This window comes from Quercus suber, unplaced genomic scaffold, assembly GCF_002906115.3.
Source record: "Quercus suber isolate HL8 unplaced genomic scaffold, Cork oak 2.0 scaffold_277, whole genome shotgun sequence".
Taxonomy (NCBI): Eukaryota; Viridiplantae; Streptophyta; class Magnoliopsida; order Fagales; family Fagaceae; genus Quercus; species Quercus suber.
The window spans coordinates 233,801-304,684 of NW_027069733.1; the positions used below are offsets into that span (position 1 = coordinate 233,801).

Below are 70,884 nucleotides of genomic sequence, written 5' to 3' on the forward strand. Positions count from 1 at the left end.
ACCCTCTTCAAGTTTACTCAAATGGGTATTCAAGGTTTGTGATATTAGGAGCTGTTTCTCTAGGACTGATGCTGGTTCTTATGGGAATGGATGACCAGAAAGCTATGGCTCTGGGTCCAGAAGGTCCTCTAGTGGAAGAGTTTTGGGAAAATGTGAGGAGATATGGTCTTTACGCTCTCACAGTCAGTACAGGTGCAATTTACACAATCTTTCAGCCTATATTCGAGTTACTGAAGAATCCCATTTCAGCAATTCTCATCCTAACCGTCTTTGGGGGAGCTATTTTCATTGTTTCCCAAGTTCTTTCTGCAATGGTTGGTGTATCTGATTTCACTTATGATTATGGATATTAGATCATAACTTTGTAAGTTTTTTTTTGCATGAAAAGGTTTCCTTGCCTTAATTTAGCTCAAGAAAACATGTTAGTTATTATTAATTATTAGCATATACTTGTGAAGGGATGAAAATTTTAGTCCTAATATTTACTCTATATGGTAAAAGAATTAGTTCGAGCGGGTTTGAAAAGAAAATGAATAAAGTTTGAACACCTAATCTAATTAGTTAATGAACTTGGCTCATGTTAAAAAAAAATCAACAATCCTAACTTTTAATACTCGACCTAACTTGTTTATGTATTCAAGTTGGAGGAGAATTTCTTAATTAATACTCATCCTTAGTAGTTCCTCAACAATTAAAATTTCTTGTTGTGAAATAAAGATATAATAATCCAAATTCATATACACTCGAAAAAGGATCTATTAGGGTCTTTGATAAAGAACAAAAATTGCTTAGTCTGCTCAATCATTTGTCGCCCATGAAATGGATTCCACCCCAAATCGGCGGGATCAAAATTTAATTTTGACACTGCTATCAAATCCCATTTCATTGTCATTGATGCTATGGGAAGAAATTAATTTGGTGAAGTTGTGTTTGCACATTCTAACATCTTCCCACCCTCTCACACACTCACCTCATCCCTAGTTCCTAGTCAATTTCCTCTTTGAGCTAAAGACAGTACGAAGTTCTCTAACTTGTTTGGAATTTATCTATTGTTTTTAGAAATGTGAATTTTTTGCCTCACAACTCGGTTCATTGGGCTGCTTATAATAACTAAAATGGGCCCATGTTCATCTCATCTCTCCTACCCTTCTAAAGATTGAGATGGACCGGGACTATCCTTAGTTTTCTGCATAATATAATCATTATTACTTACCAAAAAAAAAAAAAAATCATGATGAAATGGAAGTAATGTGATCAAATTTTATTATAATTATTAAAAACAATTACTCATCAATGTAATATTTAGCACTCACTTATATCAATGTGATCAATGTGATAATAGTTATTGTGTGCGCCAAAAGTGAAGCTAATGGACCAACCCTCACTTGGGCTTACAATCTATTTGTAGTGTGAACTTTTGATTTCCTACCTTGGGTATTTCCTTATACAGAGATCCAACGGAGCTGCCTCTCCCTCAAGCTTAATTCTCATTTCTTCCTCTCTTAGTCTCTTTTAGAACTTTTTCCATCCCCCCTCTTCTTCCTTAGTTTCTCATATTTATAGCCAAAAATTAGTGAGGAGTTATGGTTACCTTCGTGGTTAGTGGGAAAGGAGGTCCAATGTTGTTAACCTTAAGTGGGTGTTTAGTTGGGAGTGGGGTGTGGTAAGAGTGGCATTGGAACTGGTTCCCACTTAAGTAGAACTGCTCGGCAGCGATGTTTCCTAAGGCATAGTCGGGCAGCCGAGAAGAGGTGAACCCGAGCATCTATCTTAATGTTTGGTAAGTGGTTCACCAAGCGTGATCCGGGTGATAAAGCATGGTGCGTACTAATTAAGACCGTTTGCCCAATGGGCTTTAAAGTGGCCTGAGGCCTGGGCCTAGGGCGGTATGGGCCATACTGTCGAGTTGGAGCTGAAGGCCCAAATGGGCCTGGATATCCCAGTGCCGTATAGTTATAATAAAATTTGATCACATTACTATTAAAAACAATTTCATTAAGCACTCACTTTTATCATTATTATTTAATTAGTAGCTAACTCATGCTATGCACAGAAAAACTATTGAAAGAGATTTAAAAAAATAATACTAATATTTTCCATAGAATTTTTTCCCTCCCTCTATCTCTCACTTAGTAATGGTCTTATCCCTTAATGTTTAAATGTTATTAAATTTATAATTTTCTCTATTATTTAATTTTTCTTTGCAAATGTATATTAATACAAAAAACATAATTCATGAAATATTCCATTGTAAGAAGACTATTATTCTAATGTTGCAATTTTGGGTTTTTATGATGAAAGTTCTAATGAACTAGAAATACTAATTATGTCGATGGCCTAGTATGCCTAAATGCACATGAAGGAAAAAAAAAAAAAAAGACTAGTGGAAACTAATGGTTCATTAGGATTGAGGGAGAGGGAGGGGGAGTAAAGTAGAATTGGCTGAAAATTACCTAATTTTTGGCCAACTCTACTCTACTCCTCCCTCCCTCTTCCCCCAATCCAAATAGGCCATAAACCAAGAGGCACGAACCTTGAAGTTGACTTAAACTAATGCACAAGTAAGACATGTTGTTAGACACATTGTGTACATGCAGAGAGTCAATTTTCGTATTGAATGCTATTTCAATTTGGCTAAGAGAACGATATATTTCAGTACTGATCAATACCAATATACTGTTTTGAAATTAATGCTATATATACACACTAAACTAATTGTTTGCAAAATGCTAAAAATATTACAAATTTTATGCCATACTAACATATTGTAAAGTGATGTAATAATAATTGTGATTGGTAAATGGCAATATCATAATAAATAATAAACAAATATCAATTTTTTTTTGGACTAGTGACATTAGTTTCTAGAGGTTAATGATGAAATTTGTTGTATCTTTAGTATCATTTATATATTTTTTAGTCTAACTTTCATACCAACGTTTTTTTTAACCTTCTTTTATTCTCATCCACTTATTCTCACTAGCTTTTTTTATTTTTATTTTTATTTTATACATGTTCCCACTAGGGTTATTCTAGCTTGGAAGGCCACAATTGCAATAAGAGTTGTCACCACCATCAGTGCACTTTGCTTCCTACCAAGCCAATCAATATGTTGATGCTTCATTAATAGTCTCTCTGAACTCTCTTTCGTCGTTAGTGTTGAGGTTAGAGATTTAGTAATCCGAGGAACTTTTGTTGGAATTCATGTACAATTGGATGTATATCTTTTACACTTAAAGCCCTAGCACCTCAATCTCCATATCCTTTAAAGAAATAGAGAGAAGCAGTTATAGAGAAAAAAACGAAGAAATAGAAGACGAAGAAGCACATAGAGAAAACGAAGAAAAAGAAGCAATACAAAGTAGAGAAAACACAACGAATAAGAAAAAAAGAGACCAAGAGACCCCATACTTCTTCCAATAGATCAGGTTTGAGAGAAAGAGGAGAGATTGTATTGCACCCAAAAGAAGTTGGGACAGAAAGTGATTGAGCGAGAGGGCCTTCAACTTTGAACAGAGACAATGAGATTTGAGAGTGTAAGAGGAGAGGAAGAAAAAGTGTTAGGGAACATCCATTGAAGATAAGAATTGATTAGTAAAAGAAAAGAAAAGAAACATTAAAAAATAACAAAACTTTGATGTGTAAAATTATGACGGTTCCAGAGTTTTGGTGGCACAATATAAGTTAGTTAATAAAAAATCAAAAGTTTCGGTTATATAGTATTTATAGATTATAAATGTGAGATTTCAACCACATGTAAGTCAATAGGTTTTACCCAAAATAGAATAATAATAAAAAAGCCATTGGGCCTCAATAGTAGGTGGATAATTTTTTATGGTCATTCTCACAAAAGAGTTCTACAAATTCTAGTGCAAGCCAAGCCTAATCATTACACATGCTTTAGTAAAATTTTATTTTTTTTCCATGGCCCAAGCCCATGCAATCTTTATGAGGATTTAAGAAAATGTGATTGGGAGAGTAAAATTGGTCCTATTTAGGCTTTTTCTTGGGCCAAAAAATGTGAACTTTGCTAAGTGAGTTGGGGCTACTTGCAAAATTTGAGGATCTAGAAATAAATTACATGCCAGACACTTTCACACAAATGGAAGCCTATTTGTGTTGCTCTATGTAGTTGCAACTAAAACCATTTTAGCCTACATAAGCATGCTTCTTTATTTATTAATTTTTAACAAGTTTTTGTCAAATCAAACTGTTTTTTCTATACTAAAAAAAAAGTTACTTAATGTGACAACTAATTAGGACGTCAAATCAAGCAACTTTCTTTAGTAGTGAATTAGTTGAGAAAGTACAACCAATTAGGAATGAATAACTTTTTTTTTTATCATGTTAAGAGCATTTACAGTAAGATTCTAAAAAAATATAATTTTTAGTAATTCAAAAATTTACTTTATTTATTTTAGTAATTCACTTTACAATATATCCAACATCAAAAGTTTTATTTTAACAAATAACACATTAAAATAATATAAACAAACAAATAAAATAAATACTACACATGGAGAAAGTACAACCAATTAGGAATGAATAACTTTTTTTTTATCATGTTAACATTCGATCATGGCACATAATTGGACGTCTTGGTGGATGCAATTCTATGAATATGCAGGTAAAATTTCATCTTCATAAAATTTTGATCCAGATACTTGTCGTAGCCGCACCATATATGGAATGCAAGTTTATTTCCAATAGCTATATGGGTTCTTTGTTACTCACACAATGCACAATGTCATTCCTGCAGCTGTCACAAGCACCTATGGATAATAGACCAAGTTATGATGCTATTCAGGAGCAAATACAACTCCAACTGCGTTTTACAATATTGGGGATCTTGAGATTCAAGACAACTTGGCACGAATCTGGTGGGGACCGTTTTAAAATTCTAAATAATGGATGCAAGTTTTCTCGATATCCTTGATGATGCTCAATTTACATGTGCTGATTTTTGTGTGTGGGTGTGTATAATTTCAAAGGGAAGTAGATGCAGATTAAGGTGTTACATATATTATACATGTACAAATAATACGTGCACACAACCACACACAAACGGAAGATTGATGATTATTCCTCATAAATCTGATAATTTTTTACAGGGTGGATATTGGGACCAGTGAGCCATTGCTTCTGGATGTTTTGATAAATGCATTGACACAGATAAGCTCCGAGTAAGCTCAGCACATCTCATTTCTTTTCAAATTTTTTGTTAGTTTTATTGACTCAGTTATTATTATTAAAGTTTGGACTGGAAATAATTATCTTCCTGCACACAATCCTTTGAACCCCACTACAAATAAGAAATTAGTTTATACGAAATAGAAATTTCAAGGGAATGATAGTTGCAGATTTCCAGGTACTGATTAATTTGTCTCTACATTTCTGAGTGTTTTTTTTTTACTTAGGAATGTGTAGTTAGATATACGCATATGCACATGCTAACGGCTAGGATTGCTTTGTTCTCTCTTTCAGCTCCTTAAATGGTCTTGCCTTCTTAGATAAGTTTTGATTCTGATGTTTGTCTGTTGGTTTTTTGGCCCGTATTTTTGTGTGTACTTAAAAGGTTCTTATGTTCTATCTCAAAAAAGCTTCTTACCCCTTTACTTTTCATTTAACAGCATGGTTGGAATTAAGCAATTGACATTTGGTGGATCTGAATTTGAGAACTGGAATGAGAACTTGAAATCAGAGGATGCAGGTTACAGCATACACAAGATTTAGCATGCTTGCTGTACACCCAGGGAAATGTTGATGAAATGGCTACATTCTTCACTTGCTTAATTTCGTTGCCAGTTCTAAAGGGCAAGGACTGGGTGCAAACAGTCTTGAATGCAAATATTATAGACCATAGAGTGCTGGTTTTAGGCACATGTACCTGTGTTGAGTGTAGAAATGTATATTTCAGACTGGTAGATCAAGAGGAGGCACTAAGGGAAGGCATTTAAATTGGTTGCAGTCTTGTATCAATTGATGAAAATTTTCCCTTTTCACTTTCCTGCTTGGACAGTGTGCACGAGCATTTGAGGTAGTAACTGTCCATGAGGACATCACATGCACACTCACTGTTGCACACTCATCATAGTATCATACACACTGCCACGTAGGTTAAAACCGTGTTTTCAAAACATGATTTCAAAGAGAGCGTATGGAGTATGCAATAACAAATGTGTAACAAGATTTCCGTTTGCAAAATTCCCAGCACGTGCTCCCCCAACTGGCTACTTCCATTCCTGAGCGTATAAAACATGTAGACACGCTGAAAGGGTCTGGCCATAGGAAAGCAAATTTCAACTTTCACACCCGATGAACATTGTTTTTATAGCAGGCGTATAAAAGGCATCCAATGTGGGTTGTAATTGTGAAGAGGTTTGTTGCTTTTTGCTGATTCTCTTGGCGAGGTTGCCATATCTTCAAGAGCCCTCAGTGAGCAACCTGTGAACCAAGCTGTATCAAAATTATATATACTACCCAATTTATAATTTGACTACAATCCCACAGCTAACCTTTTTTCCACACTCCACTCTCAAAAATTCCCAAATCAATGAAATCTAACTCAGATTTAGACAGTTGACTCAAAGAAACTGCATAACCCAACTTAAGGCTGGCTGGCCAGCCTCTAAAATTCTTTGCAACTACCCTTAACACTTCACATCTCACTCAGGACAACCACAAATAATCAGCTCCCCCTTCTCCTAATTGGCTATGGTGCCAATCGTCCATAAACGAGCATTACAACATCAAATTTCCTAGAATTTTTAAAAGACAAAAATAAATATCAACAATTTATAGGGAATGAAACCAACATTTATCACATTAACTAACTTATGAAAGGCCAAGAGCCTTCTACGAAGACATCTAGGATTTAAATCTTTCTCTCTCATTGTAACTTTTGAATTATCCACACACACTCAAAAAAAACCTTATAAAAGGGAAAAATATGAAAACTAAACTCATCTAATTTATAACCATTTAATCCCTAAAGTTTAGATTGCCAAGACTCAAACAATAACCAGTATAACTCATTTCTTAGGGCTTGTTTGGAATGGAGGATGACAGAGAGAAGAGGAGAGGGGAGGTGGTTGGAATGTTCTCCTCCATCCGAAAATAAGGTTAGATTATTCAGACAAGGATTTCGTTACTTATTGGTTCGAGAGGGGATGAACTATGGGTCTGCACTTTTGACAACTTCAATGTCCCTATTCCAAGTGCTTGTTACTTTGTTTCAATTTTTAAAACAAACTCGAATTCCCTTTCTTGTCTTGGAGTTTGGTCGGAGTTGATTGTGGACTCATTGCACATCACTCCTTGCTAGGATAGGTCTGTTTATGCCGCACTATTGCCACTGACTTGTACTTGAACCCCATATGAGAGAGTCTATTTAGTAAGCCTAACAATGTCATAATCTATATATATATATATATATATCATATACTATATAATAAAAGTTAGGTTTAGAAGTTGTGGTTGCACCAAGTAGTTGCATTAAATTAAAAACAAAAAAAAATTTAGAATTTTCAAAAAATAAATATAATTTTTTTTTACTTATCTTCTTCTCCTATAATTTCTAAATTGATAAAAATCTTAATTTGATTACAATCCAAACTCTTCATCTAATACTTCTATTATTATAATTTATAAGTTGATAAAAAATTTTAATTTGATACAATTCAAACTCTTCATCTAATCCTTCTTTATTTAAATTATATTACTACATGTAAAAAAAAAAAAAAAAAAAACTGCAACAATCTTCGTCCATTCTTTTTTCTTTTTCATTTTTAAAATTTAAATCATATTACTTTGTGTAAAATAATAATAATAATAATAATACCCGTATAAAAAAAGAAAAAGAAAAAGAAAAAAAAAGCAATGTATTCAATAGCAAAATCTTTCTCTTCACACGTGACTTTTATGTTGCACCAAATTGCTTCACCAAATTGTAGAAATTATTTTACATTTAAAATATATATATAAATTGGTTGCACTAAGTGATTCCACCAAATTGCAGTTAGTTTTTAGATAAAAACAAAAAGCTTTTGATCTTATCAATTTCTTTAGATAAAGAAACAATAAATGTACGTATGAGCTTCTTCTTCTTCTTCTTCTTCTTTTTTTAATTTTATAAAGTAGCAATCTCTTAGCTTACGTTAGTATTTTTATTTTTTTGGGATAAACAATCATCCTACACTGTTTATTTTCTAATAATAAAGTAACAAATTTATAAGTATTATTTAAAACTTGCCATGATTTTTAAAATATTTTTACTATTTTATTTGTTATTAAATTTAATTATATTATCAAAAAAAATATTTTAAACTTTATATATAATTTTTTTTATTAAGCCGTGCATCGCACGGGCATATTACTAGTATATATACATACATATATATATATATATATATAAAACCAAAACCTTTGAAACTCCCACAATTTTTCACGTCAACACAATACTTAAATAAAATTATCATTTTATTAATTAATTTTTTTGGCCCAAACTTAACAAAAAGTAAAATTCTATTTCTCTAACAAGTCCAACTTAAACTCAAACTCAAATATTAATAATTTATCTCCAAATTTTAAAAGTTAAGTTTCAATAAGAAGTCCAACCCCACACTTCTCTCTTCACTCTTCACACTACCTCTCTCTCAAACGCAATTAGTAGAAACCTAGAGGACAGTGCTAGGGCACAACCATAGGTGCCATCGTTTCTGTTGAAGATCAAATTCTACCTAAATTGTTATTAGGGTTTTCAATTTCTGGGGTTTATTTATTTATTTATTTTAATAGTTTATATTGAAGAGCCTACCAGATTGTTATTGAAGATGAAATCCCACAAGTTTTGCTTTCATGAGTTTCACATGTTGTGTTATTTTTTTTTTTTTTGGCTTGCTATCTGGGTTATTAATTATTAGAGAAGAAGAAGAAGAGGATTAAAGAGGAACCATCAGATGTTGATCGAGGACATGGAATTTTTGGACTCAACCAACTAAACTAGGTAGCGCGATGGGCACAACCAATAACTTATTAGGACATGTATGAATGTGGTAGTTTTACGGTAAGCTCAGTACCTTCTTTTTATGAATGAATTTTTGTTGAAGCCTATTGTGCATGCTCATCCCATTAGACGTTTGTAATTCTCAAGTGTCCCTGTTACAGAACTTGGTGCATAATGTTTTTGCCCAATTCTTTTGATTCGTTCTTATTTTGATCATTCGTCAGAATTTTCTACCTATCAAAAAAATTTTGTTAGAACTATGTATGAAATTTGTATACAAATTGGCGCTTATTTATCAAAAAAATAATTAGGTTCTAAACTTGACTCTTTGCATACATGTCTGAGGTTTTATCTATGTGGCCAGTGTGTGCATGTGACAAGTTGTTTCAGATCCACAATGATTACAATGTTGTTGGGTATTTTCACGTTTTGCTATATGAATGAAATTAGTCTAATGAGAGTGTGATAAATCCCTATAAGCCATTACCTTTATATAGTTTTAAGTTTGGGCTATGTTTTATGCTACATCATTTGTTGTTTGCATAATATGTCAATTCATGTCAACTGGAATGTTTTTATTGCGAAGTGAATGTGATAGTGGTCTTGGGTTTTAACGGTTTTGTGTTTTACTATGATGTGAACCTTAGCAAAAGATTTTTTTTTTTTTTTGAAAAAATTGGAACATGTTTGGATCCAAAAATTGTTTTGAAAGTGAGGCTATGATTAGCTCAAAAATCCTTTTATGATTGAGCAGGAGGTACCTTTTGGTGGGTTTTTTATTTGAATTTTTCTTTGATGCAGGAGGTACATTTTTTTATGTGTCATAGTAGGCATTTGTTGGTAAAGATGTTGAAGTGGGGAGTTGCCATTCTTCGTCACTTGGAGTTTTTAAAATGGTTAGTTATGTTTTTACTTTAAGTTTAGGATTTTCCCTCTTACATATTCTTTTTATTTGTTAGTAGGAGTGAAATTGTGTTTCTGCATCCAGTTTGGCCCTTTGGTCTACTAATCTATTTAAACTTTGTTCTTTTAATTCAAGGTTTATGAGCAAGGTTTTAATCTTATCAAAATAAAAACCAAATGCTTAATTATAAGACCTAAAGAGTTAGGTTGCTTCGATTTTGAGTAAATGTGATTTTTACTTGAATTCACTTTTGAAAACCTTCTTACTTATTGACATGCAAGTTTAAAGAAAAGAGATAAGATTCTAGAAGGAGAATGCTTGGGTCACAATTGTCACAGCAGAGCAACTGTGATAGTTATTGTTGTATGGCTTATATTTAAATTAAACAGAGATAGATGTGGCAATAGTGTTTATTGAAATTCTTGAAAGTGTTTGATTTGCAAAATAAATTAGAGCGAAAAGTGGATTTGTGTAGTGAGGTTGCTGTATGTTTGGTTTTTTTTTTTTTTTAGGGGGGGAATCAGTCTCTCACTTATTCTTTTAACCTTTTCTTTTAACTTTTAATGTGATATTACACCTTTTTTTTCCTTTCTTAATCTCTTCTTTTATTCTTTCTTTTCATGGTGGGAAAATCACTCTCTCACTGATTCTTTTAGCTTTTTCTTTTAATGTGAGGTTATTTAATCATCCTTTATTTAATTACTTGTGCATTGCACGGGTTAGCGACTAGTAATGCATAGACCCATATCACAAACGTGACCTGTAGGCACCCCATTTTACAACTTACATTTAACCAATATTAAGGGCAAAATAGTAATGTTGCAACAAGGGCATGATCATAATTTCAACAAGTAGATCTTCAGATTTGTGATACAAAACAAATCTTGATGCTCTAATGATCACAATGGTATGTCATGGGTTTTGATCGGACCACCTGATCAAAAGTTATTATACAAACAATTTTCAAAGATCGTGGCTCACCTATACAATAGGCCCAATAAAGTCTTATTTTAAACACTTAATTTTGATCGGTTCCAACAAGAATTAATTTAAAATTAATTAAGTGTGAGTTTTAATTAGATTTCATTTTATTTTATTATTTTTTAAGAAATAAAAAAAAAAAGTTTTCATTTATGGCATCTTATCTACTCTTTTGAAAAACAATTTGGATCGAAAAAAAAAATATGATACATGAAAATTTTCAAAAATAACAGAAAATGCTAAAAAATGTTACTATTTTTAGTGGCAACTTGAATCGAATTTTTGGCCTAGAAAACATTGAAATTTGGTTTTCTCTATTTCTAGAAAGGTTGTAGAGAATTGAATTCCCTTTCAAAAATCACCAATCCCGAATCAATTGAAATTTTGAGCAGAAAGTATAGCCAAAATATGAAACAGGTACAGAAGATAACACAAATTCAGCATCATCTTCAACTTTCTTTCAAAATTTCAAATGGTAATCAACACCAAATCTATTCAAGTTTATCTAATACGCTTATCCCCTCCCTTAGTTTCAGAAGAAAACTTTTGAAAAACAAGTTGGATATAGAAACAGATACATTCTATGAAAAATTTCAAAAAAACAGAAAAATGCTTAAAAAACATTACTATTTTCAGCAGCAACTTGAATCACATTTTTAGCTTAGAAAACGTTGAAACCTTTGTTTTCTCTATTTTTGGAAAAGTTGTAGAGAATTGAATTTCCTTTCAAAAAAAAAAAAAAAAACAATTCCGAATCAATTGAAATTTTGAATAGAAAGTTAGAGCCAAAATATGAAACAGGTGCAGAAGATAACACAAGTTCAACACCATCTTCAACTTCCTTTCAAAATTCAAATGGGGATCAACACCAAATCTGTTCCAGCTTATCTAAACAGGTTTATCTCCTCCCTTAGCTTTAGAAGAAAGCTAATAACTTAGCTTTAAAGCTAAGCCATCCCTTCCCCTACAAATAGAGAAGACCTCTTCCATTTTCTGCACCCCATTCCCTTTGGAGAGATAGTGAGAAAGCAGAGAAGAAAAGCTGTGGGAAACCATTGTTCTTACTTTGGTTGTAGTTTAGTACTTCCTTGCTTTCTCCTTAACCCTTTAAGTGATCACTTCCCCCTTTAATTTATGCTCTATGCTAGTAAGTAGTTAATTATGTTCTTTGAATTTCTACACTAGTTTAGTTTAGGCTGTTTTTAACATTAAAATACTTGCCTTATTTTGTCCTTCGTATTCTAAATTTCGTGGCGTCATGCTTATTTTAATACATGATTATTTTTTTTATTCTCATATAATGCTTCATTCATGGTGTCTTATTCCTCTCTTATAATTTTGTGTCTTCTTATATGCCAGACACTTCAATGTAATCCCTTAATGTAATTCAAATTTTGAATACCATCTCATGATATCTCACATGCTTAATGTCTATTGTCTTTAACACCTATAGTTCTGATGCTTTGTTACCACATGCTTAATGTTTGGTTTTCTTCATAAAATTCAGGTTGTTGCTTGCTAGGGATTGTCCTAATCTTTGTAGTTCTTCATGATTAAATCTTGAATTGTGTGATCACATCCTAGTTTGCTTTCAACATGACAGATGTATTCATTCTTAGTCATATTATCAAATTTTTGTTTGCCTTCACGTGACTTGAATCTTTGTTTGCTTACATATGCTTTGTTGCTTAGCCTTGATTTTCTTCTCATGCTGAATTTTAGATGCTAAATTTTTAGCTTTCCATCTCAAAATAGCATGACATATATTTTTGGTTCTCTTCACCAACGATTGAGACATGAACATGACATCATTTTCTGACTTTCCTTTAAGAACTTTAGACGAAGCTGTCTAGATTTTTTTTTTTTTTTTAGTTTCTACACATACTTGAATAAATGCTTCCAAGTCATTATTTGTTTCTTTCATGATATGCTTGGATGAGCATGCACTTATATCTCGTTGATATTTCTTTTACATGCTTAGATGAACACTTCTAGGCTAATGCGCAGCTTTCTCTTGAATGCTTAGATGAACATGTCTAGGTAGTTGTTTTACTTTTTTTAAATGCATAAATGAACATGTCTAAATATTTTGATTTTCTCTAGATGAACAAGTCTAAGGGATTTTTCTTTGCTTCTTTTTTCATAATTTCTTGGATGATCAAATATGCTTAAATGTTTTGTTTTTCTCTTCGCAATTGTGTGGATGACAAATAGCATGACAATTCTTTGTTTTCCTTCACATGCTTAGATGAACATGTTTAGGCTAGGAATTCTCTATTTTACATTAACTTTTTGGATGAACATGCCATTACTTTCATGCTTTCTTTACATTTACATTGTTATCTAACAAATTTCACTTTTTGTTTCTCTTTACATTAAATTCCCCAACACATGTTTGTTTACAATTCTTGCAAATTAACATGTTTATGTGATATATTATTTGCATTTGTTTGACATGACATGATATTGGCCACCTTAACCTAGGAGACCGGTTTTACCGGGCAAGATGGGTGCTTAATCCTTTCCCATCTCGTAAATTAGTCTCTGAACCAAGATCAAAGGTTCTAGACTAATCTCTTGTATATGCAATTTTACATTTTTTAGAATGTAACTTGGAAACAGAGCAATGTAATTTACTTTCTTAGATTGTATCTAGGACCAAAAAAACATTGTAAATTTTGTTACAAAATTGATGTAAATTGTCATATATATTAATACAACAGAAGCATTTTTTTTTTATAGAAAATGTTTTCTTATTTTTCCATTTAAATTAAATAAGTGTCGACTCCATGCAAAACCCTCGATCTAAGGGAGAGTACATTTTATAGTGAATTCGACATTTTGAGCATCATGATTCCACCCGTTCGTGCGGGTTAAGCCCAGTTTGAGGAAAAAATTGGCGGGTCGAGGTCATGGTTGCTCACAAATGTCGAATTTACTGTAAAATGTACTCTCCCCTAGATCGAGGGTTATACATGGAGTCGCCAGTTATTTAATTTAAATGGAAAAATAAAAACCTCCTCTATAAAAAAATGCTTCTATTTTATTATTATATATGAAAATTTACATCAATTTTGTACAAAAATTTAAAATGCTTTTTTGGTCCTAGATACAATATAAGAAAATAAATTACATTGCTTTGTTTCCTAGTTACATTCTAAAAAATGTAAAATTGCATATACAAGAGTCTAGTCTAGAACCCTTGATATTGATTTGGAGGCTAATTTACGAGATGAGAAGGGATTAAACACCCATCTCACCCGATAAAACTGGTATCCTAAGTTAAGATGGCCAATATCATGTCATGTCAAACAAATGCAAATAATATATCACATAAACATGTTAATTTGCAAGAATTGTAAACAAATATGTGTTGGGGAATTTAATGTAAAGAGAAACAAAAAGTGAAATTTGTTAGATAACAATGTAAATGTAAAGAAAGCATGAAAGCAATGGCATGTTCATCCAAGAAATTAACATAAACAAGGAATTCCCTAACCTAAACATGTTCATCTAAGCATGTGAAAGAAAATAAAATCGTCATGTTATTTGTCATCAACATAATTGCAAAAAAACTAAAATTTATTTTAGGCCTACCAATTATCCAAGCAATCATTAAAAGAACAAATAAAATCACCCAGACATGTTCATCCAAGTACTTAAGCGAAAACCATAATGTTAATTAGACCTATTCGTCTAAGCATTCAAAAAAAAGAGAAACCAGTACCTAGACATGTTCATTTAAGCATGTTATGAAAAGCAAATAATAACTTAGAATTGTTCATCCAAGCATGTGAAGGAAAACAAAGAATTGTCATCCTCTTTGTCATCCACACAATTGCAAAGAGAAAAACAAAACATTTAAGCATATTTGATCATCCAAGCAATTATGAAAAAAAAGTAAAGAAAAATCCCTTTGACATGTTCATCTAGAGAAAATCAAAATACTTAGACATGTTCGTTTAAGCATTTAAAATAATAAAAAAAAAAAAAGAAAAAAAAAAAGAAGAAGAAGTAAAACAACTACCTAGACATGTTCATCTACGCATTCTAGAGAAAGTTGCGCATTAGCCTAGAAGTGTTCATCTAAGCATGTAAAGGAATATCAACGAGATATACAGGCATGCTCATCCAAGCTTATTATGAAAGAAATAAATAATGACTTGGAAGCATTTATTCAAGCATGTGTAGAAACTAAAAAAAAAAAAAATCTAGACAACTTCGTCTAAAGTTTTCAAAGGAAAGTCAGAAAATGATGTCATGTTCATGTCTCAATCGTTGGAGAAGAAAACCAAAAATATATGTATGCTATTTTGAGATGGAAAGCTAAAAATTCAGCATGTGAAGAAAATCAAGGTTGAGCAACAAAGCATATGTAAGCAAACAAAGATTCAAGTCACGTGGAGGCAAACAAAAATCTGATAATATGACTATAAATGAATACATCTGTCATATTGAAAGCAAACTAAGATGTGATCACGCAATTCAAGATTTAATCATGGAGAACTACAAAGATTAGGACATTCTCTAGCAAGCAACAATCTGACTTTTATGAAGAAACCAAACATTAAGCATGTGGTAACAAAGCATCAGAACTATAGGTGTGAAAGACAATAGACATTAAGCAAGTGAGATATCATGAGGTCGTATTCAAAAATTTGAATTACATTAAGGGATTACATTGAAGTGTGTAGCATATGAGAAGACACAAAATTATAAGAGAGGAATAAGACACCATGAATGAAGCATTATATGAGAATAAAAAAGATAACCATATATTAAAACAAGCATGACTCCACGAAATTTAGAATACAAAGGACAAAATAAGGCAAGTATTTTAATGATAAAAATAGCCTAAACTAAACTAGTGCAGAAATTCAAAGAACATAATTTACTACTTACCAGCATATAGCATAAATTAAAGGAGGAAGTGATCACTTAAAGGGTTAGGGAGAAAGCAAGGAAGTACAAAACTAAGACCAAAGTAAGAACAATGGTTGCCCATAGCTTTTCTTTTTTGCTTTCTCACTAGCTTTCCAGAGGGAATGGGGTGCAAAAAATGAAAGAGGTCTTCTCTATTTATAGGGGAAGGGATGGCTTAACTTTAAATCTAAGTTATGAGCTTTCTTCTAAAGCTAAGGGAGGCGATAAACTTGTTTAGATAAGCTAGGACGGATTTGGTGTTGATCCCCATTTGAATTTTGAAAGGAAGTTGAAGATGGTGCTGAACTTGTGTTATCTTCTGCACCTGTTTTGTATTTTGGCCCTAAATTTCTGCTCAAAATTTCAATTAATTCGATATTGGTGTTCTTTGAAAGGAAATTCAATTCTCCAAAACTCTTCCAGAAATAGAGAAAACCAAATTTCAAAATTTTCCAGGCCAAAAATGCAATTCAAGTTGCTGCTGAAAATAGTAACGTTTTTTGAGTATTTTTCTGATTTTTTTTTTTTTTTTTGAAATTTTTCATAGAATGTATCTATTTTTCTATCCAACTTGTTTTTCAAAAGCTTTCTTCTGAAGTTAAGGGAGGGGGTAAGCTTATTAGATAAGAGATGAACAGATTTGGTATTAATCCCCATTTGAAATTTTAAAAGAAAGTTGAAGATGATGCTGAATTTGTGTTATCTTATGCACCTCTTTCTTATTTTGGCCATAACTTTCTGCTCAAAATTTCAATTGATTCAGGATTAGTGTTTTTTAAAAGAAAATTTAATTCTCTACAACTTTTCCATAAATGGAGAAAACTAAATTTCAATGTTTTCTAGGCCAAAAATGCGATTCAAATTGCTGCTAAAAATAGTAACGTTTTTTAGCATTTTCTGTTATTTTAAAAAAATTTCATGGATCTTATCTTTTTCTCTTTCCAAATTGTTTTTCAAAAGAGCAGAGAAGATGCCATAAAGGAAAACATTTCTTTATTATTTCTTAAAAAATAATAAAATAAAATGAAATCCAATCAAAACTCACACTTAATTAATTTTAAATTAATTCTTGTTGGAACCAATCAAAATTAAGTGTTTAAAATAAGACATGATCGGGCCCATTGTGTAGGTGAGCCGTGATTATTGAAAATTGTTTGTATGATAACTTTTAATTAGGTGGTCTGATCAAAGCCCATAACATACCATTGTGATCATTAGAGCATTGAGATTTGTTTTGTATCACAAATCTGAAGATCTACCTGCTGAAATTATGATCATGCCTTTAGTGCAACATTACTATTTTGCCCTTAATATTGGTTAAATGCAAGTTGTAAAATCTATAGAATGCCCTTCATTGACAGAGCTTGAAAAGCAAACATTAATGTAAAAGAAAGACACCAAATTTTGCAACTTGAAATTTAACCGATGTGTGATGAAAATTTGTGAAAGTTTTGGAAACTTGTTGGTTTTCGAAAAAATTTTATCCAGAATGTGTTGGCAATTTTCTCAAAAAAACTTGTTTTTTTTTTTTTTTTCAAAAATTTTGAACCTATAAATATTTAAAAAACCTTTTCAGGCTTTTTCTTTTGAGGAAAAGTTTGTTGTTATATATGTGTATGTGTGTGTGTGTGTGTGTGTTTTTAAAAACTTTGTTGGATTTTCTTGTGAAAATCTTGGCAAATTTTCTAAAACTTGTTTGTTTTTTGAAAATTTTTGAACCTGAAACTTGTTGAAAATCTTGTTGAATTTTCTTTTATTAAAAAAAAAAAAAAAAAACTTTATGGTATTTTATGTAAGTTTAGATAATCTTGTCAAAATTTTGTATTTGTGAAAACATGTTGGGAATTCTTGGAATGGTCATGTCATGCCTTTTGGAAATTGGATAAAAACCTTGTTGGGTTTTTGTGAAAACTGTGTACTCATTTTGAAAACATTCTCGAGAGTTCTTTTTCTGAGAGATGATTGAAAATCTTGTAGAATTTTCCTCAATTTCTAAAAAAGATGTCGAAATTTTTTGAAAATCTTGTTTGATTTTTCGAGAAAGTCATGAAAACCTTGTTTTGAAAAATTGTTGAAAAACCATGTTGGATTTTTTTAAAATTTTGTTCACAAACCCTGTCGGGTTTTGAGGATTTTATTAGAAAACCTTGTTTGGTTTTTGTGAGAATTTTTTGAAAAACCTTGTCAATAAAGTATGAAAAATTTCAGGTTTCCTTGAAAAAAGTTATGAATTTTCTGAAAATCTTGTTGGACTTGAAAACATTTTTGTGACTTTCAATCAAAAAAAAAAACTTTGTCAAACCCTAGAGCCTAAGTTGTTGGACAATACTAGTCAACTTCAATGAATGCAAGAGACTCCTTAGTTGAGCCTTGTGTGATGTAGGAGACTTCTTAGCTGATTTGGTGATCTAGACTTGAAGCTATTGTTGAATGCCAAAATGAATGAGAGATCTTTGCTTAAATCTTGCAAAGATGCAAATTTTCTTTTCCTAAGCTTGTTATAAACTAGTTAATTTGGACCAATGCCCCTAGTATAAACATGCTTGCATAGAAAATTGATGAAAAGCTTGCATATGAAAACTAATGGGCCAATGCTCATAATTTAGGCATGCTTAATGCAAATAAAAAGTTAATAGGCCAATGCCCCTAGTTATGTTAAAAAAGAGTCTTGATCAAAAATTATTTTTCAAAATCAATTGCAATGCCCCTAGTTTAAAACTTCACTTATCTTTTTTGGTGATAAAACTTTGTTTGTCTTCTGTTGTTGTTGAAACTTCACTTATCTTCTTTTTGCTATGCAACTTCAAACTTTAAGATGATCTCCTACCCTTACGGATATATGATTCGAAAACTTTCAAAAGTAATTATCACTATATAAGACTTGGAGTTCTAGAGATTAAATAATGCTCTACCAACAAGATCAAACAAACAACTCAAACAATGGCCTGAACTATCCCTTTTTCTTCTCATTCAAATACAGGCATTGGACTGATTCAATCCTCAACCTTTTGACTAAATGGGTGGATGGCATGGACAACCACCCAATGAAATAGGTAAGACAAATAAATGAAAAGAACTAAGGGCATGTTTGAATTGAGGGGGGGGGGAGGGGAAGCAATGGCGGCTCTAGGATATATTTTTAGGGGAGTCAATAAGAAAATGCATTTTGGGTAAAAAATAAATCTTATGATCTACGTGATTTTCTTATTACAAATTTGTTAGGTACTTGCAAGAGAATAAAAGATAAAAAGTAATGTGAGTAAGTTTTTATTAGTTCTAATTTAAACCCACTACCGAAATTACTTTTTTATTCATCAGAAACAGTTCATTAACTTACACAAAATGGCGTCGTTTTACAGTTTAATTATTTTTTTTAATTTTCTGAATTTTATAAAAAAAAAAATGTTGATTAAAAAAAAGTGTTGCTCCCTCCCCACCCATGAAGAAAAAAGTCTAAAACCCCACCCCCACCCCTAATTGATCTCAAAGGTTCAAAGTGAGAGGGATATCAAGGTACTTGGCCATTGTCTAGTGCATAACCTTTTTTTCTTTTTTCTTTTTTTTTGCATTACCATTCTATGCTCACAAGTTCCATGTGTATGTTTATACTTTGAAGGTTGACCAAAAATGTTTGTACTTGAAGGATGTATCTTTTCAAGAACCTAAGCCCTTGTTTGGGAGGAGGGAATGGAATGAAATGGAAATGAGTGAAAAAAATAATTTTAGAATATTCTTCCCTTCTCTTATTTGGGAGTTTTAATAGAGGAAATGAACTTTCCATTCTCTTGCAGGGAATGGACTTTCCATTCTCTTGGATAGGTAGGAGGAAACACTCATTTATCTCTATCTCCTTAAAACATCAAATTTTTATTCTCCCCGAAATTGGGAGGAATTGGAGGGAATGAAATTAGATTTAATGAATTTTTTACTAAAACTCCCAAAATACTCCTATATATTCAACATTTTATTTTAAAATAGGGGTCTAATAGTAATATTGTCATAAAATGATTCCATTCATTTCCTTCTATGTTACTCCCAAACAAAATTATTTACATTCCATTTATTTTCATTCCTTTGAGTGGGTTCCAATTGGCTCAACTAGTAAAGTCTCTGATGGTTGAATAAGAGATCTTGGGTTCAATCCCTGCCTACACCAAAAAATTGATTGATGTCTTGATCTGATAATAGAGAGCTATCATCAGGAGTGAACGCTATAGGTTGAAATTCTGTCAAAAAAAAAATCATTCATTTCCATTCTTTTATTTTAAAATATCCAAACAAGGTTACTTAATTTCATTTCATTTCATTCTTTTCAATTCCTTTCCCTTACTTAAATACATTTCATTCTATTTTATTCATTTCTATTCTCTTATAATCATTCTATTCCATTCCCTTATGAACTCCCAAATAAAGCCTAAAGTTCAAGATTCTTTATCTTGGCGAAAGCAAAATAGTCAAACAAAGTATAAACAAAATAGACCAAAACAGAGTATAAACTTAGCTGCTGATCTGCTCTCTTCAATTGCATTGTCGTCAAGTGTTTTGATTTCTCTCTCTCCCTCTTGGTTTCTCTATTATCGGGTAGGGGGGGTTTCAGACTTTGTTATTCACGGGTGGGAGGGAGTGACTCTGTTTTGGGTTTAGTTTAAGTTTTTTTTTTTTTTTTAATATTATAAATTAACTTTTTTTATATAAAATTCAGAAGTGACTCTGTTTTGGGTTTAGTTTAAGTTTTTTTTTTTTTTTTAATATTATAAATTAACTTTTTTTATATAAAATTCAGAAATTAAAAAAATTAAATATTAATTAAATTGTAAAACGACATTGTTTTGTGTAAGTTAACGGTGCAATTTAACACATAGCAAACAAAAGACTTAATTGAGTATAATTAAAACTTAAAGGATTTAAATGACAAAAGTCAAACTTAAAGGACTAAAATGATAAAATGTTAAACTTAGAAGGTAAGTTTTGTATTTTAGCATAAGATAAACTATGAGTTCATTGCATATTATTTCTTAATATAATGAATATACTAATTATTATTGCTAAGATTAAATCTTTGAAATCATCTATTGTTTTTAAATGCAATAAACCTTTTAATTATTGTTGTTAAGTAAACTCCAAGCAAGATCTAAATGGTTTTTTTTTTAAGATTTAAGATGAAAAAAAATTTATACTTTTGTTGTTAGGCTTACTATTTTTCCCCATATTTTAGATCAAATTGGTTTGTTATGAGATTTTGTGTGTGTGTGTGTGTGTGTTCAAAAAGACCAAGATATTTTAGTTGGGCTTAAAAAAATTCAAGAGGTTCAAAATTTTATTTTAAGAGGGTCAAATAAAAAACGTTATATATAATTTATTTTTTTTTGGGCCCAGCTCAATGGGTTTATTTAAACCCCCATGGACTATACCTAGAGCCACCCATGAGAGAAAGTAGAGTAGAATTGACTGAAAATTAGCTAATTTCGCAAACTCTATTCGACTCCCAAAATCCAAATAGGCCATAAAGTTTGAAGATATTAAGTTAAAAAATAATAATTCTAACCCACCCACCAACAATTGTTAATTATAAATTGGACAAAACTTAGACACAACTCCTTATGGTGCCATATAATACCAATTTTTAATTAAAAAAAAATTAGTTTAAAATCACTTATCAAATTAGTTGTTCTTTTTACCAAGATCCGTGACAGGATAAGGGACTTCTTCACCCTCACTCAAGCTGTCTCCCATATCCAAAGTCACCATCATAGAAGTAATAAAGAGGATGAGAGGAATGTTAATTGTGTAAGGGTTAAGACAGTTGATGCATACGCATCAAAACAAAAGCAACAGGCACAAAGGTAGTTCTATTCATTGCAAGGATGTCTACTTGCAAAACAGTAATTATTAAGTGGTAATCAATTACTGAGCAGACAATTTCATCCACAAGGGTGGAGAAAATAACTTAGTTCAGGGTCATAACATAATCGAATGTCATCATATTTATAATCAATACTGGTAGAACTTATAAATAAAGCACTGTTTATTTCTTACATGGATTTTTTAATAGTCCAAAAACCAAGCTAATTCACTTGAAATGGGATTTTTACACCCAAGGCAATTGCAATGAGAACATAAGGACAGAGTTAACACAGCCAAATAATATAATAACTGTTAAAGAATTTGTCTTTGGTGGCTCAATTCATGCTAAGATGAAGAGAGGATTCAATGAATTTGGTGCTTTGCTAATTTTGTTAAGTGGAGAATTATTGTAGAGTTTGACTCAATTTGTGATTTTTACCTTTTGGATAAAGGTGAAATTCCTAATTTGACTTGGAATTAGAGTCAAGTTGGAAATTCATTGTTTACTAAGGAAAGCTATTCCTTATCTACCAAGGTTGGTATTCCTTGTTCACTAAGAAAAGTATACGTTGTTTATTAAGAAATGTATTCCTTGTTTACCAAGAAATTCCTTATTCTCTAAGAAAAGTATTCATTGTCTATTAAGAAATGTATTCTTTGTTTACCAAGAAATAGGTATGATAGTATTATAAATAGCAAAATAAAGGTATTGTGGCTTGGTCGAAAGAGACTTTGGATTTGTGTTTGTCCCGAAATTACAGAACTCTTTGTTCCGAATCTTTGGATCTCAATTTGGTGCAGCAATTGGTATTATTGCTGCTTGGTGTTTTGTGCGGTTTGGCTTTGGTTTGTGAGTTGCGGGTTTGTTTAGCGCTCTCTATTGAACAACATAAACTTTTGGTGTTTTTTTTTTTTTTTTTTGTTATTGTTTTTTGTGATGGTCTATTTTTTAAGCATATAAACATACTATTATAGCAGCAGGAAAAAAAAAAAATTGGCCAAAATAACGACGAAAGAATTGTAAAATATACTTGCAAGTATATTTTACTAAAAAGGTTCTCTTTCAGAATTCAAGGAGATTCTATTAATTGTTTACTTTTATTATAGAAGCTAAGGACTAAATATATCTAATTAGATGTCTTTTTCTTTCTAGTTAGATCTTAGATATCAATAACATTAATCAAGTTCAAGCCATATAGAAAGCATACTTAGAAATAATTATAATCTAACTGGTTAAACCAACTTACCTACAAACTCCGTACAAAGCCCACTAATGTGAACCTATTCGGCATACACTTAAATTGAACTAAAACACATTTTTCTTTGTCAAATTAAGGTTTTTAGGCTCGGCTCAAAGTTTTACTATGCATTTCTTATGTTAAATCCACATTTATAGGTTGGCAACCAAATTGAGTGTGGACCATAGTGTAAAAAGACGTTATTAAATCAAATCAAAAGTATGTTCAAACAAGTTGTTATTGAATGGAAAATGTAATCTTTTTTGTTCAGCTAAAGGACAAACAATACCATCTTTATTACAAGAATTCTGCAAAATAGGAAGAACATGGCCTAATGAATGAAGTCTAGAATCAGAAGGATGGCGTAATCTAGAATGCTATAAGGCGAACTTATCAAGGAAAAAAGAAACTTGAGAAAGGCTAGATGCTTGTAGCAAGTGGAGACCATCAAGAACTTGTCCCATTCCAATCGTTTTTCAACATGTAAGCTTCTGTATAAAACAGTAAGAAGCAAGAAAAACAAGACAACATGGATGTAATTTGGTAATAGTGCTAATTGACAAAAGATTGAAAGAAAAAGATTGGTACACATAGAACATTGGTAACTGTGTCACCCTAGCTGTCTCCCTATAGTGATGGTAGTTACAAATACACAAAACAAACAATATCTCTCCCTATTTGGAAATTCTACCATAGTTTGTGCAACAACAGTGATGGTAGTTAACAAATACACAAAACAAACAATATGGTCAGTGGCACTAGTGTCCAAAATCCATGTGTCAGAACCATAAATAGAATGAAAACCTAATTTTGAAAATTTGGTTCTATAAAACAGGATAAAGAAGGCATTATACCTGCTATAGCATTAAAGGGTAGTGACGGCATGGTCACATTATTTGCCATATGAAGGTCTTTCCTTGAACTAATGGAGAAGAAGACACTGGCATTGGTTGATTGTGAGCACCAATTAAAGCCAAAAGCTGGTTATATTGATTTGGTGTAAAGGACAAAGAAGGTTGGGCTAAAACATAGCTCAAGTCCTGAGATTGATCATTGGAAGACCTGATGAGCCGCCTGATAAACCAGGGTTCTTGTTGTTGAACTTGAAACTAGGTGGAAAGCCATGAATCTTGTAACACTTATCTGTGTGTCCCAACTTGCCACATTGTGGTCTTTCTTTTCCTTTTGGATGATTAATAGCATGCCCGAAATTGGGATTCGTGGTAAAAGATTTCCCTTTTGCAACAAGAGTTGTTGATTCCACTCTACAATGTGACTCATTTCCAATATTTCTTTGCATCTCTTGTTGAATTAACAAAGAATATACTTTATTCATAGATGAAAGAGGACCCATTAATAGAACTTGAGTCTTAACTTAAGCAAAAGACTTATTCAGCTCCATGAGAAATTTCATCACAAATTCCCCAAATTGAAGATCAATCAACTTTTGATTCACATTACAAACACATTTACCACAAGTACACGTTGGAAAAGGACTAAAGTTTTGCAATTCATCCCACATAACCTTTAATTGAGTAAAGAAGTCTGTGATAGAGGTTTCACCTTGTGTAAGCTCTTTAATCTCTTTCTGCAAATTAAACATTTGTGGTCCATTTCTTTGAGAATGTATTTCTCTAAGGCCATTCCAAATCTCCAAGGTTGTATCCATGTAAATGATGCTAGCTTGAATTCTTAGTGAAATTGCATTTATAAGCCATGTTCCCACCATGTTATTTGCTCGAATCCAAGCTTGAATTTTAGATGGAGCTTTCACAAAAAGAGATGAGAGTGTGAATGTTCCATCTATAAACCCCAATTTGTTTTTGGAAATTAGGGCTTTCCTAATTGATTGAGCCCAAGTTGGATAGTTTTCACTAACTAAGGGCTGAGACACAAGAACAGCACTAAGACTCTCTCTATAATGCAGAAACAGAGGATCATTTGTCATGGATAAATCCTGTGAGGATGAACGCTATGGGGATAAATGAAGTAGCAGTGTAGGTTGTGATAGCAGCCATTGATGGACTGTAAGCTTCTGAGAGAGAGAAAACACAAACTTTGGAAGAGAAAAGAAAACCTTAGATGCTTCTAGAAGCTTTGTTCTAATACCATATCAAAATATGTGTCTTGTAAGTGATTTGAAAACTACTCAATGTTCAATATTTGATTCCAAAATAACTTAAGAAGATTCAAGTTTCTGGAATCTTGACACATGGTCGATTTATTGAGAGCTTGACACATAATTTACTTAAGTCGATCAATTGAGAATCATGATCTCAAAATCCAAATCAAACCATCAAGTTAGCCAAAATCTAGAATTGCATGACCTAATTCCTATTCATCACGAAGAAATTCCCTCAAAAACCTTAACTTGTTATTAATTTCCTCTAATATCTCATTAATTTTCTTTGTAAAAAAATTAATTCAATAGTTGTAATGGGAGGGTGTAGTAGTCTATTTTAGGGTGTAGTAATCTATTTTATAGATTAAATAAAAAGACAGTAAGAGTGATATAGTGATATGATCATATTAAATGTGTTTACAAATTTGAAAATTGCATGATATTGGTGTAGATACTAGATAGACATGATTCATGCCTATTCAACCATGCAAATATCATTTTGATAAAATAAAAATAAAAATATCCTTATTATTAGTTTCATTTTTATTTTTATTTTTATTTTTACTTTGCTCTTTCCTCTATATAGTGTGCCTTATTCTGAAAACTCATTAATAGCAACTTTGTTTTGGTATGCCATTTTTGACAAAGTTAAAGAGATTTTTTCATATTATCGTGATTATAAAATAGGAGTAAAATTTCTCTTTTCCTTAATGAAGTTCTAAATAGATAAGACTTTTCAATTAGAGAAACAAAAACTTCATCAAACCTAATAATTCAATTCTTTTAGAAAGTTCGTCTTCTAAATATGATTATTTTGTTTCGTGATTTACTTGACCATTAATTGATTGGCTTCCAAAATGTATGACATTGAAACTTCCTAGAATAGTTTTATGAAAATCATTACAAGTCATTTTCTATACTTTATTGGTGCTTTTGATAACTAAATAGAGCTTGAGAAGATTGAGAAAAAGAGGAAGCTAGAACTAATTTCCTTTTTTTTTGTTTCTCAGCAACCAAACTAGACTATGCATCAACGACTTATTAATCTAAATCGTTCTATAATTCCTAATTAAAGAAGAAATGTCAAACTACAATTAAGAAAAATCATCTTTAACACGCAAGAAAAAACATTTAAAAAGATAATTAAGAATTTAAAGTTTTGAGGGAAAGAAATACTCACTACCAGTTTAATAGGTCAAATGTCCCTCTCATTACATGTGCATCCACGTAAGCAATTCTTGAACTGACAAAACTACTTGATTGGGACACTTGTTTTAATAATATTAGTGGCAAACTAGCACCAAGCACATGAAAAATTAAATTTCAACACAAATGATAAATTTTGACCATTAAATTTTAATTTTAATTTTTTTAAAGTTATAAAAACAAAAAAGGTTAAAGTGCAAAATACTTATAGCTTAAGGGTCTTTACATTTTATATCCTGATATTTTAGAATTTCAATTTTGCCTCCTAATATTATATATATATTATATATAGTTTGGATTGTTAATCCTTCCATCAATTTTTTTGGTGATGTGGATTGTTAGTTAATTATTAGTCCCTCCATCAATTTTTTGGTAATGTGTTCATTATGTTCTATTTTTCATTTGCAATTTGTTACCTATAATAAAATAAAAACAAAAATAAATAGACCAACAAATTCAAATTGATGATTTTAAAGTTAAATTATATAAAAATGAGACTCTTTGTCATGAGCATCCTCAACAGTGATAGCAACCAAGCATTGGTCTACACCAAAATATAATAATGAACTTAAACATATTTATCTTGTAAGTCAAACGATCTTGCATCTATATGTTTTAAGATTTGTGAGCATTGTTCTTGATGCATTTGAGAAATGAACCCGTGCTCCTCCATTCGCCTCACCAATTAAAATCCATATTATCCAAGTGGTTAGAAAAGAAAAAAAAAAAAAAAAACAAACTCGATTCGAATGTCTCTCATTAGCAGTGTTCACATCCCATCAACCAAAGAAGCTTCATCACATTGAAATAGGCGTTGATGGCCAATGAACATGCCTCCACAACATGAGTTCTTTCACTTGATAATTCTATTCCCAATTTTCTATAAAACTAGTGGGAAAGCGCATGCCATTATATTAAATAATAATTTTCTATAAAACGGTAGTCGCTTTTTATAGAAAAAAATTTCTATAAATTTTCTGTACTCACAAATTTATAGAAAATAAAACTTTATATTTCATTCTTCACATTTTAAAAATACTAATGGTAAAAAATTTAGGTATTTCACATATAAAATGATTTATATGTGGGCTGTGTTATAAACAGTTTTTATATTTTAAATTATATTGTTATTCAATGCAATGGCAAGATATTGAGGTAAGAGTAAGGGTAAGAGTGAGGCTGTTTAATGTAATCACTCCGGCCTTCTTCTTTTCCTTTTTCTTTTTTTTTTTTCTTTTTTTCTTTCATGTTTCTTATCTCTAACCTTATCTCAATCCCTTCGATCCTGTGTTTGTGTTTATCAATAGAGCTGAGTTGGTTTGTTTGCTCTTATCTCTCGTGTTTGTTTTATGATTTACTCATAGCTGCTCTCTGTCAATTAGTGGAGTAGTTGGTAAAGCACTAGGTTGCACGGACACGCCATTTTTGGCGTCGTGTCCGTGTCCGACACGTGTCGGACACCGGAACGGCCACGACGCGCCAGATTCCGGTGTCCGGCGGTGTCCCTTTTTTTTTCGGTCTCCGATACGGCGCCGACACGGCTCCGACGCGGCTCCGACACGGCTCCTACGCGTCCGACACGCCAGCAGTGAAAAAAATAAAAAAATAAAACCAAAAAAGTCACAGATTTTGACAGGTGAACTTACCAATACCGTTGATCTTGTGATAACCCTAACACAATAAAGCCAGTTTAGAGTGTCTTTTACTGAAATTTGAAAGTAAAACCACATCTTCTCAACCCAGTGAACTCAACCCACCCTCCCTCTGTCGCTGCCGCTGCCTTCTGTACTTCGCCGGAGTTAGATCGGCCCGATCGGCGAGCTCCGACGACGACGCCGTGCCCTCTGTCCTCCGTCCCTTCTGATCTCTCTCTCTCTCTCGGCGTGGACAACAGGTCCGATTCTCTGCTCTCTCTGTTTTTTTTTCCTTTCTTTCTCTTTCAGATATTAACTTTGGTGAATGGTTGGGTGCACTGTTACTCCATTATTTATATAAGTTATAATGCATTTTGTGTTTTTTTTTTTTTTCACTGCTGCTGTGGCCGTGGCCGTGGCCCGTGGGTGCCGTCTGTCCTCTTTTTTTTTTTTTTTTTATATAAGTTATAAGTTATAAATTTGTTTTTTTTTTTTGTGTCCTGCTATAGTTTTATTTATTTATTAAAGTTAAATATTGTAGGTGATTTTACTCAAATGAATATTGAAACTGAAAGTGAAAAATCATCAGCTGAGGTAGCTGCTGCTCCTCTATGGAAATATGTTACTAAGTTAGAAAAAGCAAGTGTTGGTGGTGGGAATGTTTTTTTATTTTGGGTGTTAGTTTATTTATTTGTAGTTCTTACATAATTTAAATTCTAGACATAAACGTATTTTATGTCTAAAAATATTTAAAAATATGCCTAAATATAAAATTTAATTAATTATTTAACCGCCGGTAACCGCCGTGTCCCCGCCGTGTCGTGTCCTTATTTTTCAAAAATTGCCGTATCCCCGTGTCGGTGTCCGTGTCGTGTCCGTGTCCGTGTCCGTGTCCGTGCAACTTAGGTATTTATGTGCGCTCTATGCTGAGTGTGACATTTCTGATCGCATAAATGCAGGTAAAGTTACTAACTTGTTACATATTCTTCCTTTCGATTCTAGGCTTGACTTTCATACTTCCTTTTGATACTAGGAACTTATAAGCAGTTCCTCCTATTCCAGAGTTTTTACTCTCTAGTTTGTATCAACTAAAGCTATAAAATTGCCAGATGATTATCTGGCATGACTATAGCTTGTTAATAGACTGATGGCAAGAAACAGATGTAGTACAAAGTGTGTTTGAATTAACAAAAAAGTTAAAAATTGATACTTGTCATCCAGGCCTTCAGAACAGCATGGAAGAAGGCATGTGAGTCCTCAGGCTCAGTGAATCTTCTGATACCAAAAGGGACATACTTGATTGGCCACATCCAGTTTACTGGCCCGTGCAATAATGTATCATCTCTAACTGTTCATTTGAAGGCAAGATTGTAATCTTCATCTTTTCGTCACGTCTTTTTTATTTATCATCTGTATTCCTTAGCATCAAATTTGATCAAGTCATCTATTTATGATTAAATTTGAGGAATTTGCAGGGTTATTTGAAAGCAACAACAGACTTGTCCAAGTATGGATTCAGTGCTGGTTGGGTTGAATTTGGATGGGTAGAAGGGCTAACCTTGACCGGAGGTGGAACCTTGGATGGCCAAGGTGCTAAAGCCTGGCCTTACAATGACTGCCCCACTGATTCCAACTGCAAACTTCTTCCAACTGTATGTTTCGTGACCTATAAATGTATATCCTTGTCTTTTTAATTTTTAGTTTATATATTGCACGCAGTACTAGAGCTTTTGACAAAATATTTCCCGGCAGTAGTAGATTGTTTGAGCTATATGTTGGCATGTTGCCATAGGGGAATGGGGGAGGCTTAGAGTGACTGAACATGCCTATGGTCTAAGCACAGGTGAACATTAGTCACATCCAATAAAGGAAAAAAATTGACTGAGGTGTCTGAAGTCTACTTCAATGATGCAGCCATAAGCTTTATTCCTTGAATTAATATTTAGACACAAGTTTTTTTCCCTGTTAAATCTGGTGCTTTAGGTCACATTAGTAAGTTACACTTTGTTGTGGCAGTGCAGAGGATAGGTAGTTGTGACAGTAAAGCAATAAGTTTAATAAGAAAACAATTTCTCTTAGCAGAATGTGAAATTCATGGCAATGAATAAGACGGTTGTACGTGGCATAACTTCGCTGAATAGCAAGTTCTTTCACATAGCTCTCGTGGAGTGCAAGAACTTCAAAGGTAGTAAAATCAAGATTTCAGAGAGTTCTACTTTTTTTTTTTTTTTTTTTTTTGTGTATCACATTAACTCTTTTTTTTTTTTTAAATGTAATTTTGAAATAAATGGTTCCTTCATATACTCTATTACTGTACTTCTTAATAAATTGTCGTTTCATGTTGTAAGTATTGTGATCCAAAGATAGGACTGCTTTATGCTACAAAGAAGTATTCAAAATCATTCGTGAACAGTTAAACAATATGGCTTCCCTTACCTCCTTTAGCAATCTTTGTTTATATTTTATTTAAAAATTTGGAATTGAAATAAAAATAGTTATCACAATACTCCCTGATTAATGATCAAAATATAAATGATCAATTACTATTTCCTTCTCATTCCTCACTTCTATTTTTTTTTTTTTTTTTTTTCCTTCTTCATATTTTTTTTCTTTTTAAGGAAGCTTTTTTTTTACCATCATTGTATATGCTTTTGGCATTAAATTTTTTTAGTTTTTTATTTAGGTATGTAGCAACCTTGAGTTCTACTTCTTCTTCTTTTCTTTTCTTTTTTTCTTTTTTTTTTCTTTTTTATTTATCACTTTAACTCCCTTTTTTTTCTTTTTTCTTTTTTAAATGTAATTTTGAAATGTTAACTCCCTTTTTTTTTCTTTTAGATCTCCATTAGTTATTTATTTAAATAGTTGATGATGTGATGATAAGATTTTAAAGAATCCATGATAGAGTTAAATTCTAAAAATTCTTTATCTTTATTCTGAACAATTTTAACAGGATTTTCAGGAAAAACGATCTCATCAATATTTAAATCAAACACAAACTCTAACAAACTTATGATATTATCTTTAATAACACGCACGCTAACTTTGGTTTGTTGATTAATTATTTTATTTAGGTATGTAGTAACCTTGAGTTCTACTCTCTTTTTTTTATATGTATCACGTTAACTCTTCTTTTTTTTCTTTTTCTTTTTCTTTTTTTTTTAAATGTAATTTTGAAATGTTAACTCCCTTTTTTTTTCTTTTTTTCTTTTTTTTAAAATGTAATTTTGACACGTTAACTCCCTTCTTTTTTCTTTTCTTTTTTTAGATCACCATTAGTTATTTATTTAAATAGTTGATGAAGTGGTGATAAGATTTTAAAGAGTTCATGATAGATTTAAATTCTAAAAAATCTTTATCTTTATTCTAAACAATTTTAATAGAATTTTCAGGAAAAATGATCTCATCAAAATTTAAATCAAACACAAACTATAACAAACTTATACTATTATCTTTAATAACACGCACACTAACTTTGGTTTGTTGATTAAATTTTTTTTTTTTTTTTAAATACTTGGTTTAACCCTAACTCTTTTATCTCTCAGGTTCACGTACACACAAATTTTTTGGATTGCATTGAAGAGTCATTGGAATGGAATATTAGATAAGTTCGGGCGAGAGATTTTACAAGAATTATTATATGTATTAAACCTCACATAAAGTGGTTGTTATCTAAGAAATTGTTGTAAAAAAATTTCTTTTGTAATAGAAACTATATTTAACATTTGTATAATTCTATGTCAAATTCAAATTAAATTTTTTATCTTTTAAATTTCTCTAAAATTTAGCCTTTTATTTTCTTTCAAAATCAGATATGTTAGTGCCTAAATATAAGGATATGGATGGAGAAGTTATAGTAGTAGTTTTATAGTAGGAGTCTTTTTTTTTTCCCAAAATATGGAAGAGATTTAAAAGAAGAAGAAGAAGAAGAAGAAAAAAACGTGAATTTGGGTTTTAAAAAAAAGGGTGTTCGAGTAGTTTTTAAATGTGGGATAGAAAGTGGGATTTTTTTTAAATAGTTCATGAATAGAACATGGGATTTTTTTAAATGTGTAGTTTTTCTTTTTCTTTTTTTGATAAACTTTTAAATAAGGATATGGTCACACCAATTCCCCACCTTAATCTTTTAAATTTCCCTAAAATTTAGCCTTTTATTTTCTTTCAAAATCAGATATGTTAGTGCCTAAATATAAGAATATGGATGGAGAAGTTATACTAGTGGTTTTATAGTAGAAGTCTTCTTCTTTTTTTCTTTTTCTTTTTTTTCGCAAAATATGGAGGAGATTTAAAAAAAAAAATGAAGAAGAAGAGAGGAAAACATGAATTTGAACTTAAACGAGAATTTGGATGTTGTTCCTACTGCTATGAGTTTAAACTACATTTAGTGTACTTTTGTTCAATAAAAAATTTACAAGAACAGCATTGACAAATTAAAATAAAAGTTCATTATTATTCCTATTGGGTTTTTGTTAAACCACATTTAATAATACTTTATAGTTTTTTTTTTTCCTTCTCAACAAGCAATCATGAAGTTTTTACACAATTTTTCTTCTAGATACTTCTAATCATTAATTCCCAATTGTATTAGCCTTTTGTTAAGGTTAAAGCACTACATTTTAGGATTAGACAAAAAATGACAACTATCATACATAAAATTTAAAAAGAAGAACAACATCAACAACACCAAAAAGGAAAAAACACAAAAAAAAAAAAAAAAAAAAAAAGTGGATGAGTAGTTACTAAATTTTAGGATCTTTTTAGGAGCATTTCTTTAACAAAAATCTTATTAATTTACTACTCCATAGAAAATATTACGTACCTTATAAAATACAATATAAGTATTGACTAGCCTTTGAGCACGCACTCACATGCGTGCTCAAAGGCTCTTCTATTTTTTGGGTAAGAGTTAATTTAGAGTATTTATTATAATTTGGGATTACCATATTTTCCAATCACAAAAAAATCCAGGGGTCTGATGAAAAATTATTTCTCCACACATGATACTCATCACACCCTTAGGTTTTTTTTTTTTGTGATTGGGAAATGTAGTAATCCAAATTATAATAAATGCTCTAGATTTATTCAAAAAAATAGAAGAGCCTCTAAGCATGCGTGTGAGCGCGTGCTTAGAGGCTAGTATCTCTAACATGGATCCGAGAAATTATTGTGTACTCCCGGAGTACCATAAATGCGTACTTTCTTCTTTCACATGAATTGTGGATTTCACTAATAAAATTTATAGTGAGACTTACCATTTATGTGAAATGAAAGAATACGCATTTATAGTACTCCGAGAGTACCTAATAATTTTTCCATGAATCTTATGTTTGTGTTCATCCATAGAAAGAAGTCTAACTATAGTGTTCATGTCCATCAATAGAGTAGGCGGTTGACCAAAAAGGCCAACAAAGAGATAAGATCAAATAAAATAGGAGCAAAAGACAAAACAACCCTTTCAGCCTGCTTGCATATTAAGGGTAAAAAAGTTAAGAAGGTGTTGGACAAAGTCGAAAAAAAAAAAAAAAGGTGCTGAAACAATAAACAAATAGCAGACAAGGTGCTCAACAAAGCACCATTCACAAGTGCATTCGCGATTTTTAATATAGGTAATAGATATAAAAATTAAACCATTAACACTCAAATCCAAGACATAACAAAAGTTTTTTTTTTTTTTTTTTTTTTTGAGAACACGTAACAAAAGATGGGTATACATAATATGCAAAGATAACTAAGACTTGTTGCTTGTTTTTTCTTTTTTCTTTTTTTATACATGTAATTGAATCCATTGAAATAATTCGTGTTGTGGGCCTTTTTGTGATATTGAGCTGAGTTGTCTCCTGCGATACTAGGCCTGAATACTCTGAGTAAGGGAGTTGAGACCACTCCAACTGCAACTCAATTTGGTCTAGCTTGTGCACAAACTATGCCTAGTTTGCCAAGAACATGCTTACGACAGGCAGAGTTACTTTAGAGGAGTTGTGGCAGACAAACATAATAATAATAATGACAAAAGAAAGTACTTTAGCTTCTTAATCAAAGTGAATAAATAATCCCTAATTAAGAAAGATAATCACAATAATAACAATCGCTTTTGTGAAGAAAGTAAGGGGAATAAGTGGGCAGTATATGAGCTAATCAAAAAGAAAGAAATCAAATCAATCTAATCTGCAGGACCAAGACCAGAGAGGGAAGAACGTTTCTTCTCAACGCGAATAATCTCCCAGAGAAATCCTACCGTGGAAATTAATCACTTTGAGAGAAACGGACCTGAATGGTTGGTGCCCAAGAGAATCCTTTTGCTTCTAACAGAGAGTAGGACTTTGAGAGGGAGAGAGGGAATCAACCTATTAGTGCATGCTTGCCGCTCTAACTCTCTATTTTTTTTTTTTTTTCTTTCCTTCTCTTCTAGTATTCCTTTTTTATCTTTTCCTTTCTCTTTTTCTCAATTTGCTTTCTATTCCATGGTTTATCTTAAAGGTTCATATTACTGTGATTGTGATCCCCCCTGTGCACGACAAGGGCCTCCTTTTATAGTGTCTGCCGTGACCGGGTTTTACTATTTTAGCCTTTAAGCACCTTTATTTGGTCTGGGTGTACTTGCCGACCACCACTGATCCGTCTATGTTGGCTGTGCCATTCCCCATCACCAGACAAAGAATACTCTTTTGTTTGTTTGTCTACTGTGGCACCTTTACCTGCTACGACATGGTGCTCTCTCTCTCTCTCCTTATCTCTTATGGCATGCACCTAGTAGTTCAAACTCAGCCTTACTTCTTTTAGGTGGTATGTCATCCCAACAGGACATTTTCCTTAAAAGAGCCTAAGCAGGAACCTTAGAATAGATTTCCCCCCCCCCCCCTCCCCACCGCAAAACCATGCCCTCTTACCTTTGACCCATGACCTCACCATGTCCTGTATTGGCTGGGTACAGGCTGGTGATGTTTAGGCCTTGCGTATGCCTCTCTTCTATGTATGTCCAAAATCTGTCTGCTACTTATGCGTTCGCCGTGGTTTGCCTGCAAAGTCTGTCGTTCGTCTTTGACTTCTTATGTGAGTTGTTTTCTGATTTCCCTTTCTCTTATGGCTCACTCCACTTAGGGGCCGGGCTTTACTTGATGATGGGCTTTGCCTTCTTTAGCCTGCTCTTTTTTTGGTACCATTTTTTGTCATACCATTCTGTCATTCTTGCCGCGACATTGTTTGACCCAATCCTGCTGGGCCTCTTTGGGCCTGCCATTTATTCTTCTCCCAATGGCTCAGTACGGCTGGTGGTTCTTTTTATTACATTACTTGCGGGCTCCCGTGTCCCATTTGTTTTTTTTCTTGGGCATCCTTGGCCCATTTGCTTTCCTCAGGCTTCCTTGGCCATTTTCCTAACTCTGCATTTCCATGGGCTTTTACTAACCTCTTTGGGTTTCACTGACCCAAATATCTTATCCCTCATCCTTGGGGCTCATGGGCTTGCCATCAATCCCTTACTTTCTTTGCTTGCATTACTTTGAGCCTGCTATGGCCCATTCTCACTTTTCTACATCATGCACTACCCATAGATTTGTTATTTCTCTCTTTCTAGGCTCCCTTAAGCCCATTTGCTTCCTTAAGACCCATTTATTTATTTCATGGACCTGTGATCCATTATTTCTGCTGCTTGGGCTTAATAGCTTTCTATTCATTCACCAACTTTTTTCTGTCCGTGTTGCTGGGCTTCTCCTTTCTATTTGGATTCCCAAAATAATCATAAATAATGTGAAAATTTAATATAAAAAAGGTGCAAATACAAATTCATAAATAATTTTTTTTAAAAAAATTATATAATAAGTAATCCAATTCATGATCAGATTTTCAAAACTTTTCCTTAAATTATGTAACTGAAACCCATTGAACTAATATGAAAGATATAAAAAGTGGGAACATGTTAAAATTCAAAAATAACCAAAACCCATGTCATGGGCAAAGTTTCAAGAAATTATACCATCTAATTTCAAATCTATTATAAATATTTTCTTAGACAAGTATACATATAAAAATACTAGTTTCTATGCACGCGTATTGCGCGTGCTCATAAGTTTTTTTATTTTTAATTTTAAGTAATAACTGTATTTTTTTTTTTTTTTTTTACTTGTGTTTGAAAGTGATGTAGCGATATATAGAGAAGAGATTGGGTAGGAAAAATAAGATCAATGTAAGGAGAAAGAATGCTAAATTTTAAGAGTTCTCTTAGGTTAAAAAAAATGGAGGTGTTTTATTCGAATGAAAAAGGAATTAAAAAAAAAAAACTAAATTTTAGGAAATAAAGAGATGAACAGGAAGAAAAAAAACAAAAAACAAAAAACCTAAATTTTAGAAGTACTCTTTTTGAATTCAAAACAATGATAGCTATAGGTGTTGTAAAAAGTATAAATAAATTAGTTATTTGTTTGACATTTACGACCTTATTTTTAAGAAAAGTTATCCTTCATTAATGATGGTATTTTTTAACCATATAAAAGTTCAGTTCAAAATGAAAAATCATCTTATAGATAGTATAGATAATAGTAGTATAGTCAAATTGAGTCCTCATGTTCATAAACTTGTTCACAAACACAATACCATGTTTGAGCTTTTCTCATTTAATCTAACCAAGAGGTAACCATATTATCATATATACTCGCAATTGTTGATTATGATGATAAAAGTACTCCAATGCTTACAAGAGTTTACACGTATCCAGCCTTTGACAATGGGGTACAAATCAACTGAAACCATCACTTCAAAGTAAATTTGCGGCACCGAGTGTTTCTAATAAAAACCCATATTAGAGGGCTCAAAAATAGTAGTGCTCAGAAGTTAGAATAGATGCTTAAATGCTCAAATTCATTGAAAAGGAGTTCTGTAAATTTTCTAAATAACAAAAGCTAAAAATTTCCCAGGTACAGCTCAGTCATTTACAGACAAGCCTCCATCCCTCCCAACATACAGCATCACCAAGACCTCCTATGATTGCATCATTTAATAATATGCAGGTACTTCCTAGAGACCAGAGTCCACTACAATGACTCGGCCACAATTCATACACGATGCCCAGATACTTTCTGTGCAATTGACTTGATTTCTTTCACCCTCTCATCGACTAATTGCCGGAGCTGCTCTTCTTGATTTGTTTGATTTTCATCCATCTGAACATCACTAGCTTCACCAACCTGTGACCTACACATGACAAATGCCATCTCCTTATCGTAATCACTTGGAACTTCAATTACTCGCTTTCCGTTAGTCCCAGAGTCTTTCCCAATAATATCATCCTTCACACGGCTGGAAATGATGCTCACAAAATCCTCCATGTACTTGTCAACAGGATCAAGACCAAGATAGATTAAAACCTCCCAACACTTGAGAAACTGTTTCTTGTTGATTTTCAAACTTCTCCTGACATCATCAATTACACTTGGAGGGGGCATGAACCGGGGGATGTGGATTTTCTTTGACAGCTTTCCTTGCTTCAAACGTGAAACAGCTGAACTAACTGCATGCTGGATTGGATCAAAAACAAGCAAGTGCGATAAGTCAACACAGGTGCGCACATGTTGGAAGTAATCCAATGGCTCTTCAACTGTCAAGTCGTAAACATCTTCAGACACTGCAACATCATTCAGCACCTCCATAAGGTAACGGCCATAACCTTTGTGTTGGTAAGGAGGCAACACCAATATCTGCAAAAGGCAAAATTGGAATTTCTAAAGATATGAATATAGATTCAGATAGTATTCATACAAGGGAACCAAAATTAGATTTTCTAGTGTGTCAAGCCAGTAACTAACTAACGAGAATAAAGGAGAGTATACCTGACCAAGTCGCAAGCGAGAACTGTCTGGATAATGGTAAAAACGATAAATAGCTGAAAAACCAAGCACTCTACATTGAATCTCGCCCTGCTGATCAGGTTTCTTCTGAATCAGGACATACAACTCCCAACTTGGATCACTAACATCAATAGGGCTACTACCTAATTCAGAAGGTTCAATGTTAAAAAATTGAATCTATACTTTCAAAATGCAACCAATGAAAAGAAGGGGGGGAAATATAATATTTCAACAACAAAACAAATGAGCGCATACCATCAACAAGAAGAAGAACAAGAGGTATCAAGCGACTGTAAAGGTGCCCAGCAGCTGTCTTGCCCACCACCATGCGAACAACCTGACCCAGAAGAGCACATCAACCATGGTACTCAGTTTCAAAAATTTGACTATACACATTCAAATACAAGGAAAAGGAGCATGAAAAAGGAACTGGTCATTATAAAATCCTCTTTGACCTAACTACTAATACCGCCAACGAGGGATCTAAAAGAAAAGACAATAACTTTTCAGCATGCAGTCAGCCATGGCAAGCCTTCTACAACATGTATACAGTATGGCAAGCTTTTTTTTTTAGCAAAACAAGTCAAATAAGAATAAGTCATCCCATATGGATCCTAAGAAAATTTTTGACAACTTAATGGTTAAAGTCACAAAGCCCCCACATTGAGGAATCATGGGTATTCAAAGCAGAAGGTATCAACCACCAGTATTTGACAGAAAACCATATCCAGGGGCTGCAATTACAGACTTCTAGACAAGCAACTATCATTTTCACTATAATACTAAAACCAAAGCTTTATGTGGAAAGCACCTCAACATCAGAAATAGCTGCTTTCAAATCACTATTACAATCAGTGCCACGTCCATTTGAGGCTTTGAGCTTCAATATCTCCCCGCTTGAGATCATGGATCTGTAACCAGTTAAAGGTGAACATCAGAACACAAGAAACAACCAACCTGACGCGGCATTGAGAAAAATAACAGGGTAGATTTCTAGATGTGGGTGAAGTACAAGGTACCTGATGAGATTACTCCCTGTTGAAAAGTCCTGAAGAAAGTCAACTTTACTCTCAACAAGAGTCTCAGCGAAAATTCTCTGCAGAACATGACAAATGAATAAGCAGAAATATAGGCATAATAAGTAAAAGGGACAGTGTAACATGGGCAATTAATGTATACCTGAAGAGCAGCTTTCAGATCTGTGATACCTTTTCCTCCCTTAAAACAAATAAAAGCAATCAATAAATGTGGTCAAAAGGACAACCAAATTTAACTCTTTTAAGGACAAAGCCTTGACTCTATATAACAGGTAATGGAAATACATAACAATCTTGACTTTCTAGTAGACCAAGGATGAATGTCAATACTTACATCTGATGTGCTCTCAAATGTAATATCAGCATATGCATGAAATGATATGCTGCTAACCCATATGGTAATCTGCATAAAATGTTTCAAACAAGACGCATTAGTGAATTTCTTTTTTGTACAGAATTAACCATTATGTTTATATTGTTAAACAGCATAACATTGTTTTTACATCATTAGCCCCTTGAGCAGCAAGTAAAATTCAGGTAAGCTTAAATTTGCTACAATTTTTATTACCTTCAAGCCTTGGTAACCATATATCTTCCCATCCTCATCAAAAAAGCTATTTAAGTCAACTGGGTTGATGCAAAAACTATCTGGAGAACCCACTTCCTCTTTGCTAGAAACTATGACACAATGCACGCCAACATAAGCTCAACATATTACAAAGAAAAATTATAGTATATAATGAAGAAAATCTTCTTTTTTTTTAATCTGTAGCTTCCTATCTAATAAGTTTATTAAGATAAATTGGATGATTCACTTGTTATGAATCAAGACTAAGTTCAAAATCATGACTGTTATCACACAATCAAGAACCACGACAGGGAAGTCAGGTTCTTCTCCATGGCTTATGCAGTAAGTTAAAATGTTAAACAAGCAGCTGTGCAGCAGAAGTAATGAACATACACAAACACACATGCTGGCACGCGCAAGTATTAACTGATTGCATATTGACACATGCACAGAAGTGTTAATTAATTGCAAATCGACACATGAACATGAGCACTATACAGTGGCACATTGCCTATCCTTTTAGACTAAGCAAACAGGACAGAGAAATTTCGCCAGATAATCATAAAAAATATATAATAAATAAACAAATATAAAATTATTTAAAAATAAATAAATTATTTAAAAAAAAAAAAAAACATATTGCAAAGAACAAGGTAATCATATTCATAACCAGACATTGCATTACGAATTCTTTATGACTCACTTAGGCAATGCAGGATGACTTAGCAAGCTCAGATTCCAGGTTCTCAAAAAACCAAGCTATCTTCAAAGAACCTCAGTTCACACAACTCTAGTATAAACCCCAGCATAACTTGACTATTTAACAGAAACTTAAATCAAGATTTTGTTATTTACCATTACTTCCTTGTTGACTCTATTGAGAACACTATCTCAAACCCAAAAAAAAAATATTCAAAGGTACCAACTTTAAAATTTTCCCACATTTTCTCACCAACCAAACAGGGCAATAGAGAACCCAAACATGCCTTTTAAATTCTAATGCAAGCAGAACATAACAATCAAACAATAATAAACTTAACAAACATTAAAAATCAACATAACCCAACAAAAAATTCAACCTAAAAAAACAAATTAATACTCAAAACCTAAATCATACCCAGGTAAACCTTAATGCAATCTTTGGCCTCAATTCCAGAATCTGAAGCAGACCCACATGAACAAACACAAAGGAAACAGTATTAGTGAACTAAGAATGTGAAATTGCTTCAAAACAAAACACATATAAACGAAAACAAAAAATCACAGAAATGAAAGCTCAGTGAAGCATCGGAAAGTGAATAAAATTGGAGGCTTGAATCGGAGCTGAGTTGACTCACCCAAGTTGAAGAACCCGACCCGCCTTCGCTTCTTGGGCTCGGCGGTGGGATCGGCGGTGGATTGTTGCTTCTGACCCATTTGGGTTTTTGGGGATTAGGGTTTTTTTTAGAGCGGGAAATGTGAGCAAGAGAGGCGGGAAATTATGGTGTGTACGAACTGTTGGAGAAAATAGATATTGGGGCTTTATATATAGAAGAAGGTGAAGATGTAATTCACGTGCATTGCTCGTGATATACAAAAAGTATGTGGCCCTACATACATGTTAAGGCCCTGGTGGACTAGCCAGCCACTTAGGCCCAAGTGAATTAGGGGTTTCATGCTATTGTACAAGAAATGTGGCTTTTTAAGCTATCCAAGAGTTTGGGAAAGTCTAATCAAGGTTTTGTCCAATTAGTTTTTAGTTTTTATTGGATAACAACTTGGTTAAATCTTAGTTTTGAAGTATAAAGAATGTTAGGTGTCTTTGTTTTATTAGATTCGTGGTTCTATAGGCTAGTTTATGGGTTTAGTCAAGTGAAATATTTTATTATTTTCATCTTATGTCATATGTTGTTTTGGTTGTGGATTTAGACATTAGACAATTCTTTATTATGTTATCCTTTTTCAATAGGCCAAACCTAAAGCAAATGAGTGGATGAAGGAACAAATGTCAAGCTAATACAAATTGGTTGAGTTTTATGGAAAAGGTAACAGTGGACTAATTCAACTCTAGTGGGCTTTTTATGGAAAACATTGAAGAGAGGTTCAACGACACTCATCTGAGATGGAGTGGATTTGTTGCTCCAAGAGACCAAGAGAGATGGAAGACCGAGAGAGATGAACAAAGTGAGATGAGACAACCCCGCACATGAGGTCTGAAGCCAAGAACTAGACGAAAGAGAGGTTCAAAAGAGACTTACCTGAAGTGAAAGACTGAGAGGCGAGAGAGATGAAGTCTTGTGAGATAAGTATGGGGTTTTCTTGCTTCTATTGTTAGAGTGAACTTAGTGAGTTCCATCTACTGCCTCAAATAGCCGTTGGGCTTCATTACTTCTTTTTGATTTGATATAAACAACTTAGTTGTGTGGGTCCCACTTTTCTGTGTGTTATTATTATTTTGCTGACTTAATTCACTTTTCTAATATGGGTCCGATTAATGTGTGCCTCTTAAGGCACACATTAAACCATCTATTCTTGAAAATATTTTCTTGAAAATATTTTCTCGAAAATTAAAAAAGTTATCAATACTTTTTCAATTCCGAGAAAAACTTTTCCAAAAATGAAAAATAATGTGTGTCCTAACAAAATCCTCTTAATATTTGAAAACTCTCAAAATTCATTCTCACTACTCATTCTCAATTTTGTTAAATGATGAGTTATGATAATTGAAAACAAAAATCAAACCAAACAAGAGAGTAGGTGGTGGAACCCATGAAAAAAAAGAAATGAGTGATGAAAACTCCTAAACCAATGTCACCCAAAGTGAAGTAACTTTGGAGATATGTGATACTATGAGTGATAATAATGATTTATGGCAACTCTTCAATCATGTTTTCGCCCTCAAGGTGGAACCTCCTCAAAAGCCAAAAAGGATAAAAGCATCAAAAAATTAGATTGGTATGGATCAAATTATGGGGGCAATTTAGGATGTTGCTTCAACAATGAGACGAAAATTCAACACTTAAAATTTAAAAGAAGTAAATTTAGTTTTGAAAGGAGCTTAGCACATCTTCCAATTCTTGAATAATAAGAAGTGTTTCATCTCTTGGATGACATAGGAATCACAAACAACTTATCTCCTTCCCCTTACGTTCTTTTAGATTGCAAACGACGATCTATTATTTCACTAGTTTACAGCAAATGGCAGATAGGAAAAACATAAAAAGATTTCCAATACAATGGGTGCATGAATTATTGGTCACAATTTTGCTATTTTGAGGCAATGGTGACCACAAATCCAATTTTGCTATTTTGTTCAATTAAGGAATTGAAAAAATATAGCTTAAAGCATTCACATTGAGTTTTGTATAGTTTCTCAATTTCTCATCTCCAAAAAATCATTTTTTCTATTTTTACAACTCCCTTTTAAAACACACCATACATCTCATTCGTTATTTTTGAAGTACATCTTATTAAAATAATCTTATAATCTATTTTCCTTTCCCAGAAACACACCCTTCGGAGATTAGAAACCCACACAAAAACACACTGGTCTTCGATCAAAGAATCAGAAACCCACAACCTCAACCCAATTAAAAACCTTCAATCTTCGAGACCCAGAGTCCAAACCTTCTTTGATTGTGACGGTAGATGTACTAATCCTAGATAATGTTTCTTACGATAGGATTTACAGGTCATCAGTTTAAATTTTGCTAATGCAACTCCGTTTGCTTTGTTTGACTTGTGCATAATAAATGGCAGTCCACAACCTGCCCTTCCCATGAACACTTATTAAAATGGCATGGAAATCGAAAGCAGGATAGGATCTCACGGAAGCTTGGACGATTTGGTACAGCCAACGTCAAGCTTTTCGAACCAATCCATCAACTTTAAACTCATACCATGTTTGTGCTTGGGATTCTAAGTACAAGAACCTTGCAGCAACAGTAGACACCCAACTACAGAGAAAACTCAAACGTGGAACAAATGAATTCCAATTCAATTGAACTTGATAACAGTGATGTGTAAACATTGCTTTACCTCCACAATTTTCATCGTAGAAGCCAACAGCGGGTTGACTGTCCAACTTGGACATGCCAAATCATTCCCTTGCATAATAACGGTTAAAATTGGTGTCCATTATAAGTGACATTAATAATTGTCCCGTGCAGAAGGGACACAACATAAATCACATTCTGCTACCTAAATAAATTGTAATTTGTGAATCATTGATGAGACTAGATATCCATGTCAAAAGCTTTTGGCTGGAGGGGTGTGTAACTGCTTATGTTGGCTACGCACAGTCTCGAACGAACATCTTGCGTTGCTTATGACTGCATCAATGCAATCCAAGTCATTTTGTAACAAACAAAAAAAGCTGGGTACCATGAAAACCCAGTGCCATAAATTTTCAGAGCGTGGACATGTATGCAATGGCAGGAGCTCCTAACCTACCATGCAAACCACATTCTACAGCTCACCTCATCACAAATGTAGAAGCTGGAATGCACAATTCGGTTGCAGGTTTGAGCCATCATTTCACGCTAATGTATTGATATGAATTCCATATCAATCACTAGCAGCATTGACAAAGCAACACTAGTACACCCACTACAAAATTACCAATAACGTTCCACAAAATTACATAGTAAGTCGAAGCATAACAAACTAAGGCCGTACTAGGTCAAAAAACTGGGTTTTCCCTTTTTGGTCAAGGGGTAGGTCTTTTGAATACATTCAGATGATTAATATAGATGAAAATTTTAACTCTTTCGTTGAGACTGAAGAGAAACTAAGAAAGACCACCAAAGAAATACAGCAAGACAACTCAGTTCCCTAGCATATCTCACTTCCTACCATGGATCCTAACAGCCTGCCTGTTCTTCTTCTTGGGACCAGACTTTGTAACCTTAAGGCTCCTGTGAACAGCACTAAGCCTTGCAAGAGCTGCCTTCTTCAAATCTGGCCTGTAGTAATTATCAGAAACCTGCAATCATTGGCAAGCAACCAACTTAGAAAGTGTTGACATTTAGACAAAATATAATGTCATTCTTGAATGTGTGTAACAAATAGTAAAAAGTCAAACACATCACTTTTAAATGCACATTTTGGAAAACAAACTTCAACCCATGCAATTCAAAGTACATAGAAACATGCAATGAAAACATCAATTCCGAAATTCAATTTGACATGTTAGGTACTAGCAACAATGAAAAAAAATGCTGAAAGTCAGTTCTTCAACTCCTAGGCATCAAATTCAAACAAAATTCTAAGACATCAGAGATTTCTCAACAAAAGAAAAAGAAAAGTGACATGATAAAAGTCAATGCTCATCTATGCCTCATTTACAGCACAAAGAAATTTATGAGGTTAATAATGAGAATCCATATTAACAGCAGAACTTGGAGAGAATTAAATGCTTCTTTTTACATATACTGAATCACTTTCAACTACAAGCATTCCAACCACACCCCAAGCATACAGAAATTACACAGTTTAACACTTGACAAGAAAGAAAGCTCAATGCAAATAACTGATAGGTATACATCCTGCTCAAAAGGGAGATCGCTCAGAGCCAACGTAACAAGTGCATTTCATTGAAAAGTCCAATTGCTAGCAGGATTTTCTTACATGTTAGCTGCTCATCACTGCCTACTGATAAATTTACCAGTCATTAACATGATAAAAAAAATTACACACCACAGATGATTCCACAAACAGGAAATTTCCAAGAAACAAAATCTGGACTGACTATTTCCAACCACACCCCAGCATACAGAAATTATACACCATAACACTTAACAAGAAAGCTCAAATACAAATAGAACTGTTAGGTCATATTGGCACCTCTCAAAGCATAATACATCTTGGCCAAAAGGAAGCTCAGAAGCCAAGCGTAACAAGTGCATTTCATTGATAATCCCATTGCTAGCAGGATTTTCTTACATGTTAGCTGCTCATCACCGCTTGACTGATAAATTTATCAGTCATTAACAAACTAAAAAAAATTGAAAATCAAAGATGATTCCTCAAACAGGAAATTTTCAAGAAACAAAATCTGGACTGACTATTTCCAACCACACCCCAGCATACAGAAATTATACACCATTACACTTAACAAGAAAGCTCAAATACAAATAGAACTGTTAGGTCATATTGGCACCTCTCAAAGCATAATACATCTTGGCCAAAAGGAAGCTCAGAAGCCAAGCGTAACAAGTGCATTTCATTGAAAATCCCATTGCTAGCAGGATTTTCTTACATGTTAGCTGCTCATCACCGCTTAGCTAATAAATTTACCAGTCATTAACATAATAAAAATAAAATTTGAAAATCATAGATGATACCTCAAAGAAGGGGAAATTTGCACAAAATCAAATTTGGACAGAAAATATTTCAAACCACACCCCAGCATACAGAAATTACACAGCGTAACACTTGACAAGAAAGCCCAATGCAAATAGAACTGTTAGGTCATATTGGCACCTCTCGAAGCATAAACATCTTGGTCAAAAAAGGGAGCCCGGAAGCCAAGTGTAACAAGCAAATTTCATTGAAAATCCCATTGCTAGCAGGATTTTCTTACATGTTAGCTGCTCGTCACTGCTTAACTAATAAATTTAATGGTCATAAACATACTAAAAAAATTGAAAATCATAGATGATTCTTCAATGAACAGGAAATTTTCAACAAATCAAATTTGGACTGACAAAGCATGAACATCTTGGTCAAAAGGGAGCTCAGAAGCCAAGCGTAACAAGAAAATTTCATTGAAAACCCCATTGCTAGCAGGATATTCTTACATGTTAGCTGCTCATCACCGCTTAACTATTAAATTTACTGGTCATAAACATACTAAAAAAAATTGAAAATCATATAAGATACTTCAAAGAACAGGAAATTTTCAAGAAACCAAATTTGGACTGACACGCCCCCCACCCCAAAAAAAAAATCACCATAGATGTAAAACAATCAACACATACATCATAGATCACACAAAAAACTCAAAACTAGTTACTTATCCAAATCATTCAACGGTGCCAAATAATTGTTTGAATAATGGTTAACAAATTAAATTCACTATTTCCTATGACCTTAAGCTTTTGAAAGAAGAGAAATTTTATACTGGTATCAGAGCCACTTGAATTGAAACCCTATCTCCATTATACCTCAAAATTGAAGTTGGGAGGAATAATGATATTTAGGAGAAAATTTTCTAAACAACAATCATTGACAGAATTCTAAGCTAAATCCAATGGCTACTTAACTTAAAAAAAATAAGCTGAAGCAAGGAGAAAGTAAGGCTTAGAAAAACTATACCACGCCAAATAATCCATGAGACACATACACTAAAATAAAACAAAACTCGGTAGGTCATATAGGCAAACACTCTCAAAGCATAATACACCTAGTGAAAAGGGAGCTCAGAAGCCAAGCGTAACAAGTGCATTTCATTGAAAATTCCACTGCTAGCAGGATTTTCTTACATGTTAGCTCATCATCACCGCTTAACAAATAAATGTACTAACCATTAACATACTATATTAGAAATTTAAAATAGCAGCCAATTCTTCAAAGAACCAAAACTTTTCAATACACCAAATTTAGAGAGACTGGCCCCCAAATCACTGCAAAGAACTAAAACAACATACATTAAAGATCACACACATAACTCAAAACAAATTACTTATTCAAAGCGTAACACACCTGGGTGAAAAAGGGAGCTCAGAAGCCAAGCGTAACAAATGTATTTCATTGAAAATCCCACACACAGCGGGATTTTCTTATATGTTAGCTGATCATCACCGCTTAGCAAATAAAAGCACCAGTCATTAACATTCTAAAAACGAAATTTAAAATAGTGGCTTATTCTTCAAAGAACAAAAAACTTTTCAGGGCATCAAAACACTGCAAAGAACTAAAACTACAATTGACACATACATACATCAAAGATCACACACAAAACACAAGAAAAAAAAATACTTGCATAATTAATCAATTTTTATTCTTGGGACTCACCCAATAATCAATAAAATAATGTCAAGCGATTGCAATCACCATTTCCTCATCCAACAATCACTTACACCCAACAAATAAAAAATAAGAGCAAAATCTAGCTAATTAAATCCAAATCAAGATTCAATTACCTGATTGGTAACAGCCTTAGCCATGCGAGGAAACTCCTTCCTCATGACCGACTTGTGAAGCATGGCCGCCGGCTTGTTCTGCTTCTTCGTCTTCGTGGTCCCCAATACCACCGACAGATCTTTGCCACCTGGCTGAATCATCACCGTCTTTCGGTTCGCCAAACCTATGTATCATCATCATCATCATCATCATCATCATCATCATCATCATCATTTTATTATAGATATAGTAAGTACTAAAAATTCACATACATAGTGATTGAACGAAAGAAAGAGAAGAGATTTACCGGAGTACTTGTAGGAGTTGAGGTTGAAGAGGTTGTTGGGCTCTTTGCTGAACTGGACGCCGGCGTTGCCACGTCCGAACTCCTTGACGAGGAAGCAGTTGTTCTTCTTCACCATCTCCCATATCAACTGCCCTGGAACCGTCGCCATTGCTACCTTTTACCTTTTACCTTTACCTGTACCGTTTTTTTCAAACAAACCGAATACATTAGATCAAGATCGTGTAAATGGAAATAATTCACGAGATGGGAAAAAAGTGAATCGGAAATGTGAGAGAGAGAGAGAGGGATCTGAGTGATGAGGAAGACTTACGGTTTTAGGTCTCTGAGAGAGAGAGGGGTTTACGAGGGCTTGGCTGAGAAGACAGAAGGTTGATTTTATACACGTTTGCAAAACCCTAGAAGGAGGTGAGACTGAGTGGGGAAAAAATATGTTGTTTGTGTATAGATTAATTTTATATTGGGAATATACAACAAGCAAGGGCGTTTGGTCTAGTGGTATGATTCTCGCTTTGGGTGCGAGAGGTCCCGAGTTCGATTCTCGGAACGCCCCGTTTTGTTTTGTTTTTTTATAGTTTCCGTTTTTTACTTATCATTTTTTTTACCCGCTCCATTGATCTGAAAAATAAATTTTGCCGGTGGCTTTTTCTTTCACATACTTTCTTTTTTTGGTCAAAAGGATACAACTAAAGAAACTAAACAGAGACAAAAGAAACAGGGCAGCGCCTATCTAAACTAATCCCCCTGAGATCAGCCTCAACAATATTAAGAATATCCAACGGTGGGTTTGCAAAAATAGCCAAACTCCCATTCAGCTTAGTGCCCTTTCTTGCTAACATGTCAGCACATCTGTTGGCCTCACGATAACAGTGCTTAATTCGGGTTTGTGGAATTTTAGACACCAGGAACTTGCAGTCCTCTAAAATGGCATGAATGGCCATATTGTCATACTGCGGATTTGTAAGCATGTCCACAACTGCCTTGGCGTCTAGTTCAACTTCAACCTTGGAGAAATTCCGCTCAATACAAAGCATTAAACCATCCCGGATGGCCCAAAGCTCCGCCAGTAAGCTGGTTGTTATGCCAATTCTTCTTGAGAACCCAACAATCCATCTTCCTGTCCAGTCTCGAATGACACCACCTCCACCCGCCCTTCCTGGATTCCCCAATGATGACCCGTCAGTGTTAATCTTCATCCACCCCTGGTCAGGCCTTTCCCAACGAACTTGGATGGTCACCCGAGGTTGAAAATGCTTTGTGGATACAGCACAATGAAAGAACTCCACAGCAGAATTAATAATATCTTGCACAAGATTAGAATTTTGAGGCCGCCTCTTAAAAACAGCCTGATTCCTATTCTTCCAAAGATTCCATACGGCAAAAGAGAAAATAATTTTCCAAGGGGGAGAGAAATGGTTGAGGGCAATGTCCAATTTCCCATTAGTCATCATCCAGTCCCCAAGATTGGAGGCAAAGAAGCCTCTATCAACACCCAATGCTCCCAACTCATTCCATACCACCCTTACCAAGTCACAGTCCTGAAGTGCATGTAAGATAGATTCAGGCTTCTTTTTACATAAAGGGCAAGATGGGTCAACATTCACACCCCTGGCCGCTAGACATTCATTGACTCCTATGCTGTTGTGGGTGCATTTCCACAAGAAAAACTGAATCTTAGGAAGAGATTGCAGCTTCCAAATCCAATTCCCACTGTAAACTGGATTCTGATCCAATCCGGCAACCAACCTATAGGCACTTTTCATATTGAAGTCACCTCGCGGGGAATCCCTCCACATTATCCTGTCCATGCTATTTGCAGCAAGCGCGTAAGGAATGGCTTGAATTTCCAACTTCAAATCCTGAGGGAGAGCAAAAGGGACCAGCTCCCACTTCCAACCTCCTAGGCCCGCTATATCCTTAACTTTCCACTCCGAAACCCCCAGAGGCAAAGGACCCTGAATTTGCTGCCTTAAAGACCCCTTATCAGTCCAATTATCATGCCAAAAACTTAGGTTACTATCTCTTCCAATCACCCATCTTGAACCTTGACGAAACAAATCCGCTCCCCTTTTCATACCTTTCCAAGTTTGAGAGCAAGGAAGGCAATTCGGATCTTTGGATCTAATTCGACGATTGGAGCAATATTTTGCTTTCAAAACCCTGGCCCATAAGCTCTCCTTTTCAGTGTGAAACCTCCAATTTAATTTTGCTAGCAATGCTGTGTTTCTTCCTTTAGCATTTTGCAGCCCAAGGCCACCTTCATTTTTTGGTTTAGTCACCTTATTCCAACCCACCCAATGAATCTTCTTGGCTGAATCTGAAGAACCCCAAAGAAAATTTCGATTTACCCGGTCAATACCTTCAAGAATTTTACTAGGCAGGAGGGCACATTGCATGACATAAGAAGGAATTGTTGACGACGAGGATTGGATCAGAACAGCCCTACCAGCCGGAGATAACAGGTTGGCCTTCCATCCCGCGAGTTTTTGCTTGACCCTATCCAACACAAAATTTACATCCATCGATGTACCTGTGTGCTTAATGGGAATCCCCAAGTATTTCCCTAGACTTGGAGTAGAGGCAAAACCCAAAATGTCACAAAGAGACTCCCTTTGATCTCTATCCACATTTGGAGAAAAGAAAACCCGAGACTTGGCTTCACTAATGGACTGGCCAGATCTGCTGCAAAATTCATCCAGAACATCCCTTATAGTTGAACAACTTGCATGATCAGCTCTAGCAAAAAGCACCACATCATCAGCGAACATGAGATGGGAAATAGGGATCCCTCCTTGGGATGTTCTAACCGGGTTCCAGAGCTTTTGGCTACATTTCTCCTCTATAAGATGGCTAAGATAGTCCATACAGATAATAAAAAGATAAGGAGACAGGGGGTCCCCTTGTCTAATGCCTCTCGACGGATAAAAAGTTTCAAGGCTGCCACCATTAAAGAGCACAGAAGATGAAACTGAGCACACACAACTCATGGTGAGATCAATTAACTCTTGCGGCAAATTTATCTCCATAAGCCTCTCTCGAATAAAACTCCATTCCAACTTATCGTAAGCTTTTTCCAGATCTATTTTTATTGCCATATATCCTACGGCACCCTTCTTACTACTAATCGAATGGATTAGCTCTTGCACAATAATTGCATTATCTATCCCTTTCCTTCCCGGCACAAAGGCCGATTGGAAAGGGGAAATAAGCTTCTCCAGGTAAGGCCTTAAACGGGCCACAATAATCTTTGTAACAACTTTGTAAACTGTGTTACAGAGACTAATTGGCCTATAATTTCCAAGAGTTTCAGGGCCTTTGATTTTTGGAATAAGCACTATATTAGTACGGTTTAAGTACTCTGGCATTTTCCTAGAGACAAAAATATGCTTAACCTCTCGGCACACCGACTCCCCCACAGTTGGCCAAAATTGCTGGAAGAAGCCAGCGTGAAGCCCATCCGGGCCCGGGGCTTTATTTGCTTTCATTGACCATAAGCTTGCCTTTATCTCCTCATCCATCACCCTGGAACTTAAACTATCCCTCTCCTCATCAGTAAGGCAGCCTCGCCCCCTACTGAAATGATCCGATTCCCTATAAGTAAAAGTGTGAGATGTAGAATAGATGTTGCAGAAACCCATTTGGATGAAAGCCATCACTTCCTCCTCACTGTTGAGCCATTCTCCCACACTGTTTTTAATAGCAGTGATCCGGTTTCGATTTCTTCTTACTAGAGTAGAAACATGGTAGAACGTCGTATTACGGTCCCCTTGCACCATCCAGTTAACCCGAGACTTCAGAGCCCACAACTCATGCTCTTGGTCCAGGATCATGTCCAATTCTCTGATCAACTCATTTTCAAGCTCCAAAAGATAACTCGAAGGCCTAATAGCAATAACCCTCTGTAGGCCATTCAATCTAGCTTTGACCCGATTCTTCTTAAAGAAAATATTGCCAAACTGATTCCTATTCCAAATGGTAGCCTTAGCAGCGAAGTTAGAAATGGCTTCGTGAAGATGAGAAGCCTGACTCCAAGCCTGGGAAACCACCATAGGGAAGGATAAATCCGACAACCAGAATCTTTGAAACTTAAAGGGGCGGTCACGACGAACATTACATTGAGGCTTCGTCTCAAGAAGAACTGGGCAATGATCCGAATGGCACCTAGTAAGGTGAGTTACCCTTGCATCTGGATAAATAAGATACCAATCTGGATTCACAAAAAATCTGTCAATCCTCTCCTGAATAAGACCCTGCACTTCCCTTCGGTTAGTCCACGTAAACCTTGGCCCCGAGAACCCTAAATCCACCATATTACACTTATCCAAACATTCTTTAAATAAAAGAGACCTATTAACACTAACCACTCTGCCTCCAAACTTGTCCGCATCATTAAGGGGTTCATTAAAATCCCCCGCAATGACCCAAGGCAGGTTATGGAGGTCAGCTACATTCGAAAGATTACTCCACAAAATATGTCTCTCAGCACTTCTGGGACTAGCATACACAGCAGACAACATCCAACAAGAATTAGAGGCACGTACCTTAACTGTAGAATGAATTTCCTGCTCCGAGCTAGCCAGATGAGCTACTTCAACTCTGTCTGAATCCCAAAGAAGCCAGAGACCACCCTTGCGCCCGATAGTATCTGTATGAAATGCACCATCAAAAGGCAATTTATCTGAGATGTCCCGAGCTCTATCTCCACCAATACGAGTTTCCACAACTACAAAAATCGCTGGATCATATTGCCGAACAAGATCATGAACATGGCCTTGAAAATTGGGCTTCAAGGCGCCCCTACAATTCCATACAATTAAATTCATGGCTACGGATCAAGAGAAAAGTACCAGAAAAATTTTCATAGAGAGGGGGACCCACTCCTTCTTCCACAAACTCCATTTGATCTGCCACACCATGGCCTTTACCCAGCCTATCCGTGTCTCCCACTCGCAAGGCGCCCTTCACAGTCCAGCCTAGATCACTAGGCTCCAATCCATCTTGACATTGAACTTCTACTGGCATATCTGTCACTACCGATGTAACTTTAGAGCAAGATATCTCACCATTGTTTTCTCCAACTTTTTCAGCAAAATTTCGCACCTCCATGCCCGTTTGCTCTGCCATCATCCCTTTATCTAAGCCTCTGTCCACTGATTGCCCACTGCTACTAGCTTTAAAGTTAAAAGTTTGGTTTGGGTTAATATCTAAAAAGGAAGCCATGGCAGATGTTGGTGCTTCTAAGTCAACGGAATGAGCTGCCAAATTCTTCTCTGAAGTTAAAGATACCCTATTCCTTGCAATCCCTTTTTTACCCCTCACGGATTGGCTTAAAATGGCTTTTGGGCTTCTAGATTCAATGTGGGCCTTTCCAAAGCTTTGGCCTGAACCTCTCGCCCCACTTGCTATGGATTGGACTGCCTTGGCCATTTGGGCCTCATTTGGGCTATAGTTCACAGCAGCTTTTCTTTTACCTTCCCTGGAAGGCAAATCATTAATCCTAGAGTATATTTCTTCATGCTTTTTCAACGTGTATTGCTCAATGTGGTCCCCTTTTTTTGTCGCTTTATTCCCATTCCTTTTCCGTGTTACCAGTACCCACGGACCGTACATGCCCTTGGGATCATCCTCCAATTTGGCTGCACCCAACGTGTCCTCGCACTCTCCTGCATCCTTGGACGTACTCGGTTTAGTGCCTGGACTGTCAACAGCATGCGCCATGCGTTCTCGGTCCACTAGCGTACCGTTATCTCCATCGGCCTCCCTTGCCTGAGTAGCTTCACATCGGACAACATAAGGACAGTTTTCACGTCGGTGCCCAATCCTTCCGCAGGCAAAACAAAGCCTCTGGATTCCTTCATAACAAACGGGCTGCTCTTTGCCACCAATAAGGAGGGCTGTGACAAGCGGTTTCCCGATGTCTACCTGAATGCAAAGGCGTGCAAACCTGCCTCTGGATTCATTTGCTGTGTGTGTATCTATTCTCAAAACCTTACCAATCGCATTCCCTATTAGTTGGAGGGCTTCTACGTGGTAATATTCGATAGGGAGTTCATTCAATCTCACCCAAATTGCAACCGAGGAGACGTTTGCCTCAGCTGGCTTGAAGTTTGGTTCCCAAGGTCTAATGGATAAAAAGTTCTCTCCAATGAACCATGGACCATTCCTAAGCACAGCCTCACAATCCTCCTTGGTAGAGAAACGGACTAAGAAGAACTCTTTACCTAAATCCACGCAGTCGATCTTTCCCACTGGCTTCCATAGAGAAAGGAGTCTGCCATGAAGGAATGAGAAACCAACTGATCTTCCATAGACTTTCACAATAAGAGCTTTACTCCACGGGGACCGAATCCGAGATTTTAACTCCCTGGGGAACTTGACAGCAATGAGACCGTCCCTGAGGTCATCAGTTTCAGCATCGGAGCCCTCATCAGCCTCCATTAACTCGGTAAAGTTAAACGCTTGTACATAAGCGCCGGGTATCTCTCCTATCAGCTTATCCTTAAAGGACAGAGGATGTTGAGCACTTCCCTGACTCAGTGAACAGGAAGACTGGCCTTCCCTCATATGGCCGTCGAACTCAGCGTGACGGACATCTTTTACTTTTTTATTACTACGGGCTAACTCGGCTTCTTCTTCTCTAGAGAGAAAAGGAGCCATCTAGAGAGAAAAGGAGCCATCGGCTTCTTCTTCTCTAGAGAGAAAAGGAGCCATCTCTAGAGAGAAAAGGGCTAACTCGGCTTTCACATACTTTCTATTTCAAATGAAACCAATGAAAATTTCATAACAAATCTCATAAATAAAATTTCTCCAAAAAATAAAAACTAGGAAATAAAATTGTATTAGATACTATCCAAACTATTTTATTTCATAACAAATCTAAGAAATAAATTTTCAAGTAAATTGGATAGGAAATTTTTCATTTTCACATGGTTGTTATATATACAATTATACATACACCTCTTTATGTCTCTTTCTCCAAATTTGTTAGTATTACCCATTTCTTCCTACAATTTTTTTTTCCTTCCAAATTCTCTTCCAACCCACTACATGAAGATTTACAAAACCATCCAAGTATATTATTTTAAATAAAGTCACACGACTTTATGAATAAAACTACATGTGGATGATTTTTTCAACCAACACATAATAAGTTGGAGGAGGATTCCTCTAGACTGATTTGGGGGTAAACTATTTCCATTAAGATTTTATACAACATATAATTCCAATGAAAATGACAATGATCAATGAAAAAATAGAACCACACCACTATGTTTCCCTCTTAAAAATGAAATTGTGCAAGATACAATTGCACATGAAATTTTGACAACAAGGTTAACGTCATTACAAGTTTCAAATCAAAAAAGTCGTTGTCGGTGACATTTCCTCCCTTATCACCACTTCCATGCTCTCTCTCTCTCTCTCTCTCTCTCTCTCTCTCTCTCTCTCTCTCTCTCTTATATAAACTCTCTCTCTCTCTCTCTCTCTCTCTCTCTCTTATATAAAAAGCTTTCAAAAGTCTATGAACACAACTTTTACCATACCATTTCTCTCAACTATCCTATGTATTCGACTATGAGTGGTGGGTCATAGTTTGTCACATATTATAGCTATGGAAAAGAGTACAATAAAGATTATGATTCTAGAATAATTAAAAATCTTGTAACCTTTACAAACTACGGTTTGAAAAGACTGACAAAATCAGTTTGAAAGTTAGAATACCCCAAAATTGAGGTCTATATGTATAAAATTGGGTAGTTCAAAGGAAGAATCTTGTCTTAAGAAATTATAAACAACAACAGATATTTTTAGAACAGAAATGATCTACCAAACCAAAAGGAGGCGTGGGGGAGGTGGGAGATATTTGCAACTATCCTCAAATTCGCAAGCCAAATATGAATTGTACATATGCATGAAAATGAGTTAATTTGCATTGAAAGTTTTACTCATCATATGAGAGAGAGAGAGAGAGAGAGGCTAGAACAAAATTCTAGTATTTACACGTGAGTCTTACAAATTTCTAAATACTTAGAAAATTGCCATTGAACAATGTTACTTGAAAACTGAAAACCAGTAAGAGAAGTTTTCTAAATTCAATGTTTAAATACCCTAAAACGAGCAACGTAATTCAAACACTCTTAAAAAACACACTCCTACCAAATATGGTTTTTTTTTAGAACAATGGTTTTCAGTGTTTAACACTAAAAACTGTTGTTTGGAATCACCAACCAAACATTGCCTTAATGTTCTCACCAAATTCTACATCAAGGATATGTACAACTGAGAACAGACGCATTGAAATGTATATTTCATTTATATGTACAACAGACCTTGGACGCAAACTGGTGGGAAATTAGAATTGAAATGTATATTTCATTTTAACCAATGAAATGAGAGGATATCATCCCCTACTATGCATCTGATATTGTCACGAGTCTTATGAACCATTGGTCTTTGCCACCTCCCGTATGTCTGCGAAATTCCACACAGCAAATTATTGTTCTAACAACATGGCATAGATAAAGGAATTTTTATTCATATTATACATAACATAACCCTTTGGAAACATGGCATAGATAAAGGAATTTTTATTCAGTCCTCTTCCTATTATGGACAACCACGGTTGCCAAACTACAGGGGTTCAGAAACCCAAAGATCCTCTGTTCCTTCTATCCACATTCCTCTTTTCCATCTAACTCTTGGATAAGCAGCTCTGCACTTTGAGATGAGGCCGCTAGCAGTGGGATTATCAACTCGTTTGTGGATGACTAACGCCATGTCTGACAAGTTGGTACAATTATCCAAAATAGAGAAAATGAATGAAAATGTAAGATAGTCAAATTCCACCAAATATCCAACAATTTCCTTCAACCCCTTCATCCCACGCCTACCTTCCATACCTCTTGAGTGAAAATAATTCTCTATTTCCTTCCAAGCTCCCGAACCCATATGAAGATAGCTCAAATTTGGGAAAACATCAAACAACATGTCAAAGTTAAACCCTGTCATTTTCAATTTCATAGAATCCACCCTAAGCTTCTTGACGATTCTACCAGATGGAAACATGCTGATAAGACTGCAAAGATTCACAGACTCAAGCTTAAGGTTTTCCAAATGAGGAAACTCTTTCACTTTAAATTCATTTGCTTCCTCAAGGGCAAGGTGGAAATTAGAGAGCAGTGGGGTTTCAAGGACAAGAGACTGTGGTTTAATGCACTTCAGGTTGAGTTTGACAAGTTTGGGTGCCAATATGGTCAGAGAAAGTGGAGCATTTGACACTGTCCATAGACAAGTGTTAAGGTGCAAAAGATGGATCTTTGGTTCCTTAAGTCCACCAACACCAATCAAATTCAGAACTTTCAGATAAGGGAAGCAATGGTTAACCTTGTGTAGATCTTCATCATCCAGTCTTATGTATTCAAGTGTCAAACTAGCGAGCATGGGCATTGGTTTCAGACCATCCACAGACAGCCAAGCATTTTTCACCTGTAGTTCAAGAAGACTATGGCCTGCACATGCACATGCACAAACATATAACATGCATAATTCAATCACAACAAGCATATTTGAGTAATTATCAAACTGGAGCTCCGCTGGGAATGAAATTAAACAATAAAATGACATTTAAGCAATCAAAGGAAACTGGTTAATTGTAGTTATCAATCCTATACTATGAAAACATTTGTGATATGCATCCTAAAATTCTAAACCGTATTGATGCGCAATGTACACCCACTATCCAAATTAGATTTTAATCCAAATCTCACATCAGGGTGTTGATTGAAGATTTTGTGTAGTTTCTGATACAGACGGAAATGCTCTGAACCTCTGTTAATTTAAAGTATAAAAGTCCACTATTTGTTAATTTCTAAGTTTTTTTTCCCCATTGATAAGTTACACTATCGCACCAAGTGCCCGTTGTTGTGAATTTTCAAAATCTGCCTCTTTGAAATTTGGAGCTAAGAGAAGATTGACTACCTTTTGGAGTTTCTAAAATCCAACTCTTTCCTTTTAAAATTAGTTGATTAGATTTTGATACATCAACAACATCTAAACGAATTTCAAACATTAACATTTTAGTATCTATTTAAAGGGCAAAACTCAAAACTTAGGTACTCTTTCTTAAGTGTTGTAATTAGGTTCCTCAGTTAAATTCAACCATCTTCTCTTATGGACTATTAAATTCACCTTATGGTTCATTGGCCAATACAATCACATGATTTGGGAAACCTAAGGTACACCACATGCCAAAAGCCTTGTAGCTAATTGACACCTCTAGTGTTCCAACAGAGACATCCAAGCTTCAAATCCCCCTCGTCTAGTTATCAAGTTTATAAATAAATTATATATATATATATATAAATAAAACAGCACATAATTGTTGTAACTCAGTTTTGTCTCTATCATTAAAGTACTAATGATGTTACCATAATTCAGTTTCAAACTGGATTGATAGTAGAATTAGCTGAAGGAACTCATGAGCATCAGTATCCTAATCATTCATGGGAGGATTAATGTCATTTCAATAAATAAGAACTCGAGTTACCGTATTGATTAGTAAATTTCATTTGACTATTTAATAGACAAGACAACATGCGTAACCCAAAAAAAAAAAAAAAAAAAAGAAACTCACAGTACGATGAAATGAGAGACAGAATCTCAGACTTTCGCCAACAAGACTGAATCCAAAAGTCCGACACCGAAAGCGATTTGAGCCCACCACCGATATTCGGCAACCACTGGTTAACGAATCCCACATCGGTGAGGTAAAGATCGTCGGACTCGCCCTCTACGTCGTCGTACGATATTTTTCCGAGCGATTTCTCGACGCCGATCGATACGGACCGGAGGACTCGGCGGTGAAGGACCAAGTTGCTGATGATGGTCTTGAAGGGCGTGACTGAGGGCTCGGTCTCTGGGGCTCGGGATTTCAAGTAGCGTGACAAGGTGCAGAGGAGGTGGATTTTCGAGACCTCGCGAGAGAGCGAGTTGAGTGTCCTCGAGACGAGTCGGCACCGGGCGAGCTCCGATGAGTCGCCGAGTCGACTCAGGATTTCGATGATTAGAGGAGGAGGTAGCTCCTCCATGGAGAGGGAGAGAGAGAGAGAGAGAGAGAGAGAGAGACGGGTGGAAATGAAAGTCGGTTATGGCTTTTTAGTTTTGTTTGGGTCTTGGCTGAAGTGTCGTTTTATTCATCGTTGACACTTATTACAATACGTGGCATTGAATTTTCAGGATCAGGGTCAGGTAGATTGGTAGTTGCACTCTCTCTTTGTACCTGTCTATTTTAGCATAATCTCTAATTTTACTTGAACAAGTTTTCATTGTTTTCAAAAACATTGGCATGAAATTATTTATTTTAAACTCTATTTTACTAAATATCAATTTTTCTTATTTTGTTTCTAAATTTTTTTATTATTTCTCTCTCTTCACACACTAGTAACACTACAAGTATTATCCATTCTCGTCCTTCTTATATATATTTGCACATATAGTGTCTGTTTAGCTAGCTTATTTTTTTGTTAATTTATTTTATTATTCAGCTTATTTTTGTTATTATTCACGAGTCTCGTTGCAATTTTTTACTATTCATGAGTCTCGCTATACTATTTTAACTAACATTTACTTTTATCTACAGTACTTACAGCAAAAAGTTTTCAATTTCAGCAAAATAAACGAATCCCAAACAGACCTATAGTGTAAAAGATTTACGTTTTCCAACGTGTATGTTTTGTACAAATTATGAAAAATACAAGGATGAAAAATAAAAATAAAAATTCTTCTAGAAGAAAAATAAATTTTATTTTATTTAGTTGAAAAGAATAATAAGACAATGGAAACTACAGTTTGTCTTAATTTACTATCATGTTCCACATGGATCGGGTTAAACCATGGGTTGGACATTTAAAAACAAAATTAGAGCATTAGAACAACATATTTATAAGATTATCAATACAAAAAACAACATATTTATAAGATTATTTATGTTGTTGATCAAACTTGAGTATAACATCAAACCAACACAAAGTATTTATTAGTGCATTAAACCATATAATATATACTTTAAATAAATATTAAATATATATGGGTTGGATTGGATTAGGCAGATTTATGAATTTGTTAGGCATAGTGGTGGGTATGCACATCCCTAATAGTAATTAGCTAGCTATCCCTCTCTGCCAAACACACATGGTGGAAAATATAAATATTTTATATCCTCTTATTTTTCCATCCTTCCAACCAACAGAGCTTAAAGGTGGGTTTAGCACAAGGAAATTGGAAATGTGGTTACTAGTTTAGCTCTCTCTCTCTCTCTCATTTCATAAGATAGAGGAGGACATCAAGGCTTACATGAAGCCTTGCTTGGTGTGTCAGCAGGGGAAGACAAAAAGGAAAAGGGAAGCAGAATTACTCCAACCTCTACTGATTCCAGAATAATCTTGGAAGAGTGTATCTATGGATTTCATTAGGGTTCTTTCCCAAAGTCCAAGGACACAAATCAATTATGGTGGTGGTTGATAGGTTCTCCAAGTGTGTAGTCTTCATCCTTGCATCGCATCATTCCTTGCCAATGAGACAACCCAACTTTTCTACGAGCATGTAGTGAAGCACTAGGGGCTACCATAAAGGTCCATTTGGTTAGGAGAATGAAAAAGTAGGAAGATAAAAAATGAGAAAGTATTGGAAAAGTGGGTGGCTAGAAAAAATTTAGTTTTCCCTCCTTATGTTTGGTTAAGAGAGTGGAAAAGTGAAAAGATGAGAAACTCTTTTGTTTGGTTGAGTAGAAAAGTGAGAGGATAGAAAATGTAGTTTATATAAATTTACTCTCATGCCCCTAGTACATAAAAAAAACAAAATTTTTAATAGTTTCTAAAAATTAATTTTTTTAATTACTACAAACTAACACGACTAATAAAAAATCTAGCAAAAAAATAAAAATAAAAATAATATATAAAAAGAAGAAGCAATATTAATAAAATATTGAAAAGGAAAATGAAAAAGAAAGAAGCAGTAGCACTAAGCCAGTAACGTTTCCAAAAAACATAAAATAAAATAAAATAAAGAAAAGAAAAGAAGCAATATTAATAAATAAATGGGAAGATAAATGGATAATTTCACATCAAGCCCACTCCCTCCCTCACTTTTCTCTCCCAATTTGAGGAGAAAATTTTTTCCTCTTAAATGGTGGGCCCACTCCCTCGCCCCCATTTTCTCCTCTTCCAACCAAACACCATCTTCTCCCCTTTTTTCTCTTCTATCATTTCACCCAAGTCAAATATACCATAAGACATAAACAGTGACAAGGACATTTGATTTATGGTCAGGTTTTGGATGATGTTCAACTTGATGCGGTTTGAGTTGAAGTTCTCCACAGCAAACCATCCGCGGATAGACAATTAGATGTTTTATTTCTTTTATTGGAAAATTTTAAAGCGATATTTAGACATAGTTTATAATGGGCGTTGACAAGTTATTATTGCATATCACAAAATTTACTAGTACAAATTTTATTATTTTTTAATTGAACACAATATTTAAGATTAATAACAGAACATAAGATTTTATTTGATATTTTTCAATTAATTTTTTTTAAGAAATATAAAATACTAGTGAAAGACCCGTGCATTGCACGGTTTTATATGTAAACTAAAAAAAGTTTGCAATGAACTAAAAAAAATTGCAAAACTTTTCATATACCTCATAATTTTCTCACTACTATTTGGAATAAAGAGAGAATAAAACCATTTATTCAACCCATAAGGCTAAAAGAGAGAGAATAAGGAGGAGGATGAAGATAACATAAAATCTATTGAACCTCCTCTTTTGTGAACTTGGGTAATCTATCCCCAACAATTTCTTACATTCTTTTTGTATACTCAAAATATACAATGGGTAACCAAGCTCTTTGTTTATACGTTATATGAAAAGAATTCTTAGTAGAAACTTTTTTTTTCTTTTGAGGGTGCTTTTAGTAGAAACTTGAATGCTATTTTATTCTCTTATTTCCATTTACTTGCAAATTATATATATATATATATATATATTAAATGTCAATAGTTTTCTATTTTTTTTTTTTTATACCTATACCATCTTTTCATTTATGGATTTTGTTTTTTATAATTTTTCATAATATATATTTGAAAATAAGTTTCATATCCAACCCACTACAAAGGGAAAATGAGATTTATCTAATAACTTTTCAATGATATATATATTACGAAGGCCAAAAGTTTTGATCAAATACACCAAACATGAAGAGATAAATGTAGGTCTTAAGGATTGTTACCATCCAACATGGAAGTCTCTTGCAGTCTTGCTCTTTGAGTTTGAGTTGCTAACTTTTGATTTGGTAAGAGGTTTGTACCAAACGAAATTCAAGAGAATTTTAGTCCTTCTGGCAGTCATTCTATTGAAAGAACAATGCTAATCTTACTTTGATACTTTGTATATCTCTGCATCACATATTCAAATGAAAAAACCATGAATTCAATAATTAAAAATATCCAAAAATAATTGAAAGAATATTTAGGTGAAAATCTCAATTAAATAATTAAGAACAGTCTAAATTACTAAACATTAAAAATTTGAAGTAGAGAGACTCATACCATCACATGAGAATTGAATTATTCATATAAATTAGATCAAAGTTAAGAAAATTATCTTAAACAAAAGGCAAGAAATACACAAAACCTAATCAATTTAATGAAAAAAAAATAAAAGAAAAAAATTGACAAATACATACCCGCAAAATGTACGATCTAAGAAGTTAGATGATGAAGTTGGATTTCTTACCAATTAGGAATAACATTGTCACAATTAACGTAAAAAGAAGAAGAAGAAAGGAGCAGAAGCTAAAAATTGCAAAAATGCTTAATACAATATATAGCTACATGGCTTATCATTTACAGTCTCTCTTAAGAAAGGCTCTACACCTTAAATCCATCACTCTTCCTGTAGCATTCAACTACTTTAAGGATAGGTTCATTATCGAATTAATTAGATTACAATCTAAGTTAAACCATGCAATATAGTAATTAAAAAAATAAGAAGAATTAGATTACACTAAGTCTACAATGCTGCAATTCAAGATTCATTAGACTTCTTAAAAAAAATAAGGATTACACGGATTAGATGAAGAATTTGGATTATAATTAAATTAAGATTTTTATTAACTTAGAAATTCTAGGAAAAAAATTATAATATATATATATATATATATATTTAAAATCTAAAAATCTAAAAAAAAATATTACTTTTAAATTTGTTAATGTTATTAGATTGTTATTAGAATTTTTTTTAGTTTACCTTAAAGCTAATAAATATTAGCTATTTTTTTGTTATTTATTCAAAAAGAAAAAATTTTGAGAAGAAAAATAATACAAATTTGTTACTTTATTATTAGGAAATAGATGAAGTAGGATAAACGTTTATCCCAAAAAAAAAATATATTAACGTAAGCTAGTAAAATATTTTTTTATAAAATAAAAAAAAAAAAAAAAAGAAGAAGAAGAAGTTCATTAGAACACTTATTGTTACTTTATCCAAAGAATTTGATAAAGATCAAAAACTTTTTGTTTTTATTTAAAAACTTAAGTGAATGAATTTATTGAAAAATCTAAAAATCTAAAAAAAATTCTGTAATTTGGTGAAGCCGAGTGGCGCAACCACGGCGTCTAAGCCCAACTTTTATTATATATAATATGATTTTGTAGTTTTGCTTTTTGGAGATGTATATTATGTGAAATTTATTATTTTTCTTTAACCTGCTACATAAATTTCACTATATTAATGATTTTGTTAACTAAATATTTATTGAAATATTTAGATAAATTGTTTTGAAAATTAGGTATATCACATATCAATATATGATAAATAACATAGTTAGGATTTTGTGGCCCAAGCCCAAAAACAATAAATTTGTAGAGCGTGGATGATAGAGTAGGTTAACTATGGAACTTACAACGGTTGATCACAACATACCAGTATCAACCAGCATAAAAGTATACGTAAAGATTAAGTGAGTTCAAGTCCGAAGAGACTTCTGATAAATTGAATACAGGTTACAGTTCTTAGGGTTCTAATTCGACCTCCTTTCTTTCAGGAGCCCTTCTTCTTTATATAACATCCTCCCCTCACAACTCCATCGTCCACTTGTTCTTTATCTAGGTTCCTACTTGAGTGCATGTCATGTCATGCATCTTCTTTAGCTTTTTGTGAGTGGTGGTAGACGAGGTTACCCTGTTCAGGGGTCTTCTTCATATAAATGCGGCCAAAAAAGTTGCTGCAGTGCATTTAATATGGTGGTAGCAGCTTTTCCTTTTGATATTTCCTCATTCTTATCATCTCCAAATATACTCAGAGCTTACCTTGATTAGTAGGAATGCTCGGAAGATCATTCAGACCTTCTACACGTTCGATTAATCAATACTATTCGTGTTCGAGGAATAGAATCTCTTTGGACCGATGGCGTCCTCTTCGAATTGTACCCATCTTTCTTTTCCGGGTATCCTTCTTCCAGATGGACCTTGCCCAAACCAATTCTTTCTCTTCGGACGTATAGTAGTCCTCAAATGGGGCCCTAGGCTCACTATGTTAGATTGGGCTTTTCCCCCCACAGTATATATATATATATATATTTTTTTTTTATGGATGGATTCACAATTTTAGTGATTATCTAATACACAAAGTTACTACTAATGTGAATTTTTTTCCCAAAAAGTAAGTAGGACCTTACGATCTATAATTCAATAGTATATTCAAATTCAATCGATAGCTAAGCAAAGGAGTTCAAGTGTTACCCAAGTGAGAGTGTCATCCTTTGTGGTGCCTACCTCTCGTGGGAGTTCAAGTGTATAGCCCGTGCTTAGAAGAAAAAAACTACAAAATTATTATAGCAATATAAATTAGTCATATTTTTTGATAAAAAAAATTACTCATATTTATTATTAAAGTTAATATTCAAAATAATATATATTTATTTTATGAGAACTACTACATTTATAATATTTACATAACATTTTCATAACAAACATAAGTGTCAAATTGTTATTGATTCTAATTTGAATTCATAGTTTAAGTTACTTTTTTGTCCACTTATAAAAAATTACCACTTAGGATTTATTGTAAAAGTGTTGTGAAAATTTTATGGACATAACATTTTTTTTTTTCATATTGTCAATAATAAAGATAAAATTAATTAAAATATTTCTCTAAAAACAAAAATAAATTAAAATTATTAAATTGATATACTTGTAGGAATGGCAACGGGTCGGGTTCGGGCCGGGTTTTTCCATACCTGGACCCGACCCGTGGCTCGGACCAGGCCCTTTTAGAGTACCAGGTTTTTTCCCGAGGCCCGGACCTGCCCCAGCGGGGTCCCACGGGCCCCATTTAGGGATTGGGCCCAATTCGTGGCCCAACCAAAAAAAAAAAAAAGAATTTAAGCCCAATTTGCCTCAAATCTCTTGCCGTTCTCACTGCTCTTCCTAGTCTTAGACCTCTAGGAAACAAACACAACCCTATTCCGTTAAGAAAAGAGAAAACATAGAAGCCACCATCCCTTGGCTTCTCCATTCCATTCCAGGTGAGGATTCCATCAATCCTCGCTATCCTCTACAAATTGATCCCAATTACGCTTTTCATTTTGGGTTCTGCCTCTTGTTTTGTGCTTCAAATTCTCCTCATTATATAAACGTTGAGTCTTTGGAAAAAGAAATTGATTTTCATAGCTACATACTTTGGTTTCTCCGCCATTTCGTTTCGTAGCTTCTTTTGAAGCTTATAAATTAATGGACTCTGCTTATCACAAATCATAGAAACAAAAAACAACAACAACAAGATATGATTCTCGCAGCATCGACTCACTTTTTAATCACTGTTTCGACAAGCCCATCTCACAGTCACACAAAGAAAAACTTGTTGCTCTGTATGTACCCATTGGTGTCTGACCCTCTCGGAGTCTGTAACCCTATTCCGTTATACATATCTGAAGAAAAAAACCAAACCAAATTCACAATAATGCTTAGATTTCAAATTCGAAGCAATAGAAAATTTTGAAAAAATCCTAGTATATGGAATGAAATGAACAATCTAGATCTATCATTGTCAACAATAACAATAGATTTAAGGAAAGAAAAAGAGAGAATCAGAATTTCTATATATTTTCCAGGGAAACAAACAAGATCGAAGAATCTAGGGTTACCTTTGGTTGGCGAGCAATGAAACAGTGCGATCTAGCTGTTAGAGTGAGAGAGTGTTGGAGTGAGTTGCTGAGGGAAAGGGAGTGTTGTACTGAGCTGAAATGAGGGACTGAGTTGAGAAGTAAGGACTGAAGGAGTGTGAGACTGTGAGTGTCGGCGTGAGCTGTTGCTGAAGAGTGAAGAAATGAGGGATAATGAGGGATTAGGGTTAGAATATAGGAATATATATATATAGGGTATTTTTGTAATTTTAGTGTACTGGGTTTTAATCAGGTCGGGTTTCGGGCGAGTCTCGGTTTTTTTGATAAAACCCGAACCTGACCTGGACCTGCTTCGGGGTTTTTTTTTTAAACCCATACCCGAATCTATTTTTAATTGGACTAGATAAAACCCGACCTATTAGGGTCGGACCGGACCGAATATCTATGGGTCGGGCAAAAATTGCCATCCCTATATACTTGATAAGTTAAGCAAAAAAGGGCGTAGTTTTTATCCAACTCCAGTGCACGGTATCCTTTGCTATTATGACTCGGAACATACCCCAAAAAAAAAAAAAAAAAAAAAAACATACACACACATACATTTTCTAGGGATGGCAATTTTTGCCCGACCCGCGGGTACCCGGCCCGGCCCGACCTTAATGGGCCGGATTTTACCCGGTCCGATTAGGAATAGGGTCGGGTATGGGTTTTTAAAAAAAAAAAACCCGAAGCGGGTCCAGGTCGGGTCCGGGTTTTATCAAAAAAACCCGAGACCCGACCCGTTAAAAATTCGGAACTTAAATTACGAAAATACCCTCCTATATATATAAACCTAATCTAACCCTAATTCCCTAACCCGGTACTCAATCTCCCTCATTTCTTTTCTTCAGTTCAGCCTCCCTCGCCTCCCTCCCTCATTTCAGCCTCCGTCCGTCCCTTGCCTCCCTCGCCGGTCAGCTCAGTTCCTTCCTTTCCCTCCCTTGCCTCCCTCGCCTCAGTCCGTCCCTCACCTCCCTCGCCTCCCTCGCCTCTTCACGCTCATCAACCGCCAACCAAAGCCCTTCTGCGATTCCCACAACTGTCAAGCAACCCCGTCGTCTGAATCTTTGTCTCTGATATCATATGGAAATGGAAATGATAATCAGCGTTGATGAAGACCCAAAGGGTACAAAAATGGATGGCTCCGATGTACCTAGAAAGACCCAGAAGCGAAAGAGAGTGTCTCTGAAACCAGAAGAAAAAGTGGCTCAAATGGAGGATCTAAGGTTGGAGCTTGATGGGTTGTTTAAGTACTACAAGGAAATGAAGGAGAAGAAGGTTTTTTTGGATGTAGGAATGTGTAGTAGTAGTTCCAGCACTGTGGCGGTGTTGATGGAAGAGAGTGAGCTTCCTTTGTCGAAGCTTGTGGAGGAGATCCATCAAAAGTTGAAAGATGGAATGAGTGCGGCGACAGTGAAGAATAGCGTGTTAAAGGTTGGGCAGAGAGTGATGTATGGAGTGCCTAATATGGAGGCTGATGTGCTTGAGGATCAGTCTCAGACTTGTCTTTTTTTTTTTTTCGGTTGGGCCCGTTTGGGCCCAATTCTTAAACGGGGTCCGGCTGGGGCGGGTGCGGGCCCCAAAAAAACCCGGTTCGCTAAACGGGCCGGATCCAGGTTACGGGTTTTGCCCCGTGGGTCGGGTCCGGGTATGAAAAAACCCGGCCCGAACCCGACCCATTGCCATTCCTAACATTTTCCTCTCTGAGACAGTTTGTCAGTCGAAAATGTCCATGCTATCTATTCGAATATCCAAAATGCCACTCAAAATCAAAAACCCCCAAACCACGCAGAACTCACTGTGTGACTGTGTCCGACTTAGGGGTTTTAGGCTTTCAGGGTAGAGAGAGAGAGAGAGAGAGATGGGGAGGAGGATACTGAACGATGCGTTGAGATCGATAGTGAATGCGGAGAAGAGAGGAAAAGCAAAGGTGGAGTTGAAGCCTATCTCCAATGTCATTTCTTCCTTTCTCAAGATCATGAAAGATCGAGGTATATCTGTACTATTCCTCTCTTTGCCGATATGGGTTTTCTTTATAGTTCCACTTTTTCCATTGCTTCAATGAAATTTTCCCATTTATACTTTCGGATTCCCTTATTATTTGAATTCGTGGTGGGTCTGTATAAATTAAGGATCTTTGCAACTTCAATGGTTTAGTTTTTATTTATAATTTTTGTGTTTGTAATATGATATTTGTGTTTGGTTTTTGGTACTGAAGTGATAAAAGGTTGGTGGGTACTTCAAATTATTGATGTCATAATGTTGGAGCTACCAGAAATGGTGGACACTGAGTTTAATGGGGTTTGTTTTAGAAATCTGGTACTCTAAATAGAGTGGTGGAGGATTGCATCATGGTTCTGTTTCATTTCATGTGAATTTTAGAGCATTTTAGATTCTCTTTTCAATGTTAATATAGTTTGAAGTCCGGTGCTGTAACACTCAATTCAAGGTTTGTTATTTTGTGTGTTTTTATTGGCTTGTGTATGTCTCTATTCTGAACTAATTGTGGTCTAAGTTTGTTTGATTTTTGGTAATGCTTGATCTGGTGAATTTTGAACCCATTGTCATATCCTCCACCTATTGTGGGAGGAGGAAGTACTATTTGATTTAGAGCTCATATACTTATTATTTTTATTTTTATAAGTAGCTCATATACTGGGTCTAAGCCAAAATTCTACTTGTTTTAGTATTATTTTTCAAGTACTGGTGCCTTTAGTCTTATTCTTTGTCCAATATCCCTAAAAGAGAGGAGGTTGAAACAGTTGCCATAAAGTAAGAGGGAGACAATTTGGTTTAGAACCCTTGGGAGGTCCCTATCATAATTAGAAACCAGAAGTTACTAGAAAATAGATAAATAAACATAAATGGGAGACGAGAAGGTGCCTGTATTTTACTTGATTAATTGGATAGCTGCTTATGTTTCATTGGGGTCAGATATATGATTTCATTTAATTTTCCTCACAGCAGCTCTAGCTGCTTATGAAAGGTTAATCTTAGGCATTTTCAGATAGTTCCTTTGCTTCTATATGAATCCATGCTTATGTAGGGGCAGTTTAGGAAGTTTCTTAAATCACCTTCTCTAGACCAGCAAAGCTTTGCTACCCATGGATTGGAGCAGATACTATACATGTGCATTTCCTCCTTCCATTTTAGGGTACATCAAGGATTATCAGGTCTATGATCCACATAGAGTGGGGAGGATAACAGTTGAACTACAAGGCAGGGTTAAAGATTGCAAGGCTCTCACTTACAGGCAGGATATCAAGGCAAGGGATATTGAAAATTACAGATTGCGTATGCTACCAACACATCAGGTTTGTCACATTTTGATGTTCAACATTCTGTCATGGATGCTCATTTTCCCTTTTTATATTGGAAAAGGCTTGGGGGAAGAATGGGCTTCGTGTTTGTGTTGTTAATGAAATCTCACTTGTTTATGAAAAAATGAAATTCCTCTTCTTCTCACTTATCTTATTACTTGTCTCTCCCTCTCTCCGTGCAGTGGGGTTATGTTGTAATCACAACTCCTGATGGTGTTTTGGATCACGAAGAGGCAATTAAAAAGAATGTGGGTGGTCAGGTTTTGGGTTATTTTCTTTAGACTTCCAACTTGCCTTTTTCGACATGCTTGGAGAGAAAGGGACATAGAGTTGCCCATATGATCACATTTTGCCTTTGTTAGCAAGCATTTGTTATGTTGTCTACTTTTCTTCTTCAATCAGTTGTAATTTTGTCTCTGTTGATGAATGAGATGATGGACATGACTTTGTTTCCATTCTCTTCATAAATTGATTGTTTGTTCAGTATTGAAACATGATGGTTCAAATTCAAACTAGATCTACCTGAGAATTTGGTCATATTGTTACTTAAAATGTATCTTAATTTGACATGGATGCCAACCATTATAAGACCAGATCTTCATATGTCCTGAATCTGGTATCCATTTTAATCTATGGTTGCACTTCTATAGTCAACTTCCTGAATCTGTTATTGATTACATGACCAGATCTTCATATGTCTTAGCAATTGCCATTTCATCAGTTTGCATCTTCAGCCATGTTGTGGCATTATACCACCGGTCACTGCTATAAGTGCAGGGGTGCATAGAAGGAACCTACCCTTGTTTTCAGTTTGTTGTTGATGGATACAGGCATGAGGTATAGATATGTGCTTGCTTGTGGCATATACGGCTCTTTGATGGACTAATCCTTTGTATAGTTTGGGTTGGAGCTGAGATTGCTTGGGCTACTGTGACTACAGATGTGATGGTTGAATTGAAACTGTGGCCGTGCATTATGCCCTTTTATTAATACCCCCTTGCTCTCTTCTAATGGTTATGGTCGAGCATTATGCCTCATAGGTTTTCCCCCCTTGCGAGTAGAACTAAAAAGTCGAAGTTGTGTCTAATATTTTCCCAAGACTAAAATTGGGAAAATTGGAGAGACTGGGATTTGGGCCCAAAAAAAATCTACCTTCAAATGGTAAGTTGAAAAAGAAATGTTATCTTCTGCGTCTTTGCTCATTTGTGAAGTGATTGTGGTGTATCTTTGTGTTATAACCTTATCTTCTCCCTCTGGTGTGAGTTTTGTTTTAAAAAGAAAAATTAAAAGTTGGACTCATGTTTGATATCTTATTTTATTCGGATGCCAATAAAATAATTTTATGATTACAATCATGTAACTCTTAATAGTATTACATCACTTAATAATTTTCTATCAGATAAGTATTTTCAAAATCTCACCATTAGATTATATATTCTTTTGTTTATAACATGCACTTCAAATTTTATACTGATTAGATATTATTTATTATTTGATCCATAAATTCATTTTTGTTTATAATTTTAAAATAAATTGAAATTTATATGTTTATAAATGAATAATTATTAATGTCTAATCATCTTGGTATTTTTCAAATATATAGGGTGGAGAGAGACAATATGATTCAGGATTGTCAAAAATTC

General features: G+C 34.4%; 6 protein-coding genes, 1 long non-coding RNA gene and 8 other non-coding genes across 15 annotated transcripts in view; 5 read left to right on the forward strand and 10 right to left on the reverse strand.

Moving 5' to 3' along the window:
* Positions 1-473, forward strand: part of LOC111995600 (uncharacterized) — an 824-nt gene extending 351 nt beyond the window's left edge. Inside the window, exon 1 of the mRNA XM_024027512.2 lies at positions 1-473. This exon is cut by the window's left edge and continues 351 nt beyond it. Within this exon, the coding sequence (XP_023883280.1) occupies positions 1-353 (353 nt within the window). The 3' untranslated portion in view covers positions 354-473.
* A 4,103-nt stretch (positions 474-4,576) lies between these two features.
* LOC112010788 (uncharacterized) lies at positions 4,577-6,002 on the forward strand (the record flags this gene model as incomplete). Its single annotated transcript, XM_065781765.1, is given in 5 exon segments — positions 4,577-4,627; positions 4,760-4,802; positions 4,805-4,880; positions 5,112-5,183; positions 5,631-6,002. Coding segments are annotated over 5 exon segments (345 nt in total), but the record flags the coding sequence as incomplete, so codon positions are not given.
* Positions 6,003-27,461: 21,459 nt separating this feature from the next.
* LOC136071007 (uncharacterized) lies at positions 27,462-30,056 on the forward strand. Its single transcript, XR_010632289.1, has 4 exons — positions 27,462-28,116; positions 29,078-29,218; positions 29,332-29,508; positions 29,939-30,056. It is a non-coding gene; the product is annotated as an uncharacterized LOC136071007 (long non-coding RNA).
* A 6,623-nt stretch (positions 30,057-36,679) lies between these two features.
* On the reverse strand, positions 36,680-40,812 carry LOC112010794 (histone acetyltransferase type B catalytic subunit). Its single transcript, XM_024043162.2, has 10 exons — positions 40,635-40,812; positions 40,415-40,456; positions 39,298-39,407; positions 39,064-39,132; positions 38,872-38,910; positions 38,712-38,788; positions 38,504-38,603; positions 37,948-38,029; positions 37,675-37,835; positions 36,680-37,542 (listed from the first exon to the last, which is right to left on the reverse strand). Exons 1-10 carry the CDS (start codon positions 40,711-40,713, stop codon positions 36,901-36,903), a joined length of 1,401 nt encoding a protein of 466 aa, XP_023898930.2. The 5' UTR covers positions 40,714-40,812; the 3' UTR covers positions 36,680-36,900.
* A 3,046-nt stretch (positions 40,813-43,858) lies between these two features.
* On the reverse strand, positions 43,859-48,128 carry LOC112010769 (large ribosomal subunit protein eL28y). Its single transcript, XM_024043128.2, has 4 exons — positions 48,018-48,128; positions 47,708-47,881; positions 47,421-47,584; positions 43,859-44,260 (listed from the first exon to the last, which is right to left on the reverse strand). The coding sequence occupies exons 2-4, from the start codon at positions 47,853-47,855 to the stop codon at positions 44,120-44,122; spliced, it is 453 nt and encodes a 150-aa protein (XP_023898896.1). The 5' UTR covers positions 47,856-47,881; positions 48,018-48,128; the 3' UTR covers positions 43,859-44,119.
* On the reverse strand, positions 44,838-44,928 carry LOC112010799 (small nucleolar RNA R24). The gene has a single exon (XR_002882790.1). It is a non-coding gene; the product is annotated as a small nucleolar RNA R24 (small nucleolar RNA).
* Positions 45,152-45,243, reverse strand: LOC112010803 (small nucleolar RNA R24). The gene has a single exon (XR_002882793.1). It is a non-coding gene; the product is annotated as a small nucleolar RNA R24 (small nucleolar RNA).
* On the reverse strand, positions 45,468-45,559 carry LOC112010797 (small nucleolar RNA R24). The gene has a single exon (XR_002882788.1). It is a non-coding gene; the product is annotated as a small nucleolar RNA R24 (small nucleolar RNA).
* Positions 45,792-45,883, reverse strand: LOC112010798 (small nucleolar RNA R24). Its single transcript, XR_002882789.1, has one exon. It is a non-coding gene; the product is annotated as a small nucleolar RNA R24 (small nucleolar RNA).
* Positions 46,009-46,100, reverse strand: LOC112010801 (small nucleolar RNA R24). Its single transcript, XR_002882792.1, has one exon. It is a non-coding gene; the product is annotated as a small nucleolar RNA R24 (small nucleolar RNA).
* Positions 46,693-46,784, reverse strand: LOC112010804 (small nucleolar RNA R24). The gene has a single exon (XR_002882794.1). It is a non-coding gene; the product is annotated as a small nucleolar RNA R24 (small nucleolar RNA).
* Positions 46,994-47,085, reverse strand: LOC112010800 (small nucleolar RNA R24). Its single transcript, XR_002882791.1, has one exon. It is a non-coding gene; the product is annotated as a small nucleolar RNA R24 (small nucleolar RNA).
* A 57-nt stretch (positions 48,129-48,185) lies between the features above and the next one.
* TRNAP-UGG (transfer RNA proline (anticodon UGG)) lies at positions 48,186-48,257 on the forward strand. Its single transcript has one exon. It is a non-coding gene; the product is annotated as a tRNA-Pro (tRNA).
* Positions 48,258-55,990: 7,733 nt separating this feature from the next.
* LOC112010767 (F-box/LRR-repeat protein At4g29420) lies at positions 55,991-58,868 on the reverse strand. The gene is made up of 2 exons (XM_024043127.2): positions 58,335-58,868; positions 55,991-57,210 (listed from the first exon to the last, which is right to left on the reverse strand). Exons 1-2 carry the CDS (start codon positions 58,786-58,788, stop codon positions 56,333-56,335), a joined length of 1,332 nt encoding a protein of 443 aa, XP_023898895.1. The 5' UTR covers positions 58,789-58,868; the 3' UTR covers positions 55,991-56,332.
* An 8,818-nt stretch (positions 58,869-67,686) lies between these two features.
* LOC112010770 (small ribosomal subunit protein uS8my) lies at positions 67,687-69,778 on the forward strand. The gene is made up of 3 exons (XM_024043129.2): positions 67,687-67,912; positions 69,075-69,235; positions 69,424-69,778. The coding sequence occupies exons 1-3, from the start codon at positions 67,783-67,785 to the stop codon at positions 69,520-69,522; spliced, it is 390 nt and encodes a 129-aa protein (XP_023898897.1). The 5' UTR covers positions 67,687-67,782; the 3' UTR covers positions 69,523-69,778.
* Positions 69,779-70,884: the final 1,106 nt, after the last annotated feature.

Bases quoted from the DNA above. Each gene is read 5' to 3' on its own strand.
- LOC112010794 (XM_024043162.2), bottom strand. From the start codon at position 40,713: ATGGGTCAGAAGCAACAATCCACCGCCGATCCCACCGCCGAGCCCAAG. The intron at 38,911-39,063 runs GTAAGTATTGAC...ATTTGTTTTAAG, and splicing joins CATTTGAGAGCACATCAGAT to GGAGGAAAAGGTATCACAGA. The intron at 38,030-38,503 runs GTGCTTTCCACA...CTTCTGGGTCAG, and splicing joins CAGCTATTTCTGATGTTGAG to GTTGTTCGCATGGTGGTGGG.
- LOC112010769 (XM_024043128.2), bottom strand. From the start codon at position 47,855: ATGGCGACGGTTCCAGGGCAGTTGATATGGGAGATGGTGAAGAAGAAC. The intron at 47,585-47,707 runs GTAAATCTCTTC...GATGATACATAG, and splicing joins CAACTCCTACAAGTACTCCG to GTTTGGCGAACCGAAAGACG. The intron at 44,261-47,420 runs GTAATTGAATCT...CAATGATTGCAG, and splicing joins CTAAGGCTGTTACCAATCAG to GTTTCTGATAATTACTACAG.
- LOC112010767 (XM_024043127.2), bottom strand. From the start codon at position 58,788: ATGGAGGAGCTACCTCCTCCTCTAATCATCGAAATCCTGAGTCGACTC. The intron at 57,211-58,334 runs GTGAGTTTCTTT...GTGCATGTGCAG, and splicing joins GTCTCTCATTTCATCGTACT to GCCATAGTCTTCTTGAACTA.
- LOC112010770 (XM_024043129.2), top strand. From the start codon at position 67,783: ATGGGGAGGAGGATACTGAACGATGCGTTGAGATCGATAGTGAATGCG. The intron at 67,913-69,074 runs GTATATCTGTAC...CTTCCATTTTAG, and splicing joins CAAGATCATGAAAGATCGAG to GGTACATCAAGGATTATCAG. The intron at 69,236-69,423 runs GTTTGTCACATT...CTCTCCGTGCAG, and splicing joins GTATGCTACCAACACATCAG to TGGGGTTATGTTGTAATCAC.